Genomic DNA, 72,089 nt, shown 5'->3' with positions numbered 1-72,089 from the left:
TGACTCAGTCAGTAAAGAATCCAGCTGAAATGTAGGAGACCTTGGTTTGATCCTTGGGTCAGGAAGATCCCCTGGAGAAGGTAATGGCAACCCACACCAGTATTCTTGCCTGGAGAATTCCATGGACAGAGGAGCTTGGCAGGCTATAGTCTATGGAGTTGCAAAGAGTTGGACATGACTGAGCGACTAATATTTAAATTTAATTAACTTGGTACCATCTACTTTTCAACTTGCATTTATTTCCCCTATCTGCCACCAGCCTTGTTCTTTCCTAGAACTGAAAAAACAAAACCAAAAAAAAAGCCTTTTTTTTTTCTCCCCTGTTCTTGCCTCTCTATTCACTTCTTCAGGCCAAATCTTGCCATCTGCTGTTCCATTTTCAACACTGCTTTCTCAACTTCTTTCTTACTTATTTGCCACAAATCTAACGTTCCTTGGGTCACTCATGAAAAACAAAATTTCTGCACTGCACTGTGTTGCTGCAACTAAATAAAACTTCAGGTCTGAGTTCTTTAGTATTCTTCTTACTGACTTCCTTCATTCAATCCTCCATCTTCCTGTAACATTTAAATGAAGGCTAGGGACATTTCATGGTACCAGATACCAGGCATGGTACCAGGCATATATGTACTCAAAAATATTTGTAATAACTTTATGTAACTTTAAAGTCAGGAACATTCAGTATGTAAATCCTTGGAAGCAGTTTCCTCAAAGTTAACAGCTCAAAAATTCATTCATGAAAAACTGGACTAGAAAATTCTAAAAGTCAAATCATAAAAAGCAACTCTAATGTTTGCAAATCTGCAATGTATTTTGTCTTCCTTTAATTCATTCATATCTTCTTTTCAGGATACAGAAACAAAACGCTTGTGTTGCAAACACTTCAGAAGAAGCTGGATATGGCCTCAGAATTGAGAATTAGAGTCATTAAATTTTAATCTTGTTAAGAAAACTGTCAGCTTACTTTGGGTAAAGGGCAAGTTGCCATTTCTCCCCATATGGAAATGGTGGAAATGGGGAAACACCTGCACATCTTTTCCACAATCTCATATTATGCTAGGGAATTTCTGATTGTTAATTCATCAAACATTTTAAGAGTATTTTTGGCTAGCACTGTACTAAGTGAGATATGCAAATGTAGCAAGTGCACAGTCCTTGCCCCTAAAGAAGTTATAATGCCTAGAGAGAGAACCAGGCAGAATTCGGAACAAAAGCTGTGACCACATAATAATGTACTGGTGGGAGGGTGGGGCATCTGGAAGCCCAGTGGTTACTAGGAGAGTGGTTTCCAGGAGGTGAGAGTTTTTAGGCCTGCTTGTAATGATTTGCAGGAGTGAAAGTTAAACAGTCTTCTATTTAGAAGATAAAGAGCCCTGATTTAAAGGTGGTAAGAGCCTGAAGTGTAGCAGATGCTGAGAAGATTGACTTCCTAGCAGTCAAAAGTCAGATTTGGGGAAGGACTGATTTTGAGAGAACCTCAATAACCTCAGATATGCAGATAACACCACCCTTATGGCAGAAAGAAAGAAGAACTAAAGAGCCTCTTGATGAAAATGAAAGAGAAGAGTGAAAAAGTTGGCTTAAAACTCAACATTCAGAAAACTAAGATCATGGCATCTGGTCCCATCACTTCATGGCACATAGATGGGGAAACAGTGGAAACAATGGCAGACTTTATTTTTGGGGGCTCCAAAATCACTGCAGATGGTAACTGCAGTCATGAAATTAAAAGATGCTTGCTCCTTGGAAGAAAAGCTATGACCAACCTAGACAGCATATTAAAAAGCAGAGACATTACTTTGCCAACTAAGGTCCGTCTAGTCAAGGCTATGGTATTTCCGGCAGTCATGTATGGGAGAGTTGGACTATAAAGAAAGCTGAGCACTGAAGAATCGATGCTTTTGAAGTGTGGTGTTGGAGAAGACTCTTGAGAGTCCCTTGGACTGCAAGGAGATCCAACTGGACTTTTCATAACTAAGAAAATGAGGTTATCTCATCCTAAAAGAAATCAGTCCTGAATATTCATTGGAAGGACTGATGTTGAAACTTCAATACTTTGGCCACCTGATCTGAAGAACTGACTCATTTGAAAAGACTCTGATGCTGGAAAAGATTGAAGGCGGGAACAGAAGGGGATGACAGAGGATGAGATGGTTGGATGGTATCACCGACTCAATGGACATGAGTTTGAGTAAACTCTGGGAGTTGGTGATGGACAGAGAGGTTTGGCCTGCTGCAGTCCATGGGGTTGCAAAGTCGGACACGACTGAGTGACTGAACTGACTGACTGATTTTGAGAATGCAATTGGTAAGTTTGGGGAAGTCAGGTGATAAAGTGGGAAGGGATGGAGATTTTCGTTGTGGTTGTTATTTAAAAGCTTAGATTTTATATGATGGGTAAAAAACAAATAGAGAAATTACCTGAGAAGAATGATTTTTATGATAGTTCTGTAAAAGTCAGACTGCAACAGAGCTCAGTAGACAAGCTGCTGCTGCTGCTAAGTCGCTTCTGTTGTGTCCGACTCTGTGCGACCACATAGACGGCAGCCCACCAGGCTCCACCGTCCCTGGGATTCTCCAGGCAAGAACACTGAAGTGGGTTGCCATTTCCTTCTCTGTAGACAAGCTAGACATGCCATATTTTAGGCCTAGGTTGTTAAGACCTGAAATAAAATGGTAGCTGACGAAGTTTCAAAGTTGAATTAAGATAAAACCAATAAAGAAAAGGCTATGCTACACACCATCCCACTCCTATTGTACTTAGTTGCTCAGTTGTGTCCAACTTTTTGCTACCCATGGACTATAGCCCACCAGGGTCCTCTGTCCCTGGGGATTCTCCAGACAAGAATAGTGGAGTGGGTTGCCATGTCCTCCTCCAGGGGAATCTTCCCAACCCAGGGATCAAATCCAGTTCTCCCACATTGCAGGTGGATTCTTTACCACTTGAGCTAGCAGGGAAGTCCATCCCATTCCTATTCTTTAATTATTAACCTAATTAACAATTATCTCCAGTCCCCCCTTCCCATGGAGCACCTCTCCCTAGTTTACACCTTTGTATCAAAGACATTTTATTCAAGACATCCTTTTTAGTACTCTCCACCTATGCCTTACTCAGTCTGCCTTTACTTCATCATTCCATTCATCTTTCCATCAAATGATTTTAGTCCTTATAAGACCTTAAGGCATTAATCACCCCAGAAAATTCTCTGAAATTCTGTCTGCTAGTCACCTTAACCACCCAATGACAACATAGAACTTACTTTCAAAATTATTAGAATTTTTGACTACTGATGATATTCATGCTAGTTAATGCTCAAGTTTTTAAAAATCATGATTGTTGTAGAAAATAAAAATCACTTGTAATCTTGCCACCATTATTAAAATACTAACGCATTCCTTCCAAATATTGTAAAATGTGAATAATCTTCACATATTTTAAAATACAGTTAAAATATCAGACTGCAATAGAGAGATCCTGGAGCTCAGTAGACAAGCTAGACATGCCATATTTTAGGCCTAGGCCTTTTAACTTATTTTTAATGGGAGGATAGTTGCTTTACAATGTTGTTTTGGTTTCTATCATACATCGACATGAATCAGACATAGGTATACATATGCCCCCTCCCTCTCAGTATATACATCTTTGCATCTTGCTTTTAGTTTTCATTTCCATAGCTATTTTAGAGGCTCCTGGAATTCAAGCGGTTCTACTCAGAATCTTGCTAAGATCCCTGCTACTGCTGCTTCTCTGTAACTCAGCCTGTACTCTCTGTAACCTCTGATTATTTGTGACTTCTGCTCCCTGTGGTTTTTGCTGTCTGGCAAAAATTGCCTACTCAATGCACCTTTAAACCACTTTTCAAACCACCTCAGCCTCTCTTTCTCCTTACAGTGTTTGGGTAGAGCTTTAACAAGTTTCCAACAGACCTTTTACCCTTGGGTCTAGTGTCCATGCCAGTCCACAAAATGTTGCAAAGAGGGAGAAGGAGTCATGTCTACCATAACAGAATTCACTTAAGTTCCTCTTAGAGGAAAGGGAATGGCAGACACAGTTGTCTTGATCTATATTCCTTCATTTCTCACTTTTTGAAAATAAGATTTTTGATGACTATATAATTTTCCATCCTGTGAACATTCCAGATGTACCTAACTGTTCCAACAGTGATGAACAGTTAGCATGTTTCTGATTTCCACTATTATAAATAATAGTGAGATGAGCAGCCTGCTAAATTGGTTGAGTCTCAAGTAAAAACTCTTGATTTCTACAAGCTGAATTACTACATCAGATGTGGCACTCTTGATAGTGTTTGCCAAACGAACTTCCAAGGGTTTTATGACATTAAAATAGGAGCAAGGATTTTAATTTGCTATATTTTGCTTTTTAGGAACCACAGGGAAATCTATACTATAAGCTAGAAATACTTAATTAGAAGAAATATTTGATCTTAAGAGATGTTCTCATGTAATAAATTTAGTACATTTTAGGAATGAAGGTGGTAGGGAAGATTACAAAACAGCAGTTTGTGTTTTGAGGAGGAGGAATGCACTGGAGACGGACTTGAATTGTAAAGTTATTATGCACTCAAGTATATTGAAAAAGGAATGAAAGGCACATTAAGCTATGCAAATTCATTCCTTATCTTTAACCTTTATATGCATAACTACATTTTACACAGTTGAGCCTGCAGGTACATGTTTGTATTTTTCAACTATTAATCGACAGGGCTATTGCCATTTTGTGATCTGCGCCACGAATTTCCAAGGTCAGTATGCCAGAAGTTAATTAGCCTTTCCCCTTTAGTTAGAATTTTTTTCTCCCTTCAAATTTTTGTCGTTGGGATAATTTTGGATAATACCACATGAATACCTTGGTGCACTCATTTTTTAAAAGTCACGCCACTGAAAAGTATTTCCCAAAGTGGAACTGTTGTTTTAAGAGATACGAACAATTGTATTACTTGTCATATATTGCAAGATACTGTACTCCACTGACATATTATTAACTTTGCACGTCTGTCTCGCTGGTTCTTTCCATTTTCCATCTTCCCCACGGAGAAATGGAGCACAAATGGCTCAAGTCGAATGCAAAGTATAAATAAAAGCTCAATAAATACTAGTGGATTAATCTTTCCGTACCTGTAGGCTTGACTTTCCTCCAGATTTTTCTCCCCGAGTCTCTTCCTTTAGTTTCTTTCCGGAAACTACTTCATTACCTTAAATTGGCAGTTTCAGGTAAAGTAATTTTGAACAGAAGCGACTTTCGTTTCCCTTACATCTTGTTGCCCATTCTGGAAACTTATTTGCTGTTTGAGGAAGCCAAATTCAAAGCACCCACTGCCACCTGAGCTCACTCACACCTGGCTGCCTCCTCAGAAAGGAAATGTTTTCTGGAAAACTTTCTACGCCCGTCAATACGGGCAGATTCTGAAGCTAACAAGATAGGCGCACGTTTCTGTCACCCCATTAGACGCTGAGTGGCAGAAATTCTATGAAGGGGTAAGGACGCCCGGGGATTATTTTGCATCTCAGCAGCTTGGAGTTAACACTGGATGCCCCTTCCCAGGCCCCGACAGCTACGACAGGCGGAAACCCGCCCAGGAGGAGCTTCTGCCGCCCCCGCTAAGCCGCAGGGAACGCCCTTCCCCAGACGCCCAGGTGGAGCCAGGGCGCCGGGTTCCTCCCTCAGGCCGCCAAGCCACAGGTCCAAGGTCGCCGCGCCGAGCGGCCGGCCCCCCTCAGGGGCTCGAAAAGCCGGGCAGGGTGGGGGCGGGGGCGGCCGCGGCGTCACCACTGACGTAACGCCGCAGCCGGCCGCCGCCGCGGTACGGGGGACGGGGCGGGGGGACGGGGGAGCGGGGGGCGGCGGGGGAGCGGGAGGGGGCGGGGAGCAGGCAGGGAGGGGCCGGGAGATGAGCGCCAAGATGGCCCCTCCGGCGAGGACTGGGCTGTGGGCGAGCTGGGAGAAGCAGAGAAACGGGGACTTGAGGGGGATGCAGCGTGGAGAAGATGTAATCGTCTCTGATGCCGGCGGCTCCCTCTGAGGAGCTGGCGCTCTGGAGATAAAGCCGCATCCTGCTCCTGGCTTTGATTGCCGCCCGGTGATGCTCAAAGCGCCTCTGGCATGCTTTGGAAGGGCCGTTCTAGTCTTCTTTTTATAAGGAATGTCTCGCCTTCCATGCATTGATCCGTCCCGGCACTTGCCAGCACCTACTGGTACTTAGAGACACTAAAGGACTTTTGAATACCAGCTTCCTAAACCTTTCCCGCTGGCCTTCTGGGAAGGAATGCTAATAGGCTAAACTTGGCTTAAAGCTCAACATTCAGAAAACTAAGATCATGGCATCTGGTCCCATCACTTCACGGCAAATAGATGGGGAAACAGTGTCAGACTTTGTTTTTTTGGGCTCCCAGATCACTGCAGATGGTGATTGCAGCCATGAAATTAAAAGACGCTTACTCCTTGGAAGGAAAGTTATGCCCAACCTAGACAGCATATTAAAAAGCAGAGACATTACTTTGCCAACAGAGGTCCCTCTAGTCAAGGCTATGGTTTTTCCAGTAGTCATGTATGGATGTGAGAGTTGGACTGTGAAGAAAGCTGAGCACCGAAGAATTGATGCTTTTGAACTGTGGTGTTGGAGAAGACTCTTGAGAGTCCCTTGGACTGCAAGGAGATCCAACCAGTCCATCCTAAAGGATATCAGTCCTGGGTGTTTGTTGGAAGGACTGATGTTGAAGCTGAAACTCCAATACTTCGGCCACCTCATGCGAAGAGTTGTCTCGTTGGAAAAGACTCATGCTGGGAGGAACTGGGGGCAGGAGGAGAAGGGGACGACAGGATGAGATGGCTGGATGGCATCACCGACGCAATGGACATGAGTTTGAGTAAACTCCGGGAGTTGGTGATGGACAGGGAGGCCTGACGTACTGCGATTCATGGGGTCGCAAAGAGTCGGGTACGACTGAGCAACTGAACTGAACTTGGGACGCGTAAAGAAGCGTGTTAACATAGGGAGGAAAAAATGACTGCTCAAGTTTAAGAGGTAGAACTCGCCGTCTCCCCCTATCCCCGCAATAAAAAAAGAAAGTGAAACATGGTAATTGTTTAAACTGCAAGTTTGAGTTAATAATTCTTCGGGTAACTGGATAATTTTTTGCAGTCTTAATTTTGAAGTTAAAAAATAAGTTTTTAAAGAGTCGCTTTATCCTCAAGTATCTTTCGCCATTTTTAAGCCTTAATTGTCAAATCCTGCGAGTAACGTGGGGTGGGGGTGGGGTTGTAAAATTAGCATAGAAATACGACTTTAGGACTTTCAGGCCAAATCCGTGAACTTGAATTCCTTATGATTAGATCTTTAGTCAGTTCTGAACCCAACTTTAGAATCTGTTTAAGAATGTAAATCAGAGGTTTATTTAGGAAAGCAAAATGGCCACATATTATGTTTTGTCAGGTTTTATATTATCTGTGATTCTTTTCCCCCTCAATGTGTGCACCAAAGACTAAAGTTCTTTATCTGTGGAAACCTGCATCGTGGTACATATTCTTCTCTCACACCCCAAACTGGTGTTCAGCTTATATCCATTTTCTTTTTCTTTTTCACATGATACAACAGCTACTCCACCTGACACCTCTCCTGATGAGTCTGAACTTGCACATCTCTTTCCTGCAATGACTGTTTTCTATCCCAGCCTCATGTCAAAACTTCCACTGGGGGAGAGGTTATAAGGAATCCTGAGCACAAGCCTGAGAAAGCCATATTCCTGATTGTATTGTCCATGGTGAATATTGAAAATCTGCTTATTTCTCACACGTTATTAGAGAACATGAATTCTCTGTCATGGGTTTATATAAATTGTGGGTTAATTGTCCACTATTCTCCAACATAAAGAACAGGAGAATGTGATCTGAAGTGGCCAGAGCCTGCAATGGAGGAGACCTGGGATGAATCCCTGAGTGGGGAAGATCCACTGGAGAAGGGAATGGCTGCCCACTCCAGTATTCTTGCCTGGAGAATTCCATGAACAGGGGAGTCTGGCGGGCTACAGTCCATGGGGTCGCAGAGCTGGACACAACTGACCGACTTTCACACTTTCAGAAAGACTAATAAAGACCTACTGTATAACGCAGGGAACTCTACTCAATACTCTGTAATGACCTATAAGGGAAAAGAACCTAAAAAAGTGGGTGTATGTGTAACTGATTCACTTCGCTATATACCTGAAACTAACACAACATTGTAAATCAACTATACTCCAGTAAAAGTCTTGTAAAAATACATTTAAAAAGGGCGTTGGTTAAAGAGGATTGTGTGAAAATGTGTGGACAATACAGAAAATGGATTTAATAGAAAAAAGTACCCCCCACTAACTATCAGAGGATCCAAATTCTAGCACTGGCTGGTAGTATAACACGATCCTTTCCTTTTTTTTTTTTTTTTTCAGTCAGATAACTGACTAGGCTAGTTCCTTCAAACTGTGACATTCTATGACTCAATTTTCTCAGCAGAAGTGGAGGGAGATATTAACCCCTTTTCCCCTGGGCCCACAGGATGTAGCAGCTGGGATTTCTGATGGGTGGAACAGCTTGTATAGATGAGCACAACCCGGATCTGGGAGCGTTGTGGGACTCCCGTGGCTGAACTCCAGTTAAGCCACGGAATTACCGCACCTTTAATCCCTTTTTCCGAAATGCTGCACTGGCTCTGCCTTCCACACCCTGCCCCTCTAACCACTCAGGAGGTTGAGCAGGTGGAGCCCAGGCAGATGCTGGAGACATAAGTGGAGGATAGAGACCAGAGGAAGCTTTTGTTCCCAGGGCTAATAACAGAATCTTCTGCAAATGACTGATTCACCTTCCGAGTTCTTCAGAATCTTGCCAGGGAGGGAAAGGGGAGACAGACTACTTTTCCTCCCTCTCTGATATTGCCTCTGGTGCAGATCCATCGGTTATTCCAAGCTCCCTGGCCTGAGGGAACAGCACCCCAGGAAGCAACTAGGGAACAGAGAAGCTTATCCTTGCATACCCCTTCCTCCAGAATCCTGCCTCCACCTCCCTCCAGATGAGGTCTCTAAAAAGTCTTGTTATTCACTGGGGCTTCCCTCACAGTTCAGTTGGTAAATAATCCACCTGCAATACAGGAGGCCCCGGTTTGATTCCTGAGTTGGACAGATACCCTGGAGAAGAGAAAGGCTACCCACTCCAGTATTCTGGCCTGGAGAATTCCATGGACTAAGTCCATGGGGTCGCAAAGAGTCGGACATGACTGAGCGACTTTCACTTTAATTCCTGCATCTAATAGTGGATTGTCTGGTTCTGCAGTCCCAAGTTATTCCTTCAAGGATGGGGTCATATAGGCTGTTAGCCTCTCAAACTCTCTGAATGAAATAATCTCAGATACTTCTGGTCTCCTTGATCATGATGGCTTTAAAGTTCCCCTCAGCTTTGGTGCAGTGGTCAAGAATCTGCCTGCCAATGTAGGAGATTCAAGAGATGCCAGTTGGATCCCTGGGTCAGGAAGATCCCCTGGGGGAGAAAATGGCAACCTGCTCTAGTATTCTTGCCTGGCAAATCCCATGGACAGAGGAGCCTGGTAAGCTACATCCGTGGGGTCACAAAGAGTTGGACCTGACAAAGTCACTGGGCCTTCGAGCAGCTTGACTCAACTTTGGATGGGTATCTTCCAGCCTCTAGGTTCTGACTCCTCTTTTCTTTGGAGCATTTACTTTAGAAAGCTTGCTACTGTAAATCTTATCTCTGTCCATTTGAGATGTAAATCTTCTCTCAGCTTCATTCCACTTTTACAATCCTGGGAAGTCTTTCTCTATGACCTAAGAGTCATTTCTCTGAAATGTAAATATTGAGGAAAATATCACCCAGTTTCTCGGAGGGTAAGAGCCTGACTTAGGGGCGAGGGGGAGGAAGGCTGGTTCCAAGTTGCCAAACTACCTCCTTCAAGAAGATACCAGAAAGTTTATTTTTCCTTTAGCGTGTAGTGTGTTAGTCGCTCAGTCGTGTCTGACTCTTTGCAACCCCATGGACTGTAGCCCGCCAGGCTCCTCTGTCCATGGGATTCTCCAGGCAAGAATACTGGAGTAGGTTGCCATTCCCTTCTCTAGGGGACTTTTCCTTTGGGTAAGGCCAATTAGCAAACACTGATGGCCTAAGATGCCTGCCACTCCAGCTCTTAAAAACTCTTCAGCCCTTTTCCACCCAGCTGGGCAACAAGACTGGTCTATTCCCAGCAATAGTAGCTAAATAAAATAGAGCTCTGTTTGCTTGTCATATCTGGTACGATTGATTGTTTTTCTTTAACATTCATGGTTATGTTTTCTTTTGAATCCCTCTTTCCCGGTCTTTGTTATCTTGCGGTGTATTAGGCAACCAAGTGATACATTACTGTAAACCTGTGTGTATGTGTGTGTGTGTGTGTGTGTGTGTGAGAGAGAGAGACCTCTCTCACTGGACTGAAATTTTCTTTGGGAAGAATACTATCTACCATAGATTGCCTGGGAGAGCCCTGTCAGTGCTCAGGCTCTGTTTATTGACAAACACTTTATGTCTTATACAAACCACAACTGTTAATTATCTTTTAAAAATGTCAAGGTTTAAAAAACATATTTTTACTTACTTCACTCTGTATGTGAAGTAAGAGAAAAACAGAGGACTTCCCTGGTGGTCCAGTGGTTAAGAATCCACCTGCCAATGCTGGAGACAGGGTTAGATCCCTGGTTGAGGAAGATCCCACATGCTGAGAGGCAATTAAGCCTGTGAGTCACAACTACTGAAGCCCATGTATCCTAGACCTTATGCTCTGCAACAAGAGAAGCCACCACAATGAGAAGCCCACACATCAAAACTAGAGAGAAGCCCCACTTGCCACAACTAGAGAAAGCCCAAGTGCAGCAACAAAGACCAATGCAACAAATAAATATCTTTTAACAAAAGAGAAAAGCAAATATCCTATGTTAATGCATGTATGTGGAATCTAGAACAGTGGTACAGATGAACCTATTTATAGTGTAGGAATAGAGTCACAGTCATAGAGAATGGACATGTAGACACAATGTCCATTTCGGGGCAGCACCATGCATTGGGAGGCTGGGATTGCTATGTGCGCTGGCCTGCGTAAAGCAGACAGCTAGTGGGAGCCAGCCGTGCAGAACAGGGAGCGCTGTAGGGACCCAGTGCTGGGGGCAGGGGGGACGGAAGCTCAGAGGGAGGGCATGTGTGTCTACATGTGGCCAATCCACTGTACAGTAGAGACCTACACAACATTGTAAAGCAATTATGCTCCAATTAAAAAAAAATAAACATTTTTATTTGTGTTGTTTTCTGCCAGCAAAAAATACTGCACATTTTTTGCAATGGCCAAGAGGAGGGATTCTGAATCCCACTCATCTCTTTTCCTATGAAGATCTAAAAATTGGGATACAGGTGGAAGCTGGTTTAGTGGGGGTGGGAGAGAGGCTCCAAGTGGATCTCCCCAGATGGGGCCTCAAGAAGAAAAACAAAATAGGAATAAAACAACCATATGACCCAGGAATCCCACTACTGTGCATATACCTGAGAAAACCACAACTAAAAAAGATACATGTATCCCAATGTTCACTGCAGACTATTTACAATAGCAAGGACATGAAAGCAACCTAGAAGTCCCATTGACAGGTGAATGGATAAAGAAGATATATATGGTACAATGGAGTATTACTCAGCCATAAAAGGAACAAATTTGAGTGAGTTATAGTGAGGTGGATGAACTTAGAGCCTCTTATAAAGAATGAAGTAAATCAGAAAGATAAAAACAAATATAGTTTATTAACATGTATATATGGAATCTAGAAAAATAGTACTGATGAACATATTTACAGAGAACAAATGGAGATGCAGAGTAGAGAATGGACTGGTGGACACAGCAGGGGAAGGGCAGGGTAGGACAAATTGAGAAAGTAGCATATATACATATATATGTAGGTACATACACACACTATCATGTGTAAAATAGATAACTAGCAGGAAGCTGCTGTATAATATAGGGAGCCCAGCCTGTTGCTCTGTGATGACCTAGAGGAGTGGAATGGAGTTGGGGAGGATAAACAGGGAGGGGATATATATATAAAATTATGACTAATTTTCATTGATATATGGCAGAGAACACCACAACACTGAGAAGCAGTTATCCTCCAATTAAAAAAAAACTAAAAAAAGAAGAACAACAGGAAATTGGTACGGTGGAAGACTTCCTGGAATTTAATTGGGAGCACAGAGGGATGAGTAGAGGCTCTGAGGGAATCCCACTGTAGATTGCACCAAGGTTTCAGAGCCTGAAAGTGGGAATTGTCTTTCCTCATTTAGCTTGAGCCTTTTGAGAGCATTCCAGTAGCACCCTTGTTTCTCGAATTTGATTATCCTTCAATCTACTAACTTCCCTAGGCAGTGTCAAAGCTTGAGAGAAAATTCTTTGTCTAGGTTACCACTGTCCATGTCATATATATCATATATTCTAATACCCACATAGAAAAACCAAAGTGCAGAGAAATGAAGTGACTGTTTAAGGTCTATCTCTGTGCATACTCTTCATGACAGCATCAGGATGGAGATTCCAAGTCTCTCACTCTGGTCTTCTGTCTGGTGTACCATCTTGCTTTTCTCTTATTGAGGTCAGGAGTTTGCAGGGCCAGGGAGCAGGAGCTGGATGTTGGAGGCTGTAGAGCCTCCTGTGAGAAGAGGTGGGAATTAGGCTCTTCTGTGAACTCCCTGCTGTCAGAGCATGTGTTGTGGTTGTGGTGGTGGTGAAAGCCTGCAATGGAAATTTAAAAGAAACACATCAAGCTTTTTTAAAAAAAACTGAAGTATAGCTAATTTACAAATGTTGTGTTAGCCTCAGGTATACACCAGAGTAATGCAATTATATAAGTTTGCTTAGTTGCTTAGTCGTGTATGACTCTTTGCAACCCCATGGACTGTAGCCCTCCAGGTTCCTCTATCTATTCAAGGGGATTCTTCAGGCAAGAATACTGGAGTGGGTTGCCATGCCCTCCACCAGGGGATCTTCCCAACCCAGGGACTGAACCCAGGCCTCCTGCACTGCAGGAGAATTCTTTACCACTGAATCACCAGGGAAGCCCACACAGATGAATTTTTTTTATTCTTTTACATTATAGGTTATTACAAGATATTGTTTATATTTCTCTGCGCTATACAACAAGGCCTTGTTGTTTATCTGTTTTATATGTAGTATAGCGTGTATTGGGCTTCCCAGGTGGTGCTAGTGGTAAAGAATTTGCCTGCCAATGCAGGAGACGCAAGAACTGGTTCAGTTCCTGGGCCGGGAAGATCCCTTGAAGTAGGAAATGACAACCTATTTCAGTATTCTTGCCTGGAAAATTCCATAGACAGAGGAACTTGGTGGGCTGCAGTCCATGAGGCTGCAAAGTCAAAACTGAGCACCTGAGCACACACACACAGTGTGTGTCTGTTAACCCTAGACTCCTAAAGACCTCTCCTGCTCCTCCACGGCTCCCTGCGGGAACCATAAGATGGCTTTCTGTGTCTGTGAGTTTGTTTCTGTTTTGTAATTAAGTTTATTTGTATCATGTTTAAGGTTCCACAAATAAGTGATATCATATGATATTTGTCTTTCTCTTTCTGACTTATTTCAGTTAGTATGATAATTTCTAGATCCATCCATGTTGCTACAAATGTCATTATTTCATTCTTTTTAGTGGCTGAGTAATATTTCACTGTGTATATATACCATATCTTTTTAATGTATTCATCTGTCCATGGATATTTAGACTGCTTTCATGTTTTGGCTTCCCATGTGGCGCTAGTGGTAAAGAACCTGCTTGCCAATGCAGGAGACATAAAAGATGCAGGTTCAATCCCCAGGTCAGGAAGATCCCCTGGAGAAGGAAATGGCAACACACTCCAGTATTCTTGTGGAGAATCCCATGGACAGAGGAGCCTGGTTACGGTGCATAGCTTCGCAGAGAGTCAGACACAACTGAAGTGACTTAGCAGGTATGCATGTTTTGGCTATTGTAAATAGTGCCATTGGGGTGCATGTATTGTTTTGAATTAGAGTTTTCTCTGGGTATATGCCCAGAAGTAGGATTGCTTGATCATATGGTAATACTATTTTTAGTTTTTAAAGGAACCTCCTTATTGTTTTCTATAGCAGCTGCACCAATTTGCATTCCCATCAACAGTATAGGAGGGTTCCCTCTTATCCACACCCTCTCCAGCATTTATTTGTACTTTTTGATGGTGGCCATTCTGACCCATGTGAGGTGATATCTCACTGTGGTTTTGATTTGCATTTCCCTAAAAATTAGCAATGTTGAGCAGCTTTTTATGTCTTTGGAGAAATGTCTATTTAGGTCTTCTGCTCATTTTTGATTGGGTTGTTTGTCACATCATGCATCTTTGAGACAACTGTAGGTACTGGGTTGGTAGAAACTTCCATACCCTACCTGGGGAAATGTTTCATGATCTTTAAAGTTTCATGATCTTTCAAGTGATCTTTAAAGTTAATTCAGCTCAATGTTTAGAGTTATTAACAGTTCACCTGTACTTCTATTCTTATTCTTTTGTATAGATTACTGAGCACTGCTGGAGAAAATGACAAAACCATTGCCAATCCATGTTCTGCAATTTGAATTGAGCCCTAACATTATTCACCAATTCAACTACTGAGATATGTTTCTATTATTTTTGTCCTTTCTCCATAGTGGTGATCTCAAACCTTTATGATCCTCCTCAGATTTCCTGCCTCACACTTTTAATGATGATCTGACAGGAAAAAGGGAGAAAAGAGTAAGCACACATTTCTTGACCTCCCCTCCAGATGACCAATGTAACTAGTCACGCCTGTCCTTTTTCATTTCCTCTCATCTCAGAGATCTGTACCTTAGTCCCTGGCTAAACTCTCCAAAAGTGCTTTGGATCTCAGCTCATTCCCACTCTCCACTGACCTCACATCGTCATTTCCCTACCCTTCTGAACCACGGTCCCCTGCACTCTATTGATTCTTTTCCTCCAGCAAAAATACATGCTTAAAACTTCATCATCCTAGGGAAAAAAACACAAAACACTCCTTAGAGACTCTTGATCCTTTTACCTACTTTGCTTGCATAATTTCCTATTCATTTTTCACATTAATATTATAAAGCCCTGTCACACAAATAAAAATACTCTTATCAAGTTTCCTAATCATTTTCTAGTGGAAAATCTAGTGGTCTAATTGCACTGTCTTTCCTACTGGATATTTTATGACATATGTTACTGAACAGGACATCCCCCTTCTTGAAACATTATTTTTGTTGTTGTTCAGTCACTCAGTCATGTCCAACGTTTTGTGGCCCTATGGACTGCAGCACGCCAGGCTTCCCTGTCCTTCACCATCTCCTGGAGCTTGTTCAAACTCATGTCCAGTGAGTCGGTGATGCCATCCAACCATCTCATCCTCTGTCATCCCCGTCTCCTCCTGCCCTCAATCTTTCCCAGCATCAGGGTCTTTTCTAATGAGTCAGCTCTTTGCATCAGGTGGCCAAAGTATTGGAGTTTCAGCTTCAGCATCAGTTCTTCCAGTGAATATTCAGGGTTGATTTCCTTTCTAAAGTTACTGTGTTTCATTGAGTCTGATAAGCTATTGTTTGTAAGGCTTATGATTATTTTCAAGGAGGCGTGTGTGTGTGTGTGTGTGTGTGTGTGTGTATGACAAAACTGTATATCTTACGATTGCATTGGCTGACAATGTCAATTGTTAGATGCATTCTATTTCAGACATATTCAAATACAGAAAAATGCACATCTTAGAATAAGTGAAATACAGCATCTCTAACCACAATAACTCCTCCTGTAATGAAATTCTATCACCCTAGCAGGAAATAGAATCTATTACTCATTTGAAATGTGTAACTCATAGAAACTTCCTCTCTGGCAGAGCAATTCCAATCTTTCTGTATACCTGACTTCTAGGAAAAGATGGGATATGTTTGAGAGAGGAACTGATGTGCTGGGTATTTCATGAATTGTGTAGAAAAGTATAGTCATATAGACTCTGCACAGCCTGCTTTGCTGGACGTCTTGGCATTATGTTTTTCTTGTGTGAGGCTGACATCTGCTGGACAAGTAACACTTGATCAGAGCTTTGTATTTTAGAGTAAATTAAAATTTTTGGCAGTGAAGCTTAGCTGTGGTGCATATACTCCACGTTTTCTATTTGAATTTGGCAAGTTTGGCAGTTAATTCTCTTTTCAAATTTTGTATGCTGTGGTTGAGTCTCAGTGAGCTTGAGAATGAGAGCTCGCCTTTGGGGCATCTTTAATATGTGAGGATAAAGCCCTTTCTTTAAACTAGTTGTTCTTAACCCTCATCGGGTGCCAGAATCACTGTGTGTGATAGACGGTTTATAAACATGGCCACAACAACCCTCCCATTCCACATGCCTTTTCACAGTGTGACTTTGCCACTCCTATTAAAAAAGTAAAGCATGTTTTCCTTCCTTTTGAATCTAGATTGGCTTTGCAATTTAATTTGAGCAATAACATGTGGTTGAAGGGGCATTGTACAACTTACAACACATCCTTAAAAAGAGACATTGCAACTTCAGTTTTTGCTCAACATTCCTCAGTTAAGACTACTGAAGAATGACTCAACCCCCATGGAGAGAGTACCTGGCTGGCAGTGAGCACCAAGATTCAGTACCAAGGCCAGCACCATTAGGGTGAGCCCACTTTTGACCAGGTCCAGCCCAGCCAACGAGCCAAAAGCAGTTGCATAAGTGAAACCAGATAAGACAAGCAGAAGAATCCCCCCAGCAAACCCACAAAATAGAAATAATAAGTAAGTTTTTCTTTAAATCACTATGTTTTGGGTGGTTTATTATACAGCAATAGATGATTGATATCATTAGGAAAACTTTTTAAGAAGAATAAACAATAATAATGCCCAAGTTCAAATCTAAGAGATTCATATTTAGTTCTATTAGGTGGAATCCAGGAAATAAAATATATATTTTTAAAAAAGCTTGCAAGATTGGGAATCACTGATCTAAATATTTTATGCCCATAATTACTTTTTCTAAAATCTCATCATCATCTACAACAGCAGCATCATAACAGTTACTCCAATAATTCACAGTTCTTTCACATACTCCTTGTAAGGTTTCATAGGAACAAACAAAAGTTGATTTCTGCAAGATTACTGAGCTAGTAGGAGGTAGGTTATTTGACTTCATATCCTAAATTTTTTTCAACTACACATAGTAGATTGCTGCTTCTGATATTTACCTCTTCTGTGAGTGACTGATACCTACTAGTTATGTACCTGGAGATGAAGGTAATGGGCATGAGAGAAAATAAAGTGACTAAAACCACAGATAATTAGAATTAAAGAATTTAGACTCATAAAGACCTTTGTGATTCAGGACCAGTAACAATGAAATTTCATGTTAATCAAAATTTGGGTTAACAACTGGTTAACAATCAACAATTTCATTAATATCGGACTAGGAAGTGCAGTAAATAGTAATAAGACATCCAAAATGGAGAGAACCCTAAGCAAGATGATTCATTTACTTAATTCAAGAAAGATTTCAATTCTTACTCTCTTGTAAGAACTCTCTTCTCACAGAGAATTCTTATTCTCTGTGGTCCTAGGGAATAGGCAGTTGTAGCACCAGGAGACTAATTTCTGCTTAGTTTAAATATAAATCTTTAGCAAGAATTAAAAAGAATAAAAAATACCTCCGAAAGAATTAATGCTTGAAATTCACCTCTAGAGGAAAGACATTTTAGCTCCAGTAATTACCTACATAATATTCATGGTCCTTCTTTGAGGAGGGAAGGAAAGCTTATGTATATCAAACCCGAGCTGCAGGATAGACCTCAAAGCTTAAATGAACACAGCTGTAAGATGCATTAAGGAATTTTGCCTAAGTCCTATGATTTAGGCTGATTAGAAAGCAGCTAAAAGCAGGTGTGAGGGTATAAATCTCCATGGTTGGTTTTCACCTGTTGCAAAACGACAATGCTTCTTAAACTTCAATGTATAAGCAAATCACCTAAGGATCTTAGTAAAATTCGATTCATCAGATATAGGATGGGGAAGGGCTGGGATCTCACATTTCTAACGATATCCCAAGTGATGCTAATACTGCTATTCTGCAGACTATATTTTGAATATTAAGGTAATACAGAATTTTCTCCCCAAATAACAGTTTTCAGACTGTGATCATCAAAACAATGACATCAACATCACTTGAGAACATGTAAGAGATGCAGATTCCCAGGCCCTGTCCAGACCTATTCAATCAGAAACTCTGGCAGTGAGGACCCAGGCATCCGTAGTGCCTCAAGCCTTCCAGGGGATTTTGATGCTAAAGTCTGAGAGTCACTGATTTAGAGAAGTATTTATCCAGCCATAATAGAATCACCCTACCTAAGAGCTAAAAAAAAAAAAAAAAAAAAAAAAATCAGTCCCTGGGCTCCATTAGGAGGCAGGATGTGGGACACTTCATTGTGAGTATTTGTAAAAATCTCAACATGTGCTTGCAATGTGCAGCCCAGTTTGAGAACCAAGAGAGACACAGAGACAGAGACAGAGACAAAGAGAGACGAGAGATCCACTCACTTACTTATGGAGTCTTCGCCAGCAAAAGTCTGGTAGAGGTGGTGATGTCCAGGTCTACTGGGCCAGTGGCTGTCCTCCTCCTCACTGTTGCTTTGCACCTGTAACCAAGGTCCCCGCAGAGCTCAGTCAGCACCAGTGGTGGGGAAAAGTGCAGGATGGCAGGCGACATAGGGGAAAGAGGCTGAGTGTACTTGAGTAACCTGGCCTCGTCTCTTGCGGTAGGAGCCCGGCAGTGAGGAAGGCAGGGCCAGCTCTGTGTTCAGTGAGGGCTGGCACACATGCAAACAGGACTGCGGACCATCACGGCTTCTCTGTGTCAAGGGTTTGACAGATTTTCCTCAAGACTCTGGCACTTGGTCGTAGCCCTGTCTATAGACCCAGGCAAGAGCAATCCCAGGTTTTACAGAGCTCATGGGATGACGAGTCAGTGGACCGAGAGAATGTGTCCACTTTGATTTTGCACTAGCCCTTCTAGACCATGCTCTGGATGCCCACAATCCCCTCCCCAAATGCAACTCAAATGGCCCCAAGCCTATTTCAGGGAAATGCATTGGTTTTGCCTGGTGTCTGTTCTCTCAAGGCTGGCCTTTTTCCTAGGGTATGCACGCCTAGGCCTGAACGATGACTGGTAGATGGTTATATGGGTTGGTGGGGGGGTTGTGGGGGCTTCCCAGGTGGTGCTAGTGGTGAAGAACCCAGCTGCCAATGCAGGAGATGTGAGAGATGCAGGTTCAAGCCCCAGGTCAGGAAAATCCCCTGGAGGAGGGCATGGCAATCCACTCCAGTATTCTTGCCTAGAGAATCCCATGGACAGAAGAGCCTGGGTAGGCTACAGTCCATAGGGTCGTAGAGTTGGACATGACTGAATTGACTTAGCATGCATGCACACATGCAGGGGTTTGCGGCATTTGAATATGCCAGCTGGGGTGTTCACACATGGTGTGCAAAATCCCTTATGGTGCGGGACAGATGTGGGTATGGGAAGAGAAGGAGATAGAGGAGGGAAGGGCCAGGATGGCTCTGCCCACTCTGCCATATTCTAGCACTGAAGTTATAAGAGTGAGAAGTCTAGATTTGAATCTGAATTTCTAGGTCTTCATGGTTATATACTTGCCAAGGTAGAAGAGATTTTATATAATCATGTTTAGTCTAGTGTGTAACTGACCTCTATCTGTACTCTTGTGTGTATCCCACAAATGATAGGGGTAGGTGTGTTTGATGGGAAATTTTAGTGAAGACCAGCCTGGAAGAGGAATTAGAAAAATAGTGACAAAAACTGGGTGCTCTTAAGAAACTGGGTCTATTTCTCTTTCCCCTTTCTTCTATATTAATTTTGGTTAAGTTGTATCTGACTCTTTGTAACCTCATGGACTGTAGCCCTCCAGGCTCCTCTGTCCATGGAATTCTCCATGCAAGAATACTGGAGTGGGTAGCCATGCCCTTTTCCAGGGGATCTTCCCGACCCAGGGATCAAAACTGGGACTCCAGCATTGCAGGCAGACTGTTAACCATCTGAGCCACCAGGGAACCCACTTTCAAAGGTTTCTGAATGTAATTCAAGACTCGGTATATCTGACAAGGTGGATATATTTTAACCCAAGGGCAAGAATCCAGAATTCAAGGGCAGGAATGCCAACCTCTCCCTCACTTTCAACCCGCTCACCTCCGAGTCCAAAGCGTCCTGCCACTGCTCAGTTAGGGATCGGTGCATTTCTGTTCCCTCTGGACTCTGTTTCCATTTCTGCTGGACGATGGACAGGTCCAGTGAGCTAACCTTCTTGCCCATGGGATTCTTCTGAAACAGACTCCTTCGTGCTCTGCTCTTTCTTGTCCAGAAGGCACCATCCTGGACCGAGTGGGCCTCCTTACTGCTGGCCTGCAGCCCCCACAGCTCTTTCTGATCCTGCACAGGGTCTGTGCTCCACTGCAGATCTGCTCTGGGCAGAGGATGTGAGCAACATGGTATCCTGAGGTCAGAACCCAGAGTTTCTGAAGGTTCTTGCCATGTGGACATCCCCTGCTGTGTTTCGTCTTTAAGGCAGAGGATGCATGGGCAGGAAGAAGGAGGCAGTTTTGTGCCCTTGGTAGGGGGCATGGGAGCTCCCCGGGGGCCTGGTCCAAACCCAGAGTCTTGCTGGAGGACCAGCTTCTCTCCTCGCACTCTGTCCATCACCTCCCACACCACCTGGTCCAAACTGTTCCTTTTGGGAGTATGGTCGGGTGGGGACAGTCTATCTCGTGGGCAAGTGTACAGGCACATTTTGGAGATGGCTTTCCGGAGGCGCTCTCTGGGTGAGTGAGGTTCAGGCTCTGGGGACAGAATCTTGATGGATGGCATGTCAGCTGGGTTGCAATTCCAGAACATGTGGGATGGTGTGAACTTTTGGACAGGTGTCTTAGACACGTAGGAGTAGAGACAGAAGAAGGCATCTGCGGTGACGGCCAGTGTCTGCACTTGCTTAAACCTGCCTGAGTGCAAGGGGTGAAGATGGTGAGTCGAGGAGTCATCAGAAAACTACTTCTTGAATTTTTCCCTTCAATAGCTTTCCTAAAACTCAAAATTCAGAAAGAAGATGCCAATTTCTCTACCAACATTTCTCCCATTTAGATTTCTTAGATCTAGGATTCCCTTACTTGATCTTCTTGACTTTTTGACTCTTTATCTCCAGTAGTCTAGAAATTAATTCTATACAGGATGAAAAACTTTTCCATATCTTGATTTAGCATATCCTTTCTGCTGTCAATATACAATGGCCTCTATCACTATGTTTGCTTCAGTAGTTCCCAACCTTTTGGGACCAGAGACCAGTTCCATGGAAGACAATTTTTTCCATGGACTTGGGTTAAAGGGATAGTTTCAGCATGATTCAAGTGCATTACAAAGTGCACTTTGTTTTTATTATTATTATGTTAACTCCACCTTAGATAATCAGGCATTAGATCCCAGAGGTTGGGGACCACTGCTTTAGATGACAAATGTGACTAAAAAGGGAAAAACTAACATTGTGTTCTTAGTAAGAAAACTTTAGGGTTATGGAAATCTTCTTTGATAGAAGCAAATTTGAGAGATAGCAATTACTAGGCAATGGACAAGGGTAGAGAAATCTAGATGGTCTATATTATTTCTAATAGACTTTGCTTCTCAACATGTGGTCAGTAGTTCAGTAGCATTGGCGTTACTTGGGAACTTATGTTAATACAGAATCTCAGACTGTATCCCATGCATCTGAACAATATCCTTTCATAATTCATATGCGCATCCATGTTTGAAAAGCATGTGATAAACCATTTACCCATTAAACTGGAAGAGTCCTAAAGGCAAGATCAGCAGTTCCTCTTGCCTAGCTGCTATTCTTCCAGAATTTAACATCTCTACCTGGCACACAAAATACATTCAACAAAAACATCCTCAATCTTTAGGGTGCATAGGAATCATATAAAGTGCTTGTGAAATACTTCCACTGAAAATCCTTATGTCAGCAAGTGGAGCTCAGGAGTATAATTTTACCAAATTTTAAAGCTGAATCTATACAAAGGATCTGAAACAACATTATCAGGAACACCACTATGATGGGGGGTAGCATGGGCTGTAAAAGAATATTATTTGAAATATATTCTAACATATAGAATAAAATAGTCTTTCCTCCCTCATCAAAGTAGAGAGGCCCTCTCATATCTTTCTTCAGTATGGAATTGGGACAACTTAAATCATTGTTTCCCTAGATATGGAAAGATTACACATAAGGATCATTGGTGTGCTTACTTAAATATTCCTGAGCCCTTCCTTCTCTGGAAGAAAAGCCAATGAATATGAATGCTTTATAAACTCCTGCACAATTTAACATAATTAACAGAACTGCTGTCCTAAATGGAACTTGTATTAATGTAATGGCTATAAATGGGGAACATTCACTAATTCCAACTGAGAAATAGAAAATGGTGACAAGATTTAAAGACATCAGTCCAATTTGATTCATCGAAAAGAGAGAAGATCTAAAAGAAAGTCACTGTGATACCAGGTCTCTTGAAAAGTCTTTGAGAGAGAGAAGCAGAACTCAAAGTTCTCCATTCACTGAAGACAACATAGGAAGAAACAGACACAACAGACAAAGGGTCAAGAGAAGCTAACCAGGAGAAAGTAGGATTTAGAGCCATTGATCCCTGTTATGACTGTCTGGAGGCTGAGAGAGGAGTAGAGCACGGGTCTGTGCTAACACTCACTGGCCAGCATGAGGCAAGGGTCCTCCATCTCAATCCTCCGCACCTGGGACTTCAGGAAGAGCTGGAAATCAATGCCTTTGGCTTGAGAGGGAGTGGTGAAAAATCGAGCAGGGATTCGAGAAGTGTCTTTGTGGTCCTCCTGACCAAAGCCCAGGCTGAAAAGGACATCTTCCGCATCTTCTTGCACCTTGTCCAGAATCTCTGAGATGCTGAAAAGTGGGGGTTTGGGTAAACACAGGAAGCTTTGAGAAACAGGGTAATCCAGACTATCTAATAAAAGTGTGAGGACACTGAGATACCTTTCTGGCCATTTCTCTGTCTACCACTGCAACCCAGAAAAGCTTTCACTTCTCTGAATCTAAATTCTCTTGTCTGAAACCTGGGAATTACAATCTGGCCTTGGTTTAAAAATTGAACGTGATTCTATTAGAGTACTTCAAACAATTGATTAAAATGATTACAGATGAATGAAAATTTGCTATGAGAGGGATCCGAAAAATCAAAATCAGTGTAGTTGCAAAATGCTCTGTGGCTGTGTTATTAACCAGCCAGCTCCCATTTGCTACATGATAGAGCTGGCTTTTGCCAAGTGCTTTGTAACTTGCACCAGCTTGCACCAGTGGTTGGTGGACCAACCAGGCAATGAGTGTGTAAGCAACACAGAACTCATTTTATTCTCACCCTGAGGATAAAATTGTATCACTACAGCTATGTTAGGTAGGCCTGTTTATAGCACAATTTCAGGATAGAAGCCCTGCATGTGTAGATCAAACACTTTCTGTCTCCAACATACGTCTATGTGGAAATCGTTGCAGCACCAGGCTGCTGACACAGGAGCTCACTAACAGGGCATTCCAAACATCAGTGAGAGCAGGGGAGCTGTGAATTATTTGAGGCTTCGACTAATCACTGTTAATCTCTTCGGAAAGGATGCCAGGTGTTCCAAACTGTTTAAGTAAACACTCTTGTTTAAGTAAAAGCTGGATAATTGGAATCCCTGGCCCTATTCTTGTGCGTTCCTCCTCACTGCTAATTTCATCTCCATGATCCCGAGTTTCCTTATCTGAATTGTAGTCCTAAGACTAGATCCCTGAGGAGGCAGGATATCAAGGCGGCAGAAAAGGAAGATGCTGAGCTCACTGCCCTCAGTGAACACACCAAAAAATACATCCACACGAGGAGCAGTTCTTGCTGAAATCAGACTGGATGGAGACTGGCAGAAAGACTCTTCGACAACTAGGCTATAAAGAATGATCTACAAGGAAGTGGGTAGGAAGAGAAGAGAAATGATCAGGTCAGGATCTGCATCCCTAGGAGGGGACACAGAGGAGGAGGGGGGGTCCCAGAGGCTCAGAGATCCTCCCTGGGGAATGGATGGTTCAGACCACAAATTGGGCACCATAGCCCTCGAGTCTGATGCTGGGCAGAGGAGTCCCATTCGCTAGCTTGAAAACCAGTAGGACTAACAGGAGGGCGGTAAGAACTGTGCTCGCAGAGATTATGCACACACTTGCTTACTCCTGAAACAGGGATGAGGAAGCAGATTCAGTGTGTCTGGGACTCTGGCCAGCTTCCTGCAACCTACACTGAGCATCACTCCAGCTCTTCTCACTTGCTAGTGCGGCGCTCCGCTAGGGTGGAGGCCTATCAGTGAAGACTGTGGAGCTGTGGGGTATGCAGCTGGCTTGGACCCTGCACAGATCTGAAACGGGCGATGGCAGCCGTTACTGTTGCTCTCAGAGGAGGCAGATCAAGAATGGGCTGAAACTCTAACTGAATGGGCCAGAACTTCTCCAGAGTGTGCCCTAGCCTGCTCTGGGTACCTGCTCTGCCCTTCTTGCTCTAGCACTGTTCCCCTCCGGGGCGAAGGTAGCAATGCTGGGATGGGGGAGTGCACACACTGAAAGGAAGGGAACCAGCTCAGACCTGACCCTCGGGAATCCTGCTCCAAAAACGCAGGACACAGTCTTGCCCTGGATAGGGAACAGTCAGTCACCGAGCACAGAGCCCTGGCTCACACCTAACTCTGGCTCTAGCCAACACCCTCACCGCCCCCCCCATCTCTAGCTGCGCTTCCCACTAAGGTGATAGTATATGTAAAATAGCCAATGAGAATTTGCTCTAAATCAAAAGGAGCTCAAATGTGACCTGTGCTCATTTCAGAAACAGCTCTTTTATAAAGCTACAGTCATCAAAGCAGTATGCTACTGGCACAAAAAGAGACACACGGATCAACAGAACAGAGCAGAGCCCAGAAATACACCCATGCATGTACAGTCTAGTATTCTATGATACAGGGGGAAAGAATATACAATGGAATAAAAGACAGTTTCTTCAATAAATGGTTCTGGGAAAACTGGATAGCTGATGTAAAAGAATGAAATTAGAACATTTTCCTACCCCATAAAAAAATAAACTCAAAATGGATAAAGACAGTTCCATAAGAATAGAAACCATAAAACTCCTAGAAGAAAACACAGCCAGATCACTCTTGAACATAAATCATAGCAAAGCTTTTTTCGATCTGTCTCATAAGGCAAAGGAAACAAAAGCAAAAGTGAAAAAATGGGACCTGATTAAACTTAAAACATTTTGCACAGCAAAGGAAACCATTTACAAAATGAAAAGACAACCTACTGGATGGGAGAAAATATTTTCAAATGATATGACTGATAATGAGTTAATATAAAATGAGCACATAGCTCATATAACTCATATTAAAAAAATAAAGAACCTAATTAGAAAATGGGCATAAGACCTGAATAGATATTTTCCCAAAGAAGACATATAGATGGCCAATAGACATGAAAAGATGGTCATCATTAGTGGAATATTACTCAGCCATAAAAAGGAATACATTTGAGTCAGTTCTAATGAAGTGGATGAACCTGAAGCCTATTATACAGAATAAAGTAAATCAGAAAGAGAAAAACAAATACCTTATATTAACACACACACACATATGGAACCTACTGGCAGAGCAGCAGTGGAGACGCAGACACAGAACAGACTGGGGACGCAGCGACAAGGAGAGGGCCGGACGAGCAGCTGAGAGAGTGGCGTGGAAATACATGCATCACCACGTGTAAAACAGCCGGTGATTTGCTCTATAAGCCAAAAGGAGCTCAAGCCTGTGACCACTTAGAGGGGTGGGACGGGATGGGAGGTGGGAGGCAGGTTCAAGAAGGAGGGGATATATACCAATGGCCGATTCATGCTGATGTGTGGCAGAAACCAACACAGTACTGTAAAGCAATTATTCTCTAACTAAGAATGAATAAATTAAAAACAAGAAAATCAAGGGAAAAAAGATGTGGTATATATCAGACATAAAAAAGAATGAAATAATACCATTTGCAGCAACAAAGATCTAGAAATTATTATACTAAGTGAAGTAAGTCAGAGAAAGATAAATATCATATGATATTACTTACACATGGAATAAAAAAAAAGATAGAAATGAACTTATTTACAAAATAGAAATAGACTCACAGACACAGAAAGCAAGCTTATGGTTACCAAAGGGGATAGCAGGGGATGAGAGATAAATTAGGAGTTTGGGATTAACACATATACACTACCATATATAAAATGGGTAAACAATAAGGACCTACTATACAACACAGGAAACTATACTCAATATCTTGTAATAATCTATAATAGAAAAGAATCTGAATAAGAATATATATATATGTATATATATATATATATATATATGTATATTTGAATCACTTTGCTGTACATTTGAAGCATTGTAAATCAAATGTACTTCAACAAAAGTTTTCTTTTAAATGCAGACATTTGAGTCTCGCCCCCAGAGAGTCTATGTGTTAACTGAATTGGGGTGTAAGGCTCAGTGAGTACAAATCACTAAAAATAGTAAATAAGCTAATAAGTCTGAGAACCAGGTTTGATATTCAAACTTTGACTCCAAATTCCAAACAATTTTTATAATAGCACACTAATTCTCATCATTTTCCACCTTGTTTTAGAGTTATTGGTGTGTATTTTTCTTTCACCCTATAGAATTGTTGAGCTCCTGCAGGCAAACTTTTTATCTGCTTAATTTTCAAATTCTATACCGTCATTGCCTGGTCTGCATTTGGAGATACAAAATTGCTTGAATGAATCAATATTTTATCACCTCAATCAATCAATCAATGGATACATTTATTGACTGTTTTGTTGTTGTTCAGTCACTAAGTCATGTTCAACTCTTTGTGACCCATGGACTGCAGCATGCCAGGTTTCCCTGTCCTTCACGATCTCTGGCAGTTTGCTGAAATTGATATCCAACTGATTGTTTGCTGAGGACTTATTATAAGTCCTGGAAATGTGATGGGACCAATATTACACTTCCTGGTGTACAAAGTCCAGGGGAGGAGACACCTGTACTTTCACACAGCAACCAGCTCTGAGTAGTAGATATCTGTGCATCCCTGCTATTCTTGAAGCACACTGTCACCCTTGTCAAGTGTGTGACTGCATAGAAGCGCTAGTAATATATCCCAGAAAAAAACCGGCAATGGTTCTCAGTTCCAGTCTCTTCTGCCTCTCATCTTCCGTGACCTTACACCCTGCCAAACTTGGTACCTACCTTGAACTAGTCTTGTTGGTCCCACCAGTCATGCTGCTGGAAGCCAAACTGCAGCCAAGATCTAGTAGCTGTCCGGGCCGGGATGTCTCCAGGAAGCTCCTGCAGGGATCAATGCTGAAGTCACACTGATCTTGTGAGCGATCAGTCTGTGCTCTGGCTTCTAGACATGCCCTGTGGGCACAGTCACTCCCTGCTGGGCATGTTTGAACCATCTACTATAAAAACTGAACCTATGGTCTCATTTCTGGTTGGAAATTTCACTCTCTATTATGAAACTGCAGCTCTTTGTTTTTAATCTCTTGGACTCTGATGCCCACCCCAATTCAGTAGCTCCTGAAAGAGACATCACTCAGCCTGGCTGAAGCTAACACTTACCTGGAGTAGAGTTTGCTGCTGGCGGCCAACAGTGTGGCTGGACAAGTAACAGAAAGACACAGTTAGAAGGGAAAATGAAAATCATCTGAGCTGCCTCTCTGAATTGAAACCTCAGCCCCTTCTGCTCCTCTCTGCTACTACTGCAGGCCCATAAACCCTATGAACCCTGTTCTTTAGGAAAGTATATGAAGATTATCAAACATAGACCTGGAAGGGGGACAAACACGGCAGAGAAAAACTGGCCCCGAGCCTCTGAGCTTCTGAACCATGCCTGGTGTCCAGACAAGAGTTTCTCTGTCCTGAGGAGGACAGAGTCATTCAGGCCCCCAGGCTAGCATTTCTGTTTCACCACATGTGTCTCTAAGGGTCCCAGAAGACACTGGTGGGTTGCTGTACCTCCATCCTTCCTTTCAGCCTTTATCTTCCTCCAATGTAATCTCTCTCTTACACCCAGTGCTCAGGCTGCTTGGGGCTTCTATATAGAAAACCATTTCAAAGATGTCTGGGCAGCCAACTTTATGGTGATTTTGTGTATTATCTTCCTAGGGGCCAAAGGAAAGCTCCAATGATGAACCAGTAAATGTCTTGATAGGCTGGTGAGCAGACATTTCTGGGCATGTGATGCTTTCTGAGTTTTCCATTAGATCATATGGGATTGCTCTTTCCCTGCAGAGAAGACGCCATGGATGTGCTGTTTCTTTCTGCAGTTCTCCCCTTCTAGTCTATCTTCATTCATCCGGTGGATAGCAGCTTCCTCAATCCCAACCTCAGAGAGCTGTGCCACTTACCCTCTGCTCCAAGGCTCAAGTCATCTTCAAAGCTGGTTCCATGGCTGGGGCACCCTGTCAGATAATGAGGCAAGGGCTGCAGAAAATCAGGCTTGTACTCACACACATGCTTACACACTTATATACACATCTACAACCACACAGTCACGTCACACATCCACACATCTGCAAAACAACCCCAGCCATACATATACTAAAATCACATTCATAATTCTGATTAAAAATAATCAAGTAAAAATTTTTGTTGTTTTATAAAATTACCTACAATTAATCTGTCCCCAAATCACATAGTCATGTACACAGTCCTTTGTCAAAGAATTAGCACATGGGTATGCACTCATACTCATAAACATACATACACAGACACACACATTTTATAAAGCTCTTTGTCCATAGCAGTGATTATTAGCTAAGCAACCACTAACAGAAGATAACCTTTGAGGACTAGTTGGCTTGTGGGCTCTCAGCCAACACTACCTTCTGGGCCTCCTGGATTGCCTTATGACCATTAATAGGTGTTCTGCAGGCAGTGAAAAGATAGCATTCTCATGCACTCATATGCGTGTGCATGTACACACACACCGTTTAAGGTGGATGAATAGGAGAAGAAAGAATAGAGCCTCTACTTACCATTGTAGTTCGACTGTCCTGCTTCCTCAAAAAACCCTTCTTCAGAGTATCTAAAAACCAAAAAGAAACTCACAGGTTTAAATCACTACATTTTCAAAGGGGCTTTTCTTCAAATATCTCCCACAAGTTTGTGTAATTTTCTAATGAGAGTCAGTAGTATTTCTATCGCTTTTATGGTGAAGAAAATGGAGAGTGATGATTTGACTGACAAATCCATAGAGGCAGTCAGAGGGCCCCATATTTTAAATTGGGCTGCCATCATGCTGACCACAGTGCCCCAAGTCAGCTTAGCAATAATTCTTCAGAAGCTAGGAAATAGGAAGAAAAAACATGGAAACAAAACTGGAGAAATCTATTTACAGAAGCAGGGGTTTGGGTACCATAAACTTTCCATTACAAATGCAAATATTGAGACTAAGAAAAAAATCTTTTAGGAGGTCATCTTATCTACCCACCCTTCCTTTCTTTCCTCTTAGCTCCATTCTTGGTGAATATCATGTCTTTCAGGAAGCAGTAGGAACGGCATTTCGGTTGAAGATTATATTTCTACATTTTGAGATATGTACTTTATCAAACATTCACTATCTCCACAAGAACAGATGGAAGTCAGCATGCACGGTAGTGAGAAACAACTTAAACAAGGAAGAAATTCACTGTCGGAAACAAGTGAATGAAGTTGTCTATGAAAAAGCTTTGAATGGGGAACAGAGTACCTCGATTCTAGTCCTGGCACCTTGCTGCTGCTATGTTCTCAAATATATTAAGTAAGGTGATTTAGATGCCTAGATATTATCATTGTCTAAGTTCACTTTGAGCATCGATGTGTTGTAAGTTTTATAGTTGGCTTTCCTGAAAGTTCTAAAAACGAAGTTGCACATGATGCTTTGCATATAATCTCAAATGGAGGCTGGAACAGAGAAGAGTTGCTAAAGCGAGTTAACAGGGAAACTGACTGGAAAGCAGCCATTGGAGCTGTTCTGAAACAAGTCTTCTCCTTTATTCAGTGATCCAGGCAACTCTCAGGCTATCAGAGTATCAGTTCATGAAATGTTTCATAATGAAAATGGGCTTACAGACACTGTAGAACAAACTGTGCTTAATTTTTCAAAATACATCACTATATATTACTGATACTTTCCTTTAAGTAGTGAAAAAATCAACAATGTTTTCTAAAATCTGGATTTTTACCTGTCCTCATAAGAAAAACATCAATGTGTGTTATAAAATGTAGAATTATACTCAAAGTAATTAAGAATGGGTAATTCTAATAAACACAATTAGAACTACAAATATATACTTTTCTTCCTAATATATAATTGCATAAAAACATATGTTATAATACAACAAACACGTGTTAGTACATAGAACATCACAAATATTAGTATAAATTAATATTTCCTACTACTATTAAAAGACATTATGATAGCTAATGCAGTCAACTACTAGAATGATAGGATCTACTGTTGCATTTAATGCTTGTGGCGTCAGCACACAGTAATGCAACTACTGAAGCCCACTACTAATGTGACTACAATAAAACACACTACTGTTGCATTTCTAGGTATGCCATCGATGGAAATGCCTGTACATAGTCACCAAAGGAAATAATATATATAATAGCCCAGAATCAGGAGACTCCCAAATCTCTAGTTATTGTAAAGTGGATAAATTGCACGATGGGTAGACAGCCAGGGCTACACAATTAAAAAGAAGGATCTATTGCTGGATGAAAATGCGTGGAAGAACATCACAAACTTAAGGCTGAACAAAAGAAGCATGTATAAAAAAGTGCATATGGTATGATTCCATGCATATAAACTTTAAAAAGCACAAAACTTATCTATGATGCTACAAGTCAGGGTACTGGTTACCCTTGGAAGTAGGGCAGTGAACGGGAGGGGACATAAGGGGCTCCTGGAGTGCGGGCAATGTTTCACGTTAGATTTGTCAGATTTCATCACTCTATTCCCTTTGAGAAAATTCACTGAACCATATACTTAATCCTCACTTATTTTTCAGTAAATATTTTATACTTCAACGTGATTTATATTGCTCTTATTTTAACAGGTTTTTTTTGAGGTACAATTGATATACAAGGAACAGCACATATTTGACATGTGTAACTTGATAAGCTTGGACATATGTAAACACTTGTGATACCATCCATCACCAATCGAGGAAACAGACATATCCAACAATTCCCAGGGAACCTTCATTTCCCTTTGACTTTTTTTTTTTTTTAAATAAGAACACTTGACACGAGATCTACCCTCTAAACAAAGTTTGAAGTGCCCAATACCGCACTGTTAGCTACAGGCTCCACGTGGTCAGCACTCGTCGCGGGAAGGTACTCATCTGACAGCTGGAATTTACATTCACTGAGTTGAACAATTTATATTAAAAGGAAAAATTCTACTGATGTGTATACTATACTTCAATAAAATTTACATTAAAATACCACTGATAAAATTCCTTATTTGTCCAAAACAAAATCTGGTAATACAAGATTTGCTGGGTGTGCATCCTTTGTTTCTATTTTCTAATTGTGCTCTAGCAGGCATTTCTATAGTCTACTTATGAGGACCAGCTCAGGCTGGCCCTTGCTTTTCTATGTGTATGTGGGATACACAACAGAAGTATGGACAAAAGCCTGGATGTGTTGATGTCTTCTCACTGAGAATGATGGTCTGACATTTCACATCCCTCATCCAAGTCCCAGGCCTTTCATGAGTTATTGCTTAGGACATAAAATCAATGACTAGAGACTAGATCCAGAGCTTGCTCCTCTCCATATTTGCATTGAAAGGTCCCTTAGCATCATTTTATTCTGACATAGAAGGCCCAAGTTACTGCGCTTCCTATATACCCAATTCATAAACAAAGAGTACAAAGGAGTATTGAACTGTGGGAAGCATTTTAAATCCTGGGGCAGTTCTTACACACCCAAACCTGCAAGCATTCCCATTAACATCATCCCTTTAATTTCCTGTATTTTGATTACCCTTAATTGACTTTTGAAGTAAAAAAATTTTGAACCAGATTATGACAATCAAGAAAGACAATATGTTTTATAAACAACAACAACAAAAAAAACACCCAAAATAAATCCTTCCTGGCCTTACCTCCCAGGGCAGAGTTAAAATAAACAACCTTGGATTATGCAGTGCTATTTATTTCCTACTAAATAAACCAGGATGGGTTTATTTTTATGTTAATAAATGAGTTTAGATGAAAGGCTGTATCAAGCTGGGGACATTTCTGGAGAGGAAATAAAGAGCAGGCAGAAGTTTTTAAGTTCTGAGAATTCATTATCACACAAGTGATCACACTTAAACAGGTCACAAAAGCTTTCCCTCCGTGTCTGAGCAGACTGAGCCTAAAATGGGACAGCCTGTTGGGGGTGTGGGGCCTCAAATTTTAAGAGTTTCTCAGGAAAAAAGAAATACTACAATCTGCCTTGAAGTACCTGTTCCACTTAGTCAATGCTTTGAATAACTAGGGTAAACGCCTAGCCCTTCCTGTGTTCTGTTGTAGAAATAAGCAATATAATGATTCATAATGATGAATTACTCTGGTCTTAAGAACAGTTAGGTTTTTAACTCCTCTTCTGTCCGCAGTGTAAGACTCCAATCCAAAGGGAAAAGCAATGGAACAGGGACTGGAGTTTAGCCCAGTCATTCACTGTGGTTGCCAGTGTCTGTCCTTCTTGGTTTTAGACCAGATCCAGTCTGTTTCCAGACCTTCGCCCTAACTTGGTCTCAGCCCAGAGAGGCACTTGACTCACAGCCCTAACCCCCCACTCACCCAGTTCTTTACAGACCCTCTCACTCATTTCAACCTCACTTCTAATCACAAGGCCCAGTTAAAACTCATGCCCCTGTCCCTAAGTCCTCCAGCGGCAGCACGCCCAACCACCAGCCACGCTCAACACCACTTTGCTGGCACTTACCCACAATCTTGCAGCCAGTCTTCAATCTTGTTGATTGGATTTCCTAGAAAAGTCAGATATCAGGTCACTGTGGGGACCAAAGGAGATCTGACTTCCTCCCTGGAACTCAGCCTATTCCACAAGTTTATCCTTATTCAAGCCACCTCATGAACACTTTTTATTCCCATAAAATTTTCCCTTAAGGTACAAGAGTGATATACCCATGTAAAAAAACAGTGGACGTCTCTTTTCTCTTGGCCTCTGTGCCCTCCTTCTCCCAGAAACTTGGAAAATACCCCAAGGTTTGGGAACAGGGGTAGATTCTTCTGTTTAAAGAAAAATGAAAGAAAAAACAAGAAAAACCAGCATAATTTTGCTTTTGTTCTTTTTGTTTCCTGTCAAATAAGCAAGGGTAGGCTTATTTACATAAGATTTATTTTTTATTTTTCAATCATGTCTGTAGCATCATTTGAACCTCCAAGAAGTTCTGAGAGGCATGTGGAAAAGGTACTATTACTATTTCAGGTACTAATACTTCAGTCAGACTAGTATGTCCTAGAGGCGTGAGTGACCTGCCAAAGGTCACGTCAGCAAGTGAGCAGCAGCCAGAGTCCAGGCACCAAGGCTGAGTGTGGCTTTGTCACACGGACCACAGAGGAGCACCCCAGCATTCACAGAGCTCCCGGCCTGGGTCCTCACAGCTAGCGGGGCGATGCAGAAGTGTGCCCCTTCCTCTTCCTCAGTCTTAGGCCCTTTCTTTCCTACACAGTTCACAGCTTATGTTACTGTCTTTACGGTCTTCCCTTGAGCTCGTTTATCCCAGCCAAAATGAGCCACGTGGAGGGAGAATGAAAGCTGCTCAGTCGTGTCTGACCCCATGGACTATACAGTCCATGGAATTCTCCAGGCCAGAACACTGGAGTGGGAAGCCTTTTCCTTCTCCAGGGATCTGCCTAACCCAGGGATCAAACCCAGGTCTCCCGCACTGCGGGCAGATTCTTTACCAGCTGAGCCACAAGGGAAGCCCAAGAATACTGGAGTAGGTAGCCTCTCCCATCTCCGGGGGATCTTCCCAACCCAGGAATCGAACCGGGGTCTCCTGAATTGTGGGCTGATTCTTTACCAACTGAGCTATCAGGGAAGAAACCGGGGACCCTCTGCCCACACGGCAGACCTGGGCATCTACCACATATTCCCTATCACAAGACAATGTGCCTCTCTGTTTGGCTTCCTTACCTTCCTGGAAAACGTCATCCAGGCCAGAGGGCTCGGCATCTGGGACATTCTGCAGGGCCGCTGCAGCCTCTTCCTCCAGGACCTGGGTCTGCCAGTGCCGGCTCTGACGGAGCCAGGCCCTGCGTCTCTCCCAGGACGTGGGGCTCAGCACAGAGCCCTCCATGGCGCTGCTTCAGACTTCAGGGCCTCTGGCCACGGGCATGCTATCCTGAGAGTTGGAACACAGCGATACACCGTCATCCTGTGTTCAGAATCCACCACCCCTGGGGTTGCCCCCACATTCTCCCAGCTCTGCACAAAGGAGCATAACCCTCGGCCTATTCAAGAGCTGGGAGGAGATGTCTGGTTCTTAAAAAAAAAAAAAAAAAGGAATGCTCTGAACAACCTAAACACCAGGGCAAGGCTTTCAAATCTGGAAAATTGAAACATTGTATGATTTAAGGGACAATGAGAAAGGGCTGCCTCTCATGATAGGTGAGATGTCATATTAGAAAACATTTTAATTCTTAAGAATTTTGTCTCCCAGAATATTCCATTAAATGAAAATATCTTTAAATTTGCAATGTGTAAATTTCATTTTGTTTGATCTTCATAAAGATATATGAAAGGGGAAAAATTAGATCTCAAAGGTTAAACCAATTTTCTAAAGGTCTCACAACCAGGATGTCATTCTAACTACAGCCATTCTGGGCTTGTTTTGTTTCCTGTTTAACATAGGATTTCTCTGGGGGAAATGGGGTGGGAGAATCCCATAATAAAAGCAACATGGAGACACTGTTGTTGTTCAGTCACTAAGTAGTGTCCAACTCTTTGTGACCCCATGGATTGTAGCACACCAGGCTTCCCTGTCCTTCACTGTCTCCTATAGTTTGCTCAAATTCATGTCCACTGAGTTGGTGATTCAGTCCAATTATCTCATCCACTGTCACCCTCTTCTCCTTTTGCCTTCAACCTTTCCCAGCATCAGGGTCTTTTCTATTGAGTTGGCTCTTCACATCAAGTGGCCAAAGTATTGGAGCTTCAACTTCAGCATCAGTTCTTTCAATGAATATTCAAGGTTGATTTCCTTTAGTGTTGACCGGTTTGATCTCCTTGCAGTCCAAGAGACTCTCAAAGCTCTTCTCCAGCACCATGGTTCAAAAGCATCAATTCTTTGGTGCACAGCCTTCTTCATGGTCCAACTCACACCCATACATGACTCCTGGAAAAACCATAGCTTTGACTATATGGACCTTTGTTAGCATTAAAGTCATGTCTCTGCTTTTTAATATACTATCTAGGTTTGTCATAGCTTTCCTTCCAAGGAGCAAGCCTCTTTTAATTTCATGGCTGCAGTCACCATCTGCAGTGATTTCGGAGCTCCCAAACATAAAATCCGTCAATGCTTCCACTTTTCCCCCTTCTATTTGCCAAGAAGTGATGGGACCAGATGCCATGATCTTAGTTTTTTTAAGGTTAAATTTCAAGCCAGCTTTTTCACTCTCCTCTTTCACCATCATCAAGAGGCTGTTTAGTTTTTCTTCACTTTCTGCCATTACAGTGGTATCTTCTGCATATCTGAGGTTATTGATATTTCTGCTGGCAGTCTTGATTCCCACTTGTGATTCATCCAGTCCAGCATTTTGCATGATGTACTCTGCATATAAGTTAAATAAACAGGGTGACAATATACAGTTTTGTCATATTCCTTTCCCAATTTTGAACCAATCAGTTGTTCCATGTCTGGTTCTAATGGTTGCTTCTTGACCTGCATACAGGTTTCTCAGGAGGCAGGTAAGGTGTTCTGGTACTCCCATCTCTAAGAATTTTCCAGTTTGTTGTGATCCACACAGTCAAAGGCTTTAGCACAGCTGATGAAGCAGATGTAGATGTTTCTTTTCTGGAATTTCTGGATCAATTAGCAGTTACCACCTTCAGAATCATCACCTTCTAATTTGTCATCTTGGGTTTCTCCCTGGCTCTGAGTTAATTCCCCAGTCCATCAGTGTGCTAATATTTCATTTAACACTGCCTAATCAACACTTGCGTATTCTTCCAAGTGATGCATTCCGATGGCACGAGCCACTTATTCGAAGAGGAAAACAGAGGGGATGAATCATTCAATTGTACAAATAGAGCTTAAAAGATTTGAGGCAAATATACTGTAATTTGCTTATACTCTGTCCTCCTGCCTCTTCACCAGCTGCACCCACAACTTCCACAGTGAACAGGTGGAGGTGGGACCAGCCCTCATCCCTGGAGCTGCCATAAACACTCCATCCTCATAGCTACACCTTTATCTGTTAGAGTTAGGAAAAATAAAAGGGGGAAAAACAAGAAGAGAGCCAGTTTCCAGAGACTCCTGCTTTTCAAACTCTTAAAAACAAAACCATCAGTGAAGCAATAATTTAGGCACTAAAATAGCTATTTTTGAAAAGAAGATTCTAAGTATGAAAGCCTTCCTAGGGCAATAAAATTGTTTTGGATGCTTCTGTTTGTTACAGACAAAGTATATTCAGAGGAAAAGGATATATAATTACTGCTGTCTGATCTAAATTCTTTTACTTCAGGTCCAGCCTAGGCATACTTTTCCCCCCAGGGAGAGACAGCAGTTGGCACTATACAGCATTATTAACCCTGGACACTGGGCTCTTTGTCCACAGCCATGCCTCTGAGGGGAAATTAGATGCATCACTCTGTGATGCAGACTGAAGCCGCAAAGAGTGGTAGCAGAGAGAATTTGTTGTCCTTTGGCTAAAGCTGCTGTGAGGTGATAAAACAAGGCTGAAACTACCACTGTAAAGAATTTAGGGAGAGAGTAAAAAAAGCTGTCTTAGCCTGCATCTACCTGGTCCTGCACCACCATCCAAAGCATTTAATAGGTTGGCATCAGTCAGACTAGGGAAGAAAATATCAAAGGTTGACTTGCCTGTTGTCTTTAATTTCCAGAGCAAATGAACCTCACCTAAATCATAGGAAATCTTCAGCTCACCAAAACTTATTTGGGGATGAGGGGAATTTAAAAGGAAGTCAGAAAGGCAGGTGGAGAGGAAGGAAAGAAAGAGGGAAAGAAGTGAGAGAAGGAAGTTGGGAAGGGAGGGAAGAAGAAGTGAAGAAAGGAGGGAAAGAAGGAAGGAACACGGATTCCCACATTCAGCCACTTGCTAATAGTATCAGTTCAGTTGAGTTGCTCAGTCGTGTCCGCCTCTTTGCGACCCCATGAGCCGCAGCATGCCAGGCCTCCCTGTCCAACACCAACTCTCGGAACCTACCCAAACTCATGTCCATTGAGTCGGTGATGCCATCCAACCATCTCATCCTCTGTCGTCCCCTCGGCAAACTCACCCCCTTTCTCTGGGCTCGTTTTCCCAGTGAGGATGCTATAGCCAAGCACTGTGTCAGAATCTCACTAACTGAGATGAGTGATGGAGGCCTCTACTTGGGTTTCAACATCCTCCATGATGTGAATCTATCCTGCACTCCTACTTCTTGGAAAATACATCACACTCATATAGACTCATTTCCCCTCTGCCCCCTGAAAATGCTTATCTCTCTTTTAACCCCAGGCTTTTCACACATTCTTTTCCCCTGTCTTCCCCCAACCTCAGCCTTTGACACACTCAACCTGCAAAGCTCAGCTCTCAAGCAATTTCTCTGGGAAGACAGTCCTGGCCTCCACAGCCTCCAGGCAATAGTCACCTCCCTGCAGCTCCTTCCCTTCTTCATTGTTCTTATCACTAACATTATATTTTACTTGTTAATCTAATTCATTATTTACTCTTCTGATTAAAATAGAAGCTCCACCAAGACAGAGATTTTCCTCTGGGTTGTTCACTGCTATGCCCCTGATTCCTAAACAGAATCTAACTGGTTTTCTCTAATCTCTGCCACACTTGGATTATAGAGACGGGTTCACGGGGCATTGTGTGGGAACACTAAACATAGAGCAATATTCCGAGGCACAAAGAAATAGAATTGTCTGGTTAGTTGTAGCAGAAGGAAGCTGTGCTGCTGGAAGATAAGAAACTGAGTGTTCTTTGTGGAAATCTGGAGGAAGTGGCAGATGATTATCAGACAAGCACATCAACAGTGAGAGTGTTAGCACCAAGGGATGCATGCACACAGCTGTCAGGGCGGTACCTTGGGAGGTATGGGGGTGGCTTGTAGCAGAGAGAAGGTATGGAGGTTTCTGCAAGTCGTGCAGAAACACACACGTGTGTGTGCAGTGGAGTTTGGTACAGTGCAGCAAGCAGTGACTGGGAGTTGGGAGATGTGGGCATTCTTCCAAACTTGCTGTTCCGTTAACTGACTTCCGGTAAGTCAATCAGATTTTCTACTTGGGCATTGACTTTGTTCTCTGGAAGCTGAATTGGTGGCAATGAATGTTGTAGAGTTTGCCTCTAATAATAACATTTATGAATTTATTCTAGTTGAATTTGAAATATTTGTAGGAATGATACTGTACAAAAGAAGCATTTGTGTAGTTTTTCCTGTAAGAGAATGGTCCAGTGGCCTCGGGAGCTACTTCCTACTTAACAAAGTTCCTTTCAATTAACACTGATTTATGAGGGCTTCCCTGGTGACTCAGTAAAGAATCTGCCACCCGTGCAGGGGACTCGGGTTTGATCCCTGGGTCAGGAAGGTCCCCTGGAGAAGGGAATGACTGCCCATTCCAGTCTTCTTGCCTGGAGAATTCCATGGACAGAGGAGCCTGGTGGGCTACGGTCCATGAGGTTGCAAAGAGACAGACATGATTGAGTGTCTAACACTTTGCTTTCCTGAGGTTCCAGACTTAAAACTTCCTAGTGACCTAGGAAAGTGGTAAGCCTGGATGAGGGAGGCTGAACGAAGGAGACCAGAGGAGTGTGACTCAGTCAGGAGAGCTCATGGGCCCCTGGCGCTTCTTGAGATTCTCTGATCCTTTGCCTTAGTTTATACAGTTTCATCCACCTTCCTCTCTACCCAACCATATGCTGTCTATCCTTTGAAGGCTTCCTCAAGTCATCTCTGTTCTCTTGCCCACCTCCAGCACCCAGCACATGGGCCTATACCACATTCAGCAAGATGTATGTGCCTACATTTCCTGTCATTATCCACCAATGCTTGAACCTCTCCCCTAAATCTTACTCAGGACATTGCACAGTACCTCACAACAGAAGGGGCTCAGCAGACACTGTACCTGCAAAAAAGCAAGAATCGCACGGGGGCTGAAAAATTATCCTCATCTAGTGTGTGTCCTAGGACAGGGACTCCACATGGTCTCAAATTCTAGTGTATCAGTATATGTTTTATCTACCTTGTAATGAAGAGGAAGAAGGCTTGGGGCGTAGTCACACCAAGGCTTTGTTGCTAGAACGTAGGGCCACACAAGTCTTACTGAATTTATAAGCTGAAACTAGCAAATCCTCCTATCCTAAAAAGCAAAAACAAAAACACACACAAAAAAACTGTCTTCCAGAATTTTTCATTGTAAATTTTTACTCCTTGGTCAAAAGTTCCTTTGGGATCAGAGTACCATCTTTCTTAATGCTGGTTTATATTATAATGTTACATTTAATCTATCTTCTATAAGGATGGATGTCTGATAAATTTTCTCTGACATTTCCATTAATCATCTCCCCCCACCCCCCACCCCCCACCCCCCAAAACAACAAAAATGCCACACTGATTTTATTGCTACTTGCCTAAATCACTCCAAAGTCTTTTTTCCCTTTCTGCTACCATTTTCAGTCCTTTGTCTTTGCCTTCCCTACATTTCTCTAGAGGTTTGCTCCTCAAATATTTCGCCATCATCTGTTGAGTGTTCCGGAAACTGACTATAACCAAACAGAGAAAGAGTAAATTCTCTTTGTTCTGAGGATGTTATAGTTAAAAGAAAAAATTTCAGCAGATAGGACTGAAGTTAGACAAGAAGAATCACCATTCGTGGTTTAAGACTAGGGAGTTGTTTAAAAGCTTTGAAAGGAATATCTCCCAACCAAAATCATCAGCAGAAGCAGTAACTTTTGTAGCAGAGAAAATCTTTTATGGGTATGTGATTTTTACTACACTGAGATCATCACTTACTTCCAGTATCTCTTTTCTAAGGAATATAGTCTGAGATTCACCTAATATTAACATGGGCAAAGTCAAAGTATTCATAATAACTGAGATGTACAGAATTCCTTATATTTACCCCTAAAACTTCCCCACAAACTACTAACAATCTCCTTGGAGCTAATTATTATTATCTGAAGCTCAGAGTGATATGTGAGTGATCCAAGGTCATATATTTAAGATCTTGTGGTACTGAGATTTAAACTCACATTGATCTAACTCTAGTTGTATCATCTTTCCACTGGTAGTAGAATATGAGAATAACCTAAAATCACCGTGTAGATGTCAGCAGTAAATGCAATTTAGGATAAAAGAAAAGAGAAACTATGTTAGTAAATATTCTATTCCACATCATGGTACATAAACTGTCCATCTGATAATCTAGTACAGAGGAGGCAGATAAAGCAAAAGTAATTTCGGCTCAACTTTGTTATCATCTTAGCAAAAGAAGAGTGACTTTGTTTGGTTAATAGCAGTCAAGACCCTAGGTTCTACTTTAGAGGAGAGTTTGCCTGAAATCTCACATGACTTTTAGATGGTTGTAGCATTCAGAACATTTAGCAGCACAGGAAACTCAGAGGTGACACCAGTCAGAGTCCTTGGACTGGGTCCCACAAGTGCTATGGCTAGCATGGCACTGAATTTTTGGTGCCATCTGGGGAGTCTTGTAGGAAGCGCTGGGATAGCTGAGTTAGTGATGGGCACTCAGAGGGCTTGAAACAATGAATATTTATCAAAATTTGATATGAACATATTTTAATATTTTAACAACCATTATAGCCTACCAATCTGAACCTGCCAAATATCAGCTCCAGTTACAGATATCTTACTATGGGGATATTTTGAAGGGGTTTAGGAAGAATGGTCAACTCTTGAGAAGGAAAACTGTAGAAAGAATGTGTGCTGTGGAGTCAGAATAAGCCTTGTTTGAAATCACAGTTCTGTCTACTTACTGTGTATGTGTCCTTGGTGAAATTCCTTGTTCTCTCTAAGCCTAAATTTTTTCATATATAAAAAACAGACAGAGTACCAGACTTGTTGGGTTATTGGGATTTAAAAATCAGATAATGCATATTAAGTCCCCGATGTATAAAGGAGGTGCTTAATAAATATAGTTATTATTATTATTAATTTTCCCTCAGTCTAAATCATTCACTAAAGTTGGGACATTTTTAGGAATAAGGAAAGAAGGAACAAGAAGCGGGCAGTAGGGCAGAGATGTGTTTGTGCTCAATCATTCCTGACTCTTTGCGACCCCACAGTCTATAGCCCACTAGGCTCCTCTGTCCATGGGGTTCTCAGGCAAGAATACTGTAGTGGGTTGCAATTTCCTCCTCCAGGGGACAGGGTACAGAAGAGCGTGTCAAATCCAGAGGATGAAAGGAAGACGACGCTGTTAAGAAGAGACGAAAAATAAGCAGAAAACAGGTTCTTTGTTCTTACTTACTACTCAGAGGGATCAGAGAGATCATATAATCCTGATCCCTCATTTTGTAGTCAAGGAAACTGACAGAGAGAGAGAGGCTTATCTGGAGTCACACAGAGCACCAACTGTTACCAGCGGAACACACGAGCCCTGGGCCCCAGGTGTGAGCCTCTCCCTCATATTGGGCAGCCCTCCGCCTCCACTCTTGGTTTCTAAGACCCAGCCCTGGTTTTCTCTTCAGCACTCTGGGCCTCCTCCTGGGACACTATCAGACAGGCCTCTCTTCTCTTCTGTCTGAATTGTGCCTACACCCCGAGCAGTGCCTGTGAATTGGACTGAGAGTGAAAACAAGCGTGGGAGGAGAGAAAAAGGAAGCGGAGTTTCCATGATGGGGCCTGTAAGACCTTCCACAGTGGGTACATCTTATCTTCGGTCACAGCCAAGACAGACATCACCGCTGTTGTGAGGGATTGTGGGAAATCCCAGGACAGCCAATTTCTCAGTTTTTGAATAGGACAAACTCCACCTCAAGCCAGGCTGACAGCCCGCAGTTCTCCATACCCCAACCCCTGCCACAGGCTCTCATGTTCCTTCACAAGTAGGCAACGCCTTCCCAATCTGTAACCCTTTCCCATGTCACTGCTGTCTGGAAGACCATCAGAACAAAAATTACCCTGAGTGCAGGATTTTTGCATTTGAGACTTCTTGTGGTCTAAGGCAGCAGTTCAATCTATTCAAGGAGAAAAGAGGGATGCTATTTGATAAATAAAACCAAGAAAAATGCCTATTCACTTTTATAACTCTTTTACCCTTCTCTTTTCATTTCCTCCTTCCCCCCCACCCACAAATAAGCTTAGTTGAATGCATCCTGAAAGAAGACCATCTACAGACTCTTTTTCTCTCTTCTTTGCTAAAGTTGTACATTTGGAAAAAAGGAATCTTGAGCTGTTCATGTTGAGAGACACTAATTTCTTTCCTCTGGATGGGTTATCATCAGGCATCAAGAATAAGTGGCGTCAGTTCATTTGGACTGGTTTACAGGTAGTTCAGTCTAGAAACAGGAGTGAGAATGAACAGATGTCTTGATCATCAAGTTAGTTCTGTGAATTACAGTCTTTAATGCTTCAATATTGTTTCCTTGGTAATGAAACTCTGTCTTCAGGTACTCACATTTACTCTTCTTTTTCTTTCACAATATCTACACCCTCTCTTCATCTTCTCAAAATCTGTGTTCAGGCTTTTTGCAGTAGGCCCAGGTATGGGCCAGACCCACCGTAGTACCACGGGTACTGGAATACCAACCTTGGTCTTGTCCTTTAGGCAGTAAACATTTGGCAGTTATCAAGTGGAGATAGACGTCGGATCTTTTTCTCTTATTGTGTGAATCATGATCCGGGCTGAGAATAAGTTTCCTCTCCTTTTTCTAATAGAATATGAATCATGAATCAAAATGACTCTGTTGGGTCTCCATGGCCACTACATTATGTTTAATCACTGGACTCCATCTAAGTTTCAGTGGAGCAAAGGAGTTATGCGAAAAAGTTATTAGTACAGTTGGAAAGAATTTCTAAACTCCTTGGGGTGTCTGTGAATAAGAAACCATTTGTAAAACCTCTTTCTATCCCTCTTGTGATAGCTTCAGCTGGTTATCTCTGATGATATTCTCAGTAGAGACAGATAATAAACCTGACTTACCCTCCTCATAATAATGCTTCAAGTTATAGGAAAATTATACCAGATCTTTAGGTCTAATCACTCAAGCCTATTAACAAGCTTAGACAAAAAAGTTGAAATCCTGCAACTGCCAATCTCCTATCCTGGGTACCGCCGTGTATTGTCTAGAAGTCGAGAAAGTTCTCTTTTCTCCCTATTCAGGGCCATTTGTGGTAGACGGAGTCACTGAGGCTCTCATCCAAACCCTCATGGTCTCATCAAATCCCTTCTGGGGGGCTCTTTCATCCTGTCCTTGTTCTGCACTGGGGACCCACCTCTGCTCCTCCACCCTCTGGTGGATTCAGTAGCAAGCAGGGCATGGGAAAACCCCAGCACACTCCTCTACCTTCCCCCAAACTCATGCAGGTGGTGACATGCTCAGCCTGGTTACTGCTGAGACCAGATGTATCGGAAGAGCAGACCCCCTCCTCACTCAGGATTACATAGATCATTAAGGGGTCAATATATTGATCAATCCATCGCTGAGGTGTACGGCTTGAACACCAACCTGAGAGGTGGTTATCGATCTTGGGCCTTCCAGTAAATTTGGTCCCGTGTTGTCCAGTTGTATAAATTCTTCTCTCACTCAAGCATATATTGCTATAGTTTATCTCCTCACCAATCTCCTTCTGCAGCTTTTGAAGAAAGAGGTCTTATCCACAAAAAGCAAAATTGACTTAGGCTACGTACTCTCGAGAGTCAGAGTTATGAACACTAGAGCGGATGAAGTGAAGAAATTTTCTCCTTGAGAACTTTTTAAAGCTAGAATCAGACTGAAATGAAGCAAAAGTAAGGACAGCAGGACACAGAGAGAATTTCTCAGGTGAGAAAGAATTCCTAAATACTAAACCAGGTCATCAAAGGAACCCATGTTTTATGACCCTGCCAAGAGTACCTCTCTGACAATAGGAAGGAACAAAAAAAAAAGAAAAGAGACCATGTTCCAAGAGGCACAGTGATGCATTTCTTAAGGTTGAAGTCAGGGATGTGGGAGTTCTTCTCCTGATGTTTCCCTTTCCTCTGCCGCCTGATTTTTCTCTGACTTGTTTCCCCCTCTCTCCTGTTATTGTTTAGTCGCTAAGCTACGTCTGACTCTTTTGCGACCCCATGAACAGTAGCCCCCCCAGGCTTTTCTGTTCATGGAATTTTCCAGGTAAAAATACTGGAGTGGGTTGTCATTTCCTACTCCAGGGGATCTTCCTGACCCAGGGACTGAGCCCGGGTCTCCTTTATTGCAGATGGATTCTTTACCGCTGAGACGCCAGGGAAGTTCCCTATCTCCTGGCACCATTCTAAGCCAGCACAATCTTAAAACTAGGTGGAAGTTGTACTCACCTGTCCACTGGCTGGGAGCTGAGTTTGAGGCAATGCAGTTGTCAGTGCTGGGCACTGCCCTTCCCCCGTTTTGGGACGGAGGTGAGGACAGGGAGAAGGTATCATATTGCATATCGCACCTTTCTCTCTGTCTTCATGAAACTGCTTTTGCCAGCTTGAAAGGGGAAGCGGAAATGAGAAAACTCTCATACACACACACACACACACATATGCACAGTCCCCGCCTCCTACCCCAGCCACATCCTCTGTTTAGCTCGGCAGACTGACAGTAGAACAAAATATCTGAGATCCCCGGAGCTCACCACTAAGGAGCCCTTCCCGTCAAGACCTGCGTTGGTCTTTCCGAGACAACAGGAGATCTTTTCCTATTAAGGGGAAGGTACAGCGCACTGAAGGATGTGTATAGGAAAAGTCTTCTAATCATGTAACTGCCTCAAATAATTCCGTTGCCTCACATAAAGCTTCTGTCCTCAGCAGAAGTGTCTAAAAATGGTAATGCTCTCTCCCCAAAATGGTCTCACTTTTATTTCTGAGAAGATGCTTACAGCCCCATCACAAACTGCAGAGGGCTCTAAGCCAGAGTGCATCTGTTTTCATAACTCACTCGCTCATGAAGTCCCCAGAAGCTTGTTTTCAAATACTGCACCATTGTGAAGAAATTGTTTCTCTGTGTTGACTTCTTAATGTTTCATTTTTTGCTCAAACCAATTCAAAGTATTTCTTGTTAACTAACTGATTGATTTCTCACCCCCAAATCTGTCACACCGTGGAAATGTCTTCTATTTACTGGCTTTCAGTTTCAAGAACACTTATTAGACTCTAGATTTTCTTCCATCCCTCTGTCGCTTTCACCTCTGACCAGCATTCAGTATCCTTGATGATCCCTCACCCCATCTCTGCAATATCTCCTGATACTCTTTCTTCTTTGATGTTGTACCAAGTTATCTCCTATCTCTCTTTCCGGTCCTGATTCTTTTCCTTTCCTGTGTCATTTACTTATAGATATTTACCATAATGTTTATCATACGAGACACACCTTTGAGGTACTGCTAGGACTCACTTTCATGTGTTCATTCTTTTCTTCCCAATTTTATGGCTATAAATACAGCTGGATTTCTTTTTCCCATGTTGCCAAACTTCATTTCCAATTGCCAGTGGGACAACTTCTTTGGATAGTCACAATATAGTTACAACGTCATGGAAAGAAGCCTAAGTTTCTGCTCAGCAAATTAACTTCTCTAAATATTATTTTCTTCAAAGATAAGTAGGATTAAAATAATAATTCTCTCTCTCTGTTTAATGCACACAGACATACACAATACATTCATTTACATGTAGGGATAAAAATGTCTAACCTCTTTCCCCAGTATATGCTGCTGCTGCTGCTAAGTCACTTCAGTCATGTCCGACTCTGTGTGACCCCATAGATGGCAGCCCACCAGGCTTCCCTGTCCCTGGGATTCTCCAGGCAAGAACACTGGAGTGGGTTGCCATTTCCTTCTCCAATGGGTGAAAGTGAAGTTGCTCAGTCGTGTCTGACTTATAGAGGCCCCATGGATTGCAGCCCACTAAGCTTTCCCGTCCATGGGATTTTCCAGGCAAGAGTACTAGAGTGGGTTGCCATTGCCTTCTCTGTCCCCAGTATATAGTAGATGCTAAGTATAAACTTTTCAGGGCATTAACACAAAATCCACAAGTAAAAAACCAAATCTAGCAATCCCTTGGTCTCTTTAACACTATTTCTTTTTCCCCTGTACAAATTAACTACAAAAACTAATGGAAGTCTTAAAATTGTTTTTAACCTCAAGTTTCTGAAATTCATGACTTCCCCTAACTGTTACTTTCAACATGTTGGGGACAGGGAAAGTACCACTTCTATGTTGTCTGTGGTTGTTTAGTCAGTGAGTCACGTCCAACTCTTTTGCGACCCGCATGGACTGTAGCCCACCATGCTCCTCTGTCCATGGGATTCTCCAGGCAAGAACACTGGAGTGGGTTGCCATGCCCTCCTCCAGTCTTCCCGACCCAGGGATGGAACCCGAGTCTCTTGCACTGCAGGCAGATTCTCTACTACTCAGCCACCAGGGAAGCCCTGAACACATTAACTAACACCGCCAGGCCTCAACTTCCTATCTGCAAAATGAAGATACTCTTCCTAAAAGACTAGTTGCAAAACTCTAGGAAAACTCTAGTCCCTGCAGCCACCAAAGTGACCTTGAATATTATGAGTATTAAATTATGAGTATTATGAGTATTAACGAGTATTAAAGAAGCAAATTTTCATTTCACAAAAATTCATTTCACAAGCAAATTTTGAGAGTTTTTTTTTTGTTAATTAAAAAAAGGTCTGTGATTTTTTAAATAAATGTTTTCTTCTTTAAAAGCAATTGCTGAAAGACAAAGATGCTGCTGTATGATCCCAAGGAAGACAAAGAAGTCCAGAGTATTCTATGTTTGTCTTCTTCCTCAATTGTAGAGTATTTCTTTCTCTCCCTCTCATCTACCCTTCCTATGTCCTCTGATAAAATTGTGTGTGTGTGTGTTCAGTCTTTCAGTTGTGTCCGACTCTTTGCGACCCCTTGGACTGTAGCCCGCCAGGTTCCTCTCTCCATGGAATTCTCCAGGGGAAGAATACTGGAGTTGGCAGTCATTTTCTTCTCCAGGGGAGCTTCCCCATCCAGGGATGGAGCCTCTATATCTTTGTCTCTGTAAAGTTCTCTCATCATATATTCCACGGGCTTCCTGAAACCTTGACCAATTGTCCTTTTTCTGCTTAGATGTAGTTCAAGATTTCAGGAGGTTTTTAGGAGATTTTGCTCGTTTTTTTTTTCCCCTCCTGGTTAAAAATAAAAACCCTTAAACTATCTGAGATGTGGAGTTATCTCTCCACTGCCCATGCGATTCAGTAGTTTAACGCCTTATCACGTGGCCAACTTGTCATTCTAGGGTGACCTCCCTTATGCTTTATGAAATTTAGTAAAAACTCTGAACTGGGAGTAAAAAAGCCATCTGGCTTTAACACTAGCTATATGATGGTTACTCAGTTTCTCTGGCTATCAGCTTCCTTTTCGACAAATAGAGAAAGATTTTGTAAGATTCTCTTGGCTCTAGAAATCTACAGATACTTTCACTCTCCTCTCATGTACCTATATGGAGAAGGCAACGTCAGTGTACTCCGGTACTCTTGCCTGGGAAATCCCATGGACGGAGGAGCCTGGTAGGCTGCAGTCCATGGGGTCGCTAGGAGTCGGGCACGACTGAGCGACTTTACTTTCACTTTTCACTTTCATGCATTGGAGAAGGATGGCCACCCACTCCAGTGTTTTTGCCTGGAGAATCCCAGGGACGGGGGAGCCTGGTGGGCTGCCGTCTATGGGGTCTCCCAGAGTCAGACACGACTGAAGTGACTTAGCAGCAGCAGCAGCAGCATGTACCTATGTGTGGTTTCTTACAGAAAATGAAAATATTAAGTGACAGATCTTTGGTAAGAAATCATTAGAAAGGCAAGAGATAATGTGTTAGGGAACAAAATGTTATCCATTACAAAGCTAAGTAAAAATGGCCTTTGAATGATATTGTCCTCCAGACATGCAACCTGATAAGACTGAGAAGTACAAACAGTTTCCTAGCACTGAGGTGTCCATCAAACAGCTGAGCAGGGTTGGGAAAAAGTTCTGAAGCTGCCAGATTGAGAGCTAGTTGGCAGACAGCCCAGCCAGACCTGGGGCAGAGCCAGGACAGCTGCCCAGCAAGACTGTCCCAAGATGGACAAGCTGCTGCTCACAGCCGCTGCTCTGGGCCAAGCAGCTGGACCCCTCTGCCCCAGCCCAGATGCAAGCTAGTTGCTTCCATTTCAGTTCTCAGCTTTCTCTGTTTTCAGACTGCGGGGTTTGCGAGCACCCATTTTCCACTGGGTCTGTTTCTGCAAATCACTGATGTGGGAGTTTGAATGCATTTGTCCCATTCCTGTACCAGAGGCTCAAAAGTGGGGGAGAGAGGGACTTCCCTGGTGGTCCAGTGGTTAAGACTCTGCTTCCATGAAGGGGGTGCAGGTTCAATCCTTAGTCAGGGAACTAAGAGCCCACATAGCCAAAAATTTTTTTAAAAAGTGGGGAGAGAGCATGGGTAGTGCCCTAGGGGAGAAAGCAGGGGTTCGACTCATGAAGAGTTTTCTGAACTTCATGAGAAATTCAGACCTCCAGAGGGTCATCTTGCCCTTTTCTTAGCTTCTGTGCTTGGCAGTACAGGATTCAAAGAAATGGGATTTGCTATTATTTCCTAATACACCCAGTGCCCTGAATCACTCAACTTAGCTGCAGTGAAGTTCTTCGTTCTGTTTTGCTATCTCTTCCCTGTTATAAATTCAGCAGAGCTAAAGAGCAGTATGTCACAAGCCTCTGCAGAGGTCATTCCTGTGGGGATCTGATGTGATAATTCTATTTGAAATGTATTTAGTCATCTGCCATCTAAGTTCCAGAGAAAAACTAGATCCAGGGGGGTACAAAGATAGACAATATAAAGTGCTATCCCTTAGAAGGCTTACGCTCTTGTGTGATTAAATAATTTGGAGGAAATACATGGCTAACATGAGAAAAAATTTGATTCTTTAAGGCACAACTTCTTGAAGATTTTAAAAGCTGACATCAGTTGTGACTCTCTTAGGGGTTTCTATTTCCCAAATGTCTTAGTCTCTCTCTCTCTCTCTCTTTTTTTTGAGGAACATCCCAAAAAAATCACTCATAGGAAAGTTGTCCTCCACTACAGTCATTTCTGTTCTGTCCTCTCTAGATTAAAAAACATTGCTCATGTCTTTCATCACGCTCAGATGGTTTGAAGAGAGATTGTCTGGTAAGCGTATGTCCTACCTTGCTTCTGATTAGGCCTGTTTGATTTAGAAGTCTGTCACTTGACCTAGAGGCCTCGTGGGGCCTCGGGTGTGAGTCAGGCAGTAAGCTCGGTGTCTCAGCCCTTTGAGGAGGACAGAGTCTGAGGCCCACAGGTTGTGAAAGCGGAGGGATCTGGGGATTCACAGGATGGGAGTCAGAGGACTTTGGGAGCTGGGACAACCCTGTGGACTTGAGGAACAAGAAATGTGGAAAAACTTTCAGCTTGGTCTCCCTAGCTAGAAGAAGGGACGGCTTCTAGGATGGTTCCTCTCTCTAACAGGAAGCTGGTACAAAGGCAGCACTCATAGCAATGGTATAACTGGTGGTAAGAAAACAATGGGGGGATGACAGAAAAGCTGTCAAAATGTTTGGGCCAAAGCACATCCAAGGTGAGGTGAACCTTTGAGAAACTATGCATCAGGTGCCAGGAGGCACGTAGTGACCCCATGGACTTGGGAAACATTTAAAGCTGTGGTCTTTAGGTCCAGCACTCTAGAGTCTTTCAAAGGATGGGGATTAAAAGCCACAATAGCAGGCAGAATTTGATAGCTGCTTTAGATCTGATATAAGGGGAAATGTAGTGTTTGAGTGTGGGGTTTAGGATATAGAGGCAGAACAGGAGAGCTTGGGTTCTGATGAGGATGGGGTGGGAGGAGCAGATTGCAGGAAGAGGGGGAGGGCTCTTTTCTAAGCCCACATTCTCCTCTCATCTCTGCAGAAGAGAAGCCCTGAAACTGAGGCCATTCCACTGAAGTTAGCCTGTTCTTCCCAGCCACAGTGGACCAGAGAACCTGGGGGGCAGAGCAGATATGGAGGCAGGAGAGGATGTGGGGCAGAACCCACTGATGGGTGGAGAACAGCAAACCAGGGTTTCTGGAAAGACGTTAAGAAGTTTCATCAGTGACGTGTCAGTTAATCAGAGGAAGTGGGATAGCCGTCACCTTCTGATCAGAGGGAGAGTTGCAGAGTGAGAGATGGTGTAGGGTCCACCCCAGCTACTGGTCTGTGCAGGAGTCTCAGCTCCAAGGAGAGTTCTCTTTGTTTAGGGTTAGAGAGAAAGAAAGAGGAGGAAGGGAGGAGAAGAAGAGAGACGGAACCCGAGACAAGAGCAGAGAGAGAATCTGAAAGGAAGTGATCCACACACAAGAGAAAGTAAAACCGGAGTGGAAAACCACCCCAGCTTCGAAAGGCAATTTGCTTTGGCCGACTGACCTCATATAAATCATCTCATCTCTTGCAAGCACCTGCTCCTGCCACGACTGTCCTCCTCCTTCACCGAGGGGACAGTTCCCTCTTCTGCAGCCCCCTCCTACCCTTACCTACTTGGAGCTGGCAGCGGCCAGGCCCACCTTAGAAGGCAAGAGTAAATGAGAGGGTGGGTGTGGATGAGATTTAAACTCAAGTGTTCTGTAGTCACTTACCGTCATTTTTGCTGCACTCAGGATGAACTGGTTTCTTCTGAAATATGTTTGGTAAAAGCGAGGAGTCAAAAGCCTGTCCTTTAGACTTTGATCTGCATCTTTTCTGGATTTTAGGGCTTTTTTTCTTCCTTTTTTTTTTTTCCCACTGTTTTTTGGCAGAGTATGTGGGATTTTAGTTCCTTGACCAGAGATCAAACCCGAATCCCCTGCATTTCAAGGCAGATTCTTAACCACTGGATCACCAGGGAAGTCCCAAGGTTTCTTAATTATAAAATTAGATAAAAATAAATGGTCTTCAAGTTTCTTTCCAGTATAATATTTTATGTTTCTAGTAATTCTAGTCACCATTTATTGAGTAAATACTCTGGGGAAAACAGTGAATATATCTTGACTCTAGACTTCAAAATTCACTTCCATAGAGTGGATTTTATAACCCACAGACAAATTAAATGAGACTTTAAGCAGAATCTCTGTGTCCTGGTGTTTCCTATTCTGCCAACTTCTGTGTGCAGATGAATTTTTCAAGTAATTTTCTTTAAAGGCCACCAGGTGGCAGCCTATACTTATTCTCTGAGTTCTGCTTTGCCTAAGGTAGTAGGTGGCATCAACTACCAGGCCACAGTTGAAAAGGTTGACATAACCCAAACTGATGAATTATCTCAAGAGATTGGATGGATTTGAGGGTTAAAAGAGGGTTTATTCCTAAGATTGTGTAAATATTTATTTGAGTCAAAGTTGAAAAGGATTTCGAAAGGTTCTATGAGGACCTACAAAACCATCTAGAACACCCAAAAAACCTGTCCTTTTCATTATAGGGGACTGGAATGCAAAAGTAGGAAATCAAGAAACACCTGGAGGAACAGGAAAATTTGGCCTTGGAGTACAGAATGAAGCAGGGCAAAGGCTAATAGAGTTTTGCTAAGAGAACGCACTGGTCATAGCAAACACCTTCTTCCAACAACACAAGGGAAGACTCTACACATGGACATCACCAGATGGTCAACACCAAAATCAGATTGATTATATTCTTTGCAGCCAAAGATGGAGAAGCTCTATATAGTCAGCAAAAACAAGACTGGGAGCTGACTGTGGCTCAGATCATGAACTCCTTATTGCCAAATTCAGACTTAAATTGAAGAAAGCAGGGAAAGTAGGGAAAATCATTCAGGTTTGACCTTAATCAAATCTCTTATGTTTATACAGTGGAAGTGACAGATTCAAGGGATTAGATTTGATAGACAGAATGCCTGAAGAACTATGGACAGAGGTTCGTGACATTGTAAGGAGGCAGTGATCAAGACCATCCCCAAGAAAAAGAAATGCAAAAAGGCAAACTGGTTGTCTGAGGAGGCCTTACAAATAGCTGTGAAAAGAAGAGAAGCTAGAGGCAAAAGAGAAAAGGAAAGATATACTCCATTTGAATGCGGAGTTCCAAAGAATAGCAAGGAGAGATAAGAAAGACTTCCTCAGTGATAAATGCAAAGAAATAGAGGAAAACAATAGAAAGGGAAAGACTAGAGATCTCTTCAGGAAAACTAGAGATACCAAGGGAACATTTCATGTTCATGTGCAAAGATGGGCCCAATACAGGACAGAAATAGTATGGACCTAACAGAAGCAGAAGATATTAAGAAGAGGTGGCAAGAATACACAGAAGAATTGTACAAAAAATATCTTTACAACCCAGATAATCACGATGGTGTGATCACTCACCTAGAGCCAGACATCCTGGAATGCGAAGTCAAGATGGCCTTAGGAAGCATCATTATGAACAAAGCTAGTGGAGGTGATGGAATTCCAGTTGAGCTATTTCAAATCCTAAAAGATGATGCTGTGAAAGTGCTGCACTCAATATGCCAGCAAATCTGGAAAACTCAGCAGTGGCCACAGGACTAGAAAAGGTCAGTTTTCATTCCAATCCCAAAGAAAGGCAATGCCAAAGAATGCTCAAACTACCACACAATTGTACTCATCTCACACGCTAGTAAAGTAATGCTCAAAATTCTCCAAGCCAGACTTCAACAGTACGTGAACTGTGAACTTCCAGATGTTCAAGCTGGATTTAGAAAAGGTAGAGGAACCAGAGATCAAATTGCCAATGTTCATTGGATCATCAAAAAAGCAAGAGAGTTCCAGAAAAACATCTATTTCTGTTTTATTGACTATGCCAAAGTCTTTGACTGTGTAGATCACAACAAACTGTGGAAAATTCTGAAAGAGATGGGAATACCAGATCACCTGACCTGCCTCCCAAGAAATCTGTATTCAAGTTGGGAAGCAACAGTTATAAGCAACAGTTAGAACTGGACATGGAAAAACAGACTGGCTCCAAATCGGGAAAGGAACACGTCAAGGCTGTATATTGTCACCCTGCTTATTTAATTTATATGCAGAGTACATCATAAGAAATGCCAGGCTGGATGAAGCACAAGCTGGAATCAAGATGGTTGGGAGAAATATCAATAACCTCAGATATGCAGATGACACCACCCTTATGGCAGAAAGTGAAGAAGAGCTAAAGAGTGTCTTGGTGAAAGTGAAAGAGGAGAGGGAAAAAGTTGGCTTAAAACTCAACATTCAAAAAACTAAGATCATGGCATCTGGTCCCATCACATCATGGCAAATAGATGGGGAAACAATGGGAACAGTGGCTGACTTTATTTTTGGGGGCTCCAAAATCACTGCAGATAGTGACTGCAGCCATGAAGTTAAAAGACGCTTGCTCCTTGACAGAAAAGCTATGACCAACCTAGACAGCATATTAAAAAGCAGAGACAAAAAAAAAAAAAATAAAAAATAAAAAAAAATAAAAAGCAGAGACATTGCTTTGCCAGCTAAGGTCCATCTAGTCAAAGCTATGGTTTTTCCAGTAGTCATGTAAGGATGTGAGAGTTGGACTGTAAAGAAAGCTGAGTGCCGAAGAATTGATGCTTTTGAACTGTGGTGTTGGAGAAGACTCTTGAGAGTCCCTTGGACTTTAAGGAGATCCAACCAATCTATCCTAAAGGAAATCAGTCCTTAATATTCATTAGAAGGACTGATGTTGAAGCTGAAACTCCCATACTTTGGCCACCTGATGCATAAAACTGACTCATTTGAAAAGATTCTGATGCTGGGAAAGATTGAAGGCAAGAGAAGGGGATGACAGAGGATGAGACGGTTGGATGGCGTCACCATCTCAATGGACATGAGTTTGAGTAAACTCCAGGTGTTGGTGATGGACAGGGAGGCCTGGCGTGCTGCAGTCCATGGGGTTGCAAAGAGTCGGACACGACTGAGTGACTGAACTGAACTGAAGGAATAAAAGGCTATCCTGGCATATGTGAGTGAGCAGAAGTACCAAGGTGGAAAATACAGGGTATGCTTGGGAAAACTCAAGTAATGCCAGGTAAGTTGCATGATAAAGAATGAGAGGAACATAAAATTGTTGATAGTTTGAGTCTAGAAATCTGAAGGAGTTCCTTGGATGTCATGGTTCAGGGTTTGAACTTTGTTTTATTTTGTAAATTTTTCTTTTGAAATAATTTCAAATTTATGGAGGAATTGTAAGCAGAGTAAAGAGAACTCCAGGACACCTGTCACATTGACTGACAATGGTTAATATTTTGCTATATCACACAGTCTCTTTTTTCTCATGTTTAAGAATAATTTGCAGATGTCATGTCCCTTTATCCTTTACCTTAAAACAAAGCTACTGATTTTCACAAGTCTAGTACAATGATCAAAATTAGGAAATCTGACAATGACACAACATTATCATCTAAGATAGATGTTATTCAAATTGCATTTTTTCCTCCATGAAGTACAGAATCACACACAGCACGTAGATTTCATGTCTATTTTATCTCCTTTCATCTGGAATTGCCTTCAATTTCCCTTTCTCTCTCATGACCTTGACGTTTTGGAAGAGTATTGTTCTTCCTTTGTGTAGAGTGTCCCCCAGGCTGGTTTGTTTGCAGTTGCCTGTGACTGACTCTGGGTTAGACGTTAGAAAATGAGGTCCAGCAGTCTCAGCAGAAGGCCAGGATCCCATCTCCGGTCTGTCTGATTATGAAGACTATCATTGCTGCTGGCGATCCACTCATTCTGATGGCCATACTAGGAGCAACCCTTGTCATTGCTTTGGTAACTGATATAACCAGTCTCTTTCTTTTGAATCAACTTTATTTGTTTACTTAGGTCATGCTGCGCAGTTTGTGGGATCTTAGTGGCTAGTGACGAGAGTAACCTGTTTGACTTTCAGTCAGAAGCATTTTCTAATTATAGCCTATGCTTTCTTCTGAGGAGGGAGGAGAGGATGTGGGGGCCTGAGGGGGAAGACATAGGGAGCAAACACTGTTGGGGGTGGAGGATGTCAGGGGTAGGGAGACCTGTGAAATCCCGGTGCCTCTTCTGGCTTCCCGGATATGGGCTGCTGAGCCGCCCAGCGGGGCCTGCGGGCTTCGGGATGCAGGACACATCTGCGCCCTTCTTGGCTCCTTTTGCCAGCGCCCAGGAGATTGGCAGGGACCCTAGAGAAGACCCACTCTTCTCTTGGGGGCAGGGCAGATGCTGAGCAGCTGAGCAAGCGGGACTAGGCAGGCAGGCTGGATGGGCCAACTCCTCCAGCGAACCGGTTCTGCAGAAGCCCTGGAGCACAGCTTCCTCCCGGGCTCCCCCTCCCCTTGGGAGGCCAAGAGCTGACTTCTCCCCCTTCTCACTCCCAGTGGCTCTCTAGGCCCCCGAGAGATATTTGCCTGGGAAAAAGAGCTGAAGGGCGGATGGAACCTCAAAAGGACAAAAGCGATAGAAGAACCAGGCTTCTCCTCTGATTTTTGCGTAAAAGACAAGAGACCCCTAGGATAGAAGACAGAGAACAAATTTGCAAGGCCTTGCCTGGGCGGGGAAAGGTTAAAAGCTACAGAGAAAGATAGCTCTGAGAGTAAAGAAAAAGATCCCCAATAAATATCTGTATGTTTTCCCACTCCCCAAAATAATAGGCTGAAATGTGAGTGGGACTGGCCTAGGGTTGAAATAAAGGAAGATTTCTGTGGAATTTTTGTTAAGTTTTATGTCACTTTAAGGGGGTAGATAAACCTGGCAGATCCATCTTGGATATTGAAGGAAGGATGGGCTGATGCTTGAAGGAACAGAGTGTCACAGGGAGATGGTAATGAAGAGAGAGGCGGGTTGTCAGGATTTGAATCACTACTTTGTCACTAATCAGCTATGTGATTCTGGGCAAGCTGTGTAGCCTTGAAGCCTTATCTTCTCATGTAACGTGGGATAATAATAATGCCCATCTCTGGTGTTGTGGGAGTGAAATGAGAGGGTGTATAAAGTTTAGTATATCACCTAGTATATAACAAATGAGCAAAAAATTTAGCTGTTTGTTATCACACTTTTTAGTTATAATGAAAAGTGCTGGGTTGAGGGTGAGGAAAACCATTCTTGTATTTCTATATCTTTCAAAATATCTAGTTCTCTTCTTGGTAAATGATATCTTCTTACCCCTACATGCCCTTTGTGTAAAAAGGCAGCATTGGATGAGACCTAAGATCTGTTTCCAGTTGTGACACTAAGTCATGTTTTGAGCTAATGCAAATTATGTCACTCCTCTGAGACTCAGTTCCCCCAAATATACATGGAGAAAGTGAAAGTGTTAGTCTGACTCTTTGTGACCCCATAGACTGTAGCCTGCCAGGCTCCTCTGTCCATGGAATTCTCCAGGCAATAATACTGGAGTGGGTAGCCATTCCCTTCTCCAGGGGATCTTCCTGACCCAGGAATGGAATCCAAGACTCCCACACTGCAGGTAGATTCCTTACTGTCTGTCACCAGAGAAGCCCCACACACGGAGGACAGCACTCTTTTGAGTTGCTAGTTAATAGCATAGTGTTTTGAGTCAGATAGGCCTGGATTTAAATGATAACTTCAAACTTACTAGCCGTCTGACTCTGAGTATTGTAATTAACACCACTGAACTTCAGTTTCCTCCATTGTTAATTGGGGGTTATCATACCATATATCTTGTTGAACTTTCAAAGGACCATTTAGGACATTAAAGTATAAGCTGCTTAACCCAGAGCTCTGCACAAAGTAGGCATCTTCAAAGTGAAATTGGTAGTTGGTAGCTTTTTGGTCTAAGTGAAATTGCCTACAAAATATTTTTCCAATCACATTGCTTTTGCCTAAGACAAAAAGGAGACAATGAGCATGCACATTTAAAATCCTTCTTCTGTTTCCCCACTTAGATCCACTGAAAAAGTATCTGAGAATATTTGTTCAGAATCGAACCATAACCTGCTCCTTCACTCCTGTCCCTTCCGTCCCCTTTTCTCCACACTAGCCAACGAGGCTCATCTATCAACTCTCAAGCTCACCTTTGTAATGCAGAGTGGACTAGCTGCTAGCTACCACCCTCCCACCCCCCCACCAACACAGGCGCACACATCTTGCGCAACACACACATCATTTCTCAAAAGCCAAATTAAAGTCACCGTCCATCCACGAAGAGAAGCCTCTTTCCTAGTGCCTTCTCCCGGGAGAATCCTCACTTTTCATTGACATCACCCTCCACCCCCCATCCTCTCACACAAGCACAAACCGGTCACCATCCCACTTCTCCTCCCCTACTCTATTGCTCAGTAATTATATTCTCCGCCTCCCAGTGTCATGCTAATACAGACTCCTGACACAGCTGCCCAGATTAAATTAGAGCCCAAACCAGCAGGCTGACTAATTATATTTTTAGCCTGGAGTTTTCTTCCCCCACCTTTGGCGTACGGGGCCTATGAGAAGTAAATGAACACTGCCAATATTTGCTGAGGACATTTGACTCTTCTTGCCTGGGTGGTTTTGTCTTCCCCAACCAATCTGGGCCCCTGGAATTCGATTAGATCAGAAAGAGAGAAGAGACTTTTACTCAAAGGACCTACCTAAATCCCATCCATCCTTCTGCCAGCTGGGCCTGGCCACTATCATCAGGCCAAGGGAGAAAGAATGGCACAGAACTCTTTCTCAAAACTGAGATTCTGCTCCTACTTTTGTGAGCCCTTCCTCTCTTCCTAACTCCCAAGTCTTTTCTCCAAATATTTATTGCCACTTATCCTGCAGTGTTGTTGTTGCTCAGTTGCTAAGTTGTGTCCAACTCTGAGACCCCCTGGGCTGCAGCACACCAGCCTTTCCTGTCCTTCACTATCTCCTGGAGTTTGTTCAAACTCATGTCCATTGATTTGGTGATGTCATCAAACCATCTCATCCCCTGTTGCCCCCTTCACCACCTGCCCTCAATCTTCCCTGGCATCAGGGTCTTTTCTTCTACCTCTATCTGAAGTGAAAAAGAAGGCTACTTTCCTTACAGAATTCTGTTTTATGGCTTGTCCTCCAGCCTTTGCCTTCATGTTGTTTTAGTCAGTCGTGTTCAACTCTTTGCGACCCCATGGAGTGTAGCCTGCCAGAGTCCTCCGTCCATGGGATTCTCCAGGCAAGAATACTGGAGTGGGTTACCATTCCCTTCTCCAGGGGATCTTCCCGACCCAGGATCGAACCCACGTCTCCTATGTCTCCTGCCTTGGCAGGCAAGTTCCTTACAGCTGAGCCAGCTCAGGAGCCTTGCCTTTACAACTGGAACATAATTGATATCTCAAATTGCCTAGAGACAAAGCTTGCCAGTCCTTCATTTCTTCATTCCATTAATATTGATTGTGCGCTTACCATACATCCCATAGTGAGGTAGATGTGAAAGTATGAAAGTGAAAGTCCCTCAGTCGTGTCCGACTCTTTGCGACCCCATGGACTATACAGTCTGTGGAATTCTCCAGGCCAGAATACTGGAGTGGGTAGCCTTTCCCTTCTCCAGGGGATCTTCCCAACCCAGGGATCAAACCCAGGTCTCCTGCATTGCAGGTGGATTCTTTACCAGTTGAGCCACAAGGAAAGCCCAAGAATATGGGAATGGGTAGCCTATCCCTTCTCCAATGGATCTTCCCGACCCAGGAATGAAACCTGGAGTCTCCTGCATTGCAGGCAGATTCTTTACCAACTGAGCTATCAGGGAAGGCCACAAGAAAGTATGTAAAGGCATAATTCCTGCTTTGAAGAAGAGCAGGGACTCGTGATTGGTCTACACATGTAAAGCTGTGCCTTCAGTAGTTCAGGTCTACTATCAGGCTACGTGGGGAGGGAACACAGCAGGAGAGCACATGGCAGCAGCTCAATTATTCTGAGTCCAGGAATGCCAGGACGGTGAAGCCCGGAGAGAGAGAAAGGGATGATTAAGGAAACAAACTGAGCTCTCCTAACTCACCATCTGTGTGCCCCTAAGTTTGCACTTCCAGGAGAGGATCTGATGAGGTCTCTTCACCAATATCCAAAATGAAATGTCCCCCTGGGGTTTTGCCCCGGGCCCTCCAGAGGGGATGCATGTCCTTCACACATGACCTACACAAGGTTTGCCTCTGGCCCTGGGTGCAGTCAGCTCCAATGTTGTGCTGCCAATTTTTAAACAAAGCCTGAATGATAACTTTAGAGAGAATGAGCCACCATCCTCAGTAAGGCACAGTGGACCAAACAGACACCAAAATAAATACAATGTACAAACTTTATTTAATAAAAGTAAGCGGTAAAGTCAAACAGGCTTTATATTAAGTCCAATTTATATGAAGAGAAAAATTGGCTAGAAGAAAATTTATCTTGAACACTGTATAGTAACCTACTTGAATTTAGCTGAGCTCTGTTGCTGGGAAGAATACAGCTCACACACAGGTATAGATGAATAATTTGTACATTTTTCGAGTATTCACTGAATACTGCCTTAGATATACTTGTACACTAAATGTGAAAAAGATTTAACTGCTTACCCCCAGATACACTTCTTTGTAGTTGATCTTTTGGAGGAGTGGTTCCAAAGAACAGGTGGTTTTGGCTCATGAATCGTGTAATGACCCCAGCCTGGACGTTCTGGACACCCAGTCTCCTCCACCCTTTTTCAAACATCAGATGGGTGTGGGTATTTGAAAAGTTCTCTGGGTAACATGACATACTGTTACTTATAGTGCTGGCCAAAGGATAAATCTGAGCTGGCAGCGACTTGCGTGTCCACTTCCGGCCAAGGCAATGATTGGACTGCCAGACACTTGTTTTTAAGACCCTTCTTCAGAGTAAGCAATTGAGTGTATCAGAATGAGATGATCTGGGTCTGAATTTTCATAGCCCTTCAGGATTCTGCCACTTCATCAGCTCGTGCCTTGTACGGGTTTATTCATATTTATAGGCTGCCTTTCATACTTCTCTTCACACCTGGGCCTTGTCTTCCTCCCCAGTGACACTGGGTCATCAAAAGATTATGAACCCTGCAGTCAGGTAAGTGTGGGTGAGGGTCCCGCCACTGAACAGGTGCAGACATTATTTGGTTATGTACTTTTTCTTAGCTGCTCAGTCCTTATCTGCAAAAGACAAAATCATGTTTCTTTGTAGTTTCTTGGGGAGTATTATATCAGTCAAAGTTCTCCAGGGAAACAAAACCAATTATATGTATTTATTTATTGTAGGGATTGGTTCACTTGATTTTGGAGGCCGAGAAGTCCTACAACCTATTGACTGCACACTGGAGACCAGGAAGGAAGATAATGCAATTCAGTCCAAGTCTGCCCGGAGCCTGCCGAGTCCCAGTCTAAAGGCCCAGGAAGCGGGAGCATCCACATCTGAGGGCAGGAGAAAATGGATGTCCCTCAGGCAGGGAGCACAGACTGGCCCTTCCTACACCGTTTTATTCTGTTCAGGGGCCCAGCACATTGGGTGACGTATACCTTCACTGGTGAGGGTGATCTTTACTTAGTCTCCTATCCAAATGCAAACATTTCCCAGAAACACCCTCACAGACACACCCAGGAATGTTTTGCAGGTTATCTGGGTATCCTGTAGCCCAGTCAAGTTGACACATAAAATTGAGCATCACAAATTTTAAGTTAAAAAATGGTGTGAAATTGACTGGATGCATGCTAAGTTGCTTCAGTTATGTCCGACTCTGTGACTCTGTGGACTGTAGCCTGCCAGGCTCCTCTGTCCATGGGATTCTCCAGGCAAGAATACTGGAGTGGGTTGCTGTGCCCTCCTCTAGGGCATCTTCCTGATCCAGGGATCAAACCTGTGTCTCCTGCATTGGCAGGTGGGTTCTTTATCACTAGGGCCACCAAGGGATATGTTACTTTTCTTTCTCATTTCCTTTAGCTCACAGATGATTCACAAGAGTTCACTGTAATTGTTTTCCCAGTATCTGGATCAGAGAGACACCCAAAGTTTGCTTATAAACGAACTAAAAGTAGTTCAAGAAAAAAATCTTACAAAGTGCTAATGAGTATTGCAGCTACTTACAGCAACACTGAGAGACAATTGCAAAACAATACAAAATTTATTAAGTGTTCAGTTAACTGGCACTGACTTCAGAATATGGGAGCGGAACACATAATTTGTTTTTTCTTAATTTTGAAAGTGCTGTAGGCCTCTGCACTTTACTAGACCAGCTGCTTTGTCAGGGCCCTTTTTATCCCTCCCCTGATCTTCTTGGCCACTTCCCCCCAACATACCTCCCAGCCAAAGAATGTCTTAGCCAAGAGCACGCAGTGTGGAGGAGGAGTCTAAAAGGAGGTTAACCTTCTTGGTTGTTAAACCTGCCGCATCTCCTCTTCCAAGAAGTCTGGCTTCATAATGAAGCTCATAATTTTTTACTGGAAGAGTAGTTGATTTACAATGTTTTTGTGAACAGCAAAGTGATTCAGTTAATGCATATATATATGTGTGTGTGTATATATACACACACACACATATATATATTCTTTTTTAGATTCTTTTCCATTATAGGTTATCATGAGATATTGAATATAGTTCCCTGTGCTACACAGTAGGCTCTTGTTGCTTATTTATTTTATATATATAGTAGTGTGTATATGTTAAGCCCAATCTCTGAATTTATCCCTTCCCTACCCCTCCTTCCCCTTTGGTAACCATAAATTTGTTCTCTACATCTATGAATCTGTTTCTCTTTTTAAAATTATTAAAAATCATTAAAACCATTGTATCATATTTTTAAATTCCACATATATGTGATATCATATGATATTTGTCTTTATTCAGTGTCCTTTCAATGTGATCTTAGCAAGTTAAATCTGAAATGGGAGAATAGTGATCACAGAGTTCACAGAGGTGTTATAATTTGCTAGAAGTAACAAGGTGAGTTATTGACAAATTCAGAACTGAAACCCAAATCATTTACCTTCCAGCCAGTGTATTTTTTTTTTTTTTCTTATTTGAACTGTGGACACACTGCTTTGCCTATGTTTGTTTGGCTATTTCTCCTGTTAAATTGAGACTGCTATGAAAGCAAAACAAATAGGCTTCCCTGGGGGATCAGATGGTAAAGAATCTGCCTGCAATGCATGAGACCCAGGTTCAGTCCCTGGGTTGGGAAGATGCCCTGGAGAAGGGGATGGCAATCCACTCTAGTATTCTTGCCTGGAGAATTCTATGAACAGAGGAGCCTAGTGGGCTACAGTCCATGGAGTTGTAAAGAGCCAGACACAACTGAGTGACTAACATTAGGTTTTAAAACAAATATTGCCTCTTTCTGTTCTACTTTTCCTCTAAAACTTCATGAAAAGTAGGATAATCTTATGTGTATTTTCCAAATTGAGACACTTTTGAGAATGAAAAGGAGGGACTGCTAATAATTAAGCATGATACATGTTAATGAGTGAATCTGCTTTACTGAAGGCCTGCTTTTCTTTTATAATTTACTTTAGGGTATTCCTGTTCTTTAGGGAGCTTCTGTCCTCACTCCCTATGTTGTTGTTGTGGTTCAGTCACCCAGGCGTGTCCGACTCTTCATGACCCCATGAACTGCAGCACACCAGGCCTCTCTGTCCCTCACCATCTCCAGGTGTTTGCCCAAGTTCATGTCCATTGCATCAGTGATACCATCCAGCCATCTCATCTTCTGAGGCCCATTTCTACTTTTGCCCTCAATCTTTCCCAGCATCAGAGTCTTTTCCATGGAGTCAGTTCTTCGCATCAGAAGGCTGAATATTGGAGCTTATGCTTCAGCATCAGTCCTTCCAATGAGTATTCACGGTTGATTTCCTTTAAGACTGACTAGTTTGATCTCCTTGCTGTCTAAGGGACTCTCAAGAGTCTTCTGCAGCACCACAGTTTGAAAGTATAAATTTTTCAGCAGCCGGCCTTCAGCTTTCACAACCATACATGACTACTGGAAAGACCATAGCGTTGACTACATGGACCTTTGTTGGTAAAATGATGTCTCTGCTTTTCAACACTCTGTCTAGATTTGTCATAGCTTTTCTGCCAAGAAGCAGTGGTCTTCTAATTTCATGGCTGCAGTCACCATTCACAGTGAATTTAGAGCCCAAGAAGAGGAATCTGTCACTGCTTCCACCTTTTCCCCTTCTATTTGGCATGAAGTGATGGGGCTGGATGCCATGATCTTAGTTTAATATTTAGTTTCATGCTGGCTTTTTCACTTTCTTCCTTTAACCCCATCAAGAGGCTCTTTAGTTTCTCTTCACTTTCTGCCATTAGAGTGGTATCATCTGCATATCTGAGGCTGCTGATGTTTCTCCTGCCAGTCTTGGTTCCAGCTTGTGAATGCTTCCAGCCGGGCATTTTTCATGATGTGTTCAGGGTAAAAGTTAAATAAACAGGGTGACGACAAACAGCCTCATAGTACTCCTTTCTCAATCTTGAACCAGTTATTTGTTCCACACAGGAGGTTTCTAACTGTTGCTTCTTGACCTGCATACAGGTTTCTCAGGAGACAGGTAAGATGGTCGGCATTCCCATTTCTTTAAGAGTTTCACTCCCTATAAGCTCCATGAATAGGGATAGGAACTCTTTCAGGCCAAAGTCCTGTAAACACACATTCTCTCTCTGCCTCTGTTCCTGTATCTTATACACACAGACACACAGACACAAAGATACAAAGACACATAGACACACACGTTTGTTATGGAGCATACTTGGGGCACCAGAGAGATACCTAGATCTTGGGCTAGTTTGGTTCCTAAGAGAGGAAAATATCCTGGATAAGCCAAGGGAACTGGATGAAATGCTTCTAGAAAAGACAGAGAGGCAAGGACCTACTTCACCAACTCTTCTTCCCTATTTTGACCCATTTTTTTCTTTCTCCTTTTTGCATTCAAAACAAACATTTAACATTTCATTTTAGTCTTTACTCTTGCCATGCACGTGGACATTTTACAACATATTTAATTCAATTACTTATACAGTGTTATAAGCATTTTAAAAGCATAAACTCCTTGAGGCCTGGAACAAAGATATTTGTTTTGAGTAATGAATTTTCAACAAGAACTTCTCACTGAAAGACAAAAATAGGATTTCTGTGACAGCAGAGGGAAAATAGGACAGGTTGAAGGCAAGATCGAATATCCTGAGTTTAAATGTCAGGAGATGATTCCTGAGGACACTTGTGAAATTAAATTTTCTAGTGTTTAAATGATTTTTCTCATTTTTATGTAAACAGTGATGTTAGGGGAAGCACACAGATTGAAACCGCCCACCCTGGCCAGGCACCATAGCAACCATTTGCATGAGTTGTTCTATGACAGGAGGTCCTGATAAGGAATACGGGACTAATAAGCCACCACCAACGGGAAGAGTTCGGGAAAGGTTGAAAGATGACACCGCGTGTCCGTCCACTTCCCAGAATCCCTCTCGCTAGCATCCATCTTGGCTGAGTGATGCTGCGCCACCAGGAAAGACTCTGAATTAGAATGATTGGCCAAAGACCACCCGGAAACTAATCCCATCACCATAAAACCCGGGACCGCCAGCCACGTGGCAGAGCTGTCCTCCTGGGTTCCCTTACCCTCCTGCTCTCCACCCGGGTGCCCTTCCCAATAAAATCTCTTGCTTTGTCAGCACATGTGTCTCCTTGGACAATTCATTTCCAAGTGTTAGACAAGAGCTCAGTTTTGGGCCCTGGAAGGGGTCCCCCTTCCTGCAACAATAATATCATGTATTATCGAAAGAAAGTTGACAAGAAACTTGTCAACTCAATTCTCCACTAGATCCCTAGTGCCTAAAACTGTCTGGCCAACCTAGGTGCTCAGAAAAAGTTTATGTAATGATCGCCAGGTCATCCTGCCAGTGATGTGGGACTCTTTTTTGTTGAGTATTATTTATTTATTTATTTAGACTGGGTCGGGTCTTGGTTGCGGCACTCAGAATGGGATTCTCATTGCCTCATGTGGGATTTTTTTGTTGCAGGGCACTGACTAGTTGTGGCGTGCAGGCTCTGCAGTTGTGATGAGTGGGTTTAATTGCTTCACAGCATGTGACTTCTTAGTTTCCCAACTACGGATCAAACCCGTGTCTCCTGCATTGCAAGGAAATTCTTAACCACTGGACCTCCAGGCAAGTCCCTGATGTGGAATTCTTGAGATCAACTCCCACAGTTCAGTTCAACACATGTAATAAACATAGTACATTTTGTGCTACAGAAATGACATTGAAAAAAAGATAAATTTTGACATGAGGAGAGCACTCATTCTGTAGGAGACATGAACAAAGAGAATGAATTGTGATCATTTAGCACATAATAGTACTGCTACGGTAGAGGTAAAAAAATGGGGGTTTCTTTCAATAACTGGAAGGATAGGCTCATTAAAAAAGTGACATTCACTAGAAAAATGAATGGGTTTTTAACAGAATGGAAATTATTTGTTGGGAGGCAAAATAATCTAATCCAAATATAATTTGGATATGAATAATGGTTGTAGGAGATGAAGGAGGGAGCATGAGAAGATCAGAGTATTTGAGACATGCAAAGAAGCCAGGGATCCTGGAGGACAGTGGGCAAGGTAAAGAGGACCCAGGGTCCAGTCAGAAGAAGGAAAGATGTATAAATCACTGGAAGGACTTTGTGAGGAAAGTGTGAAGCTGTTAGAAGCTTTTGAGCAAACAGTGGAGATAGTTCTCACTTCAATGCTAGGCTGAGAACAGACTTGTAAAAATTAGGGATGTAAAGAAGAGGACCAATCCAGAGACTATAACAATCACCCAGGTAAAGATGATGATGATTCAGACCAGCGTCATAGCAGAAATGGTGGGATTCTGCATATGCTTGGAAAGTTGGACCAACCAAAGTTTGTTGACTGGAAGAGTAAAAGAGAGTGCACAGGAATGACCTCAAGCTCTTTGGCCAGAGCCCCTAGAGAGAGGGATTTTGTCAGTGGTAACTAAGAGGTAGAAGCCTGGAGGAGGATAAGATTTAGAGAGATAAGGACTCAGCTTTAGACAAGTTTAGCTTGAGATGTCTCTGAGTCACAGCTTGGCAGTTGGCTGTTGAATATATGGGTCTGGCATCCAGGGGGTGGTCTGGACTGAAGATACATACTTGGGCATGAACACTTACAGCAAAGATGGCTTTAGAATATAATCACAAAGAATTAGATGCAGGAAATTAGTATCAGTAGAGTTAGTATAGACTCAGAAAGGTAAGTTTTAGAAGGAAGTTAGAAAGTATTGGGATTTCAAAGTCTGTTTTGAATCACCATGTTCGATTGCTTTCAGAGGTATTGTAAGTTCTCTGTGTCCTAGTGATGTGAAATGTATCTCAAGAAACCCAAAGAAACTCTTACACATTTGACTAACAACTTATTTTAAACTGGTAAAACAACATTTTACTATAAAAATAAAGAAAAAAAATCAAATATATCTTACTGCCTAAGGAATAACTGAAGTCTGTTGCATTTCTTTCCTACTTTTTTTCCTTTGAATATTTGAAAATGCTGGATTCTTCCAAAATTCTACCAAAATAAGCTGTTTATAAGGCAAAGTTTAATTTTTTGCTTTCTACTGCTAGGGAGATCATTGCCTTGTCAGAATCTTAGGTGTGTTTTATTTTGTTTTTTTTTTTTTTTTTAGAGGGACTGGGAGGGGGTTGGGATATTTATAATGTGAATGTGTAGTTTAAGAAGAGTGTTTCAGTGTGAGATGTGAAGATAACAGGATAAAGATAATGATATAACAGTTTAGGATTAACAAAGAGAGCAAGGAAAGGATTATGAAGTGAGAATTTTGAAGAGTCTTAGATGGTAAGGAGTCACTTGATACTATCATTCAATATTCATTTAAACTTTTCCCCCCCTTTCTTTCAGCAAAATTCCTAAAATAAACAGCAAAGCATTTGAAATAATTTTCCTCCTGGGCAAGAGCATCTTGAATACGGAAGTCAGGTTGATGTATACAGCAAGCTGTACGGGGTAGAAAGTTGTCAGTTCTTAGCACACATTGCAGACAACTGAGGTCACATTGTGTTCAAAATTTTCCTGGGCCACAGGATTGATCCCTGGGTAGAGAAGATCCCCTGGAGGAGGAAAATGGCAACCCACTCCAGTATTCTTGCCTGAAAATTTTGATGGACAGAGGAGCCTGGCAGGCTACAGTTCAAGGGGTAACAAAGAGTTGGACACGACGGAGCAACTGAACACAAACACTTACACACGTGTGCTTTTTATTTACCTTCTGCCATTTTTAGATGTCTTCAAAAGCTGTGGTAAACACAGGGTAAAAGCTGCAAAGTTTTATCTTACAAATTTACCTAAATTGAATTAATTATTCTGCTGAGCCCAATTGAGTTATTTCCTAATTTAACTTAAATGGACAGCACAGGGATGAATTTACTTCTACACAAGGATACTTCTGGTTTGAGGTTGTTTTGTTTAGATCATTTGAGGTGAAACTATGTAAGCAAAGAATTGTAGTCTCATCTTAACGCACAAGTGACTTTCGGTTTTGTTGTGGTTGTTTTCAGATAAACTCCCATCATGTCATCAAGCCATCTCAGTGGGTAACCTCATTCAAGTTCACTCTCCCTATGGATGTTTTATCTTTTTTTCCCATGCACAAAACAATTTAGATTTTTCTGCCTAAGGGAGGAAAAAATTAGGCAGATATCTAAAGCGCTCTGTATATATGAACTTGCTAGTTATTCTCTAATAATCTTGAAAGCTAGTACAATCATGCAACACATTTCCCAGAAACAAGTTAATTGAATTATCAATCCTAGTCAAAAGTGATAAAGTAAGTAAATCTGCTGATTTTCCTCAGCAGTCACAAACAAAACAAAATATCTAATGGTGTTGCCTTAAACAAATATACCCCCTTGAGAGGTTGATTATTATACACAGTTACTTATACACAGTGAAAATAAAGATTATGGGAAAAATACACACTATTTAGAGACAAATGCACACAAATGCCCAGTTTCCACTTGCTGCTGCATTAATGGGAATACACACAGAAGCCATGTCTGTCTGTCTGTCTCAAGGCACAGCTCAAATTCCATCTCCTACTAGAAGCATTCCCTGACCCATAAGCAGCTTCTAGAGTCCTAGGGCCTATGTTGCACGCATCATCCTTTTCCTTGATCAAAGTTATTCATATGTGTGAATAGCCTCCCTTGGATTATGAATCCCTGGAGTGTTCCAATTTTGTTCACATTTGTGTCTCCAGCACCTTCCAGGATTTGAACAAGTAGATATTTGTTGAATGAGATATAATTTTGAATTATCTCCAGCTTGGGATTTTCCGTACCATTTCTCCCTACTGTCCAAGTGCCTAATCCTGGACCTATGGATAACCCAATGTAGCGTTAGATCAGCAAGGCTTAATTATACAGCATCAGGCATCCCAGTAGGAGAGGGGGTGCAAGGTGACTTCACTGGACCGCATTTTCTCACTGATTTCTGTGACTTCAAAGGCTTTCCTTGAGAGAATGGCAGGAATCAGACTGAGTGAGAATGGGCGGAAAGCAGGTAAAAGAAAAGTCTCAAGTGTGGGCTGAGGTGGGAAGAGGTGGAGGACGGGAGGAAGTCTGCCTAAATCTTTCACAGCTCCCGAAGAAATTGCCCCTGGGAAGGGGGAGCGGGAGGGGGGGCGATGGCTGGAGGCCAGGGAGGGGATAGTGAGAGGCTGACAGATGGAGTGCTCTCTTTGAGGACTCTCTAAGGACCAACCGTTGCAAAGCTACACAATGTACAGAAGTAAATCAAATTGAGGAACATGTGCGCTAAAGAAGGGGAAAGATGGGAGGGGGAAAAGGGCCCACAGTAGAGAGGGGACTCGGAGAGTGGGATGGGGACCGCCTCGGAGCCTGAAGAAGAGAGTGCAGAGTTAGCTAGGCAGAGAAAAAGGAAAAGGAAGCCACATCTCGGGAGGCTAGGGTTTTTCAGAACAGTCGGGGAGTAAGGGGAAAGATACAGGGAGGCTCAGACACTCATAATATCCCAAAACCTTGGGGAACTTGGATGGATATTCCAATTATTCTCAAATGTGGGATGTGGGGGAAAGGGATAGTTAGGGAGTTGGGATGGACATGTACACACTGCTTTATTTAATAATTGATAACCATCAAGGACCTACTGAATAGCACAGGGAACTCTGTGTAATGTTATGTGGCAGTCTGGATGGGAGGGAAGTTTGTGGGGAGAATGTATTCATGCATGTGTTCATGCATATATGGCTGAGTACCTATGCTGCTCACCCGAAACCATCATGACATTGTTTGTTAATCAGCTGTACCCCAACACAAAATAAAAGGGTTTAAATTAGTTAATTCAGTAGCTGTTAAAGAAAATAAAAGGGATAACTCACAAGGAAAAAATAATTTAGGTAAGGCTAAATTTTCAATACCACCAATAAATAGGCAGTTGGGTGGGAAACAATATCTAGAGAAAGACCGCATCAGCCTCCTTAGTAGTAGGTAGCAACCCTTCCCATGAATTATTGTGGGAGGTTCCTAGAGGACAGCATAGTGGTTTTAGCCTGGCCTCAGCTGGTACCCACAGAAAATATTCAGAGCCTTAATTTAGCCTTTAAAGACATTAAATCCCTTCTAGCCTAGGGGAATAAACAGCTCCCACCCTTAAAGCGGGATTTGGGCTTCTAACTCCTAGATTCATCTGGGTGAAGTTGGGAGGAGTGGGGGATGGCTGTCTGGAGGCTGAGCTGCACCTGGGAATATTTTTTCACAGGGGTCACTGGATGGGGTAGAGAAAGGTTTCGCCTTTGTCTTTGCTTTTTAACCTCTCTTTTCTCACTTTCTCCATTCACCTGTCACAGTTCATTTATAAAGCCCTCACCCTCCAATATCTCCACACCCTTCCAACTCCCCTCATTATGATCCTTTTGGGCTTAGGGAAAGTGTGGGAGGATTTACCTCTTTAATGGTGGAGGAAAGGAAAATGAACAGAGAGCTAAGGTCCTAATTGGGAATGAGAAAGTTTGAAGCTTCAATGTAGAATGTAAGTAGGGTTATCCAACAATGTACATTAAAGCTGGGATAGTTTTAAAAGTGGAAAGGGCTTTAAAAATAATTAACAGGCATTAAGTGTTCTACATCAGGTGCAAACTGTCACTGTACTAAGAAAACTAGAGCTTAGTCACTCTGGATAGGAATAAATTGGCATGTAACCCTATAGCTGTGTATTGATTCTGTGTGAGTGTGTGTGTGTGTGTAAGTGTGTGTGTGTGTTTGAAGGGAGGGCAAGTCTCCCCAGGTGGCGCAGTGGTAAAGAATCTGCCTATGGATGCAGGAGATGCAAGAGACGTGGGTTCAACCCCTGGTCAGGATGATCCCTTGGAGTAGAAATGACAACCTACTCCAGTACTCTTGCCTGGAAAATCCCAAGGACACCTGACAGTCTACCGTTCATGGGGTCGCAGAGTCAGACATGGCTGAGTGACTGGAGCAGAGATACAAAAACTATTCCAGCCCTTTCTGCCTCCGCTGCCGCCATGGCGCCCGTGAAAAAGCTTGTGGCGAAGGGGGGCAAAAAAAAGAAGCAAGTCCTAAAATTCACTCTGGACTGTACCCTCCCTGTAGAAGATGGAATCATGGGTGCCGCCAATTTCGAGCAGTTTCTTCAGGAGAGGATCAAGGTGAATGGAAAAGCTGGCAACCTGGGTGGCGGTGTTGTAACAATCGAAAGAAGCAAGAGCAAGATTACTGTAACTTCCGAGGTGCCCTTTTCCAAAAGGTATTTGAAATATCTTACTAAAAAATATTTGAAGAAGAATAATCTACGAGACTGGTTACGCGTAGTCGCTAACAGCAAAGAAAGTTACGAATTGCGTTACTTCCAGATTAATCAAGATGAAGAAGAGGAGGAAGATGAGGATTAAAAGTCAAACGGGAATATTTGCATAAGTTCTCAAATAAAATTTATCAACCCCCCCCCCAAAAAAAAAAAACCCAAAAAAACTATTCCACTTGTCACAGAGAGTCTCTTTCTGATATCTACCTAGGACCACCACTTCCTTTTACTTAACAGTATGACTCCTTAGAGGAGGTGAGTGGTTTAGATACTAAGTCGTGTCTGATTCTTTGCGAGCCCATGGACTATAGGCTGCCAGGTTCCTCTGTCCATGGGATTCTCCAGGCAAGAATAGTGGAGTGGGTTGTCATTTCCTTCTCCAGAGGATCTTCCCCACCCAGGGAGGAGGAGGAGAAGTATTAACCTATTTAATTTTCATTTAAATCTATCCTCCTAATGTTTATGTATTAAAAGGATAAAATAATAATATAAATCAATAAAAGCAACATAAGAGTAAGCAGACTTTCAAAGTACAGCATTCATTTCCTAGCTGTGTGACCTTGGGCAACTTCCTTGTTCTTTCTGTTTTGTTTGCTGATATATCTCCAGGGTCTGCTGCATGTAAGAAGCAGTCAAATATTTATTGAAGGCATAAATGAAGGGACGTTGTTTTCCTTCTCTGTTAAAAAAGTGATAACAATAGCTCCTACATCAAA

General features: G+C 42.6%; 2 protein-coding genes across 3 annotated transcripts; one reads left to right on the top strand and one right to left on the bottom strand.

Annotated features, from left to right (window-relative positions):
• Positions 1-12,224: 12,224 nt before the first annotated feature.
• TESPA1 (thymocyte expressed, positive selection associated 1) lies at positions 12,225-45,110 on the bottom strand. Of its 2 annotated transcripts, none has more exons than XM_043441355.1 (11): positions 44,959-45,110; positions 34,410-34,617; positions 33,195-33,237; positions 29,246-29,295; positions 28,616-28,669; positions 27,828-27,864; positions 27,453-27,551; positions 22,856-23,064; positions 20,298-21,103; positions 18,639-18,732; positions 12,225-12,797 (listed from the first exon to the last, which is right to left on the bottom strand). In XM_043441355.1, exons 2-11 carry the CDS (start codon positions 34,570-34,572, stop codon positions 12,586-12,588), a joined length of 1,767 nt encoding a protein of 588 aa, XP_043297290.1. In that variant the 5' UTR covers positions 34,573-34,617; positions 44,959-45,110; the 3' UTR covers positions 12,225-12,585. The 2 variants fall into 2 exon arrangements, with proteins under 2 accessions (XP_043297290.1, XP_043297291.1); XM_043441356.1 differs by having other exon boundaries at positions 12,630-12,797; positions 18,635-18,732.
• Positions 45,111-49,152: 4,042 nt separating this feature from the next.
• Positions 49,153-71,510, top strand: LOC122423897 (60S ribosomal protein L22-like). The gene is made up of 2 exons (XM_043441358.1): positions 49,153-49,163; positions 71,052-71,510. Exon 2 carries the CDS (start codon positions 71,075-71,077, stop codon positions 71,459-71,461), a length of 387 nt encoding a protein of 128 aa, XP_043297293.1. The 5' UTR covers positions 49,153-49,163; positions 71,052-71,074; the 3' UTR covers positions 71,462-71,510.
• The last annotated feature ends 579 nt before the right edge of the window (positions 71,511-72,089 follow it).

Source organism: Cervus canadensis, chromosome 21 (genome assembly GCF_019320065.1).
Source record: "Cervus canadensis isolate Bull #8, Minnesota chromosome 21, ASM1932006v1, whole genome shotgun sequence".
Classification (NCBI taxonomy): domain Eukaryota; kingdom Metazoa; phylum Chordata; class Mammalia; order Artiodactyla; family Cervidae; genus Cervus; species Cervus canadensis.
The sequence above is the reverse complement of the archived record's forward strand: the minus strand, read 5'-3'. Positions and strand labels throughout refer to the sequence as shown.

Excerpts from the sequence above, each read along its gene's own strand:
- TESPA1 (XM_043441355.1), bottom strand. The coding sequence starts at position 34,572 with ATGGAGGGCTCTGTGCTGAGCCCCACGTCCTGGGAGAGACGCAGGGCC. Across the intron at positions 27,552-27,827 it reads AGCAGCAAACTCTACTCCAG|GAGCTTCCTGGAGACATCCC; the intron begins GTAAGTGTTAGC and ends TGATCCCTGCAG. Across the intron at positions 18,733-20,297 it reads AGGACGCTTTGGACTCGGAG|GTGCAAAGCAACAGTGAGGA; the intron begins GTGAGCGGGTTG and ends CCTTGGTTACAG.
- LOC122423897 (XM_043441358.1), top strand. The coding sequence starts at position 71,075 with ATGGCGCCCGTGAAAAAGCTTGTGGCGAAGGGGGGCAAAAAAAAGAAG.